Genomic DNA, 60,948 nt, shown 5'->3' with positions numbered 1-60,948 from the left:
TGATGATGAGAGAAGAAAAGAAAGAAAAAAGGCTTGGAAAAGCAGCAGAATATTTGAACTCATGGGCGTCGCCTGGGGTAGGCATCCGGGGCTTTAGCCCCGGATGTTTTTTCTTTAGCCCCGGACAAATTCTCCCTCAATAATATAATACATTAACCGTACTTTACCTAGAGGATGGCAGAATTGTAATTTCCCGTGTTCAGTGAATGCAACAGAGGCAACCACCAGACCAATCCGAGAGTTGCATGGAAATAAACGTGTTTTATTGGCTGACCTCTCCTCTGTGACAGTGTTTAAACTTTAAACTTTCAGCCGCGGACGCGGAGTTTCTGAAGATGGACATTAGACATTTTTTAAATAAAAAATACGGCAATTCTCAAGTGGTGGCTCACACAACAACCCCAGAGCCACCACCTGAGGTATGTGTAAGGTATGTAAATGTCAGTAAACTTACAAGTTATGTCAACATGTAAGCAAAGCATAAATTATAGCTACGTTGACGTTACTTTGAATCGCGGGGGTAAGCTAAACCGTTAGCAAGTAGCTATAGCTAGCCAGATATATTAAATAAACACTTTGTCATAAAATCTAAATGTTGTGTTTTTTAGCGTTACCTGGTGATTTCAAAGAAAGCTCTCTGGGAAATGTTGACTTACTGTCAGTGTTCGACATGAAGCTAGAAGCTACCTTACATTACACAGTTGTTCCGGAGTCCTGTCAGTTAAAGTGTTTCATAGTTAGCTTAGCTAAGCATCAACCTAGCACTGAAATATATGGATGTTATGTGACGGTATTTCTGAGGAAAAGTCAGCTGAAATGGTGGCATAGTTGCCACTGCTTTACGTGTCAACAGCATGTTTGAACGTATTTGCAGCAGTAAATGTGTTTGTTTGGCCACTGACGTTGCCATAACAACACCTGAATTTAAATGTGCAACCTCTTTTTGTGACAGATTTTTGCATGAAATTATAATTCTTCTGATTGATATTCCTATTGACAGCTAGTTTCTATGTGTACATTATGAGATGGACAGCCAGCTAACAAGCTTTCAGATCAAAGCTAATCCAGTGGGGCTCCTGAAAGGGGGCAAGGGACACTATGCTCCCAAATATTAAGCCTTAACCCCCATCTTAAAATTGATATGATCACAAAATGATCTGCATTGTCGGAGGCCTTTTTTCCTCATTATCATGTCAAATTGTACAGCTTTCCTTAGTTTTGAATGCAGAAAGAGGACTATATTAGAGTATCAAGTGAAAATGACTATATTAAAGTATGAAGTGAATATATTAAGTGAATTACTCAAACTGCATTTGTATAGGAATGATTCTGTCCTATTGGCAGATAACTACTCTAACAGTGATATCTACAAGAGATGTACATTTAACTATTTTCAATTGGTTAGTATTACATTTTGTGACAGTGTGGTGACACTCATTTTAATGAAGACAAATGTGTGTATCTTGAAATTCATTTATTTGACAGAGCTGGAAACTGATTGACTTACATACTTGTTTGTGTTTACCTACACAGTCATCACAGATGAGCCAAACAGAGTAGAGGATGAAGAAAGGAGAACAGGAGAAAGGGACACACAAGAAGGAGAAACAACAGACAAGAACGACAATGGAGACAACAATGAACAGGAACACCAGAACAGACAAGAGTCAATGAGTAACATGACTGATTTAGGGACTGCAGATACAGGGCCAAGGCAAGTGAGACATCACTGCTTTCCATCCAGCATGTTTGGCCAGCAAAATAGATCATTTCAACCGCAAACAGCAAGTGATGAGGGATTATTATTTCCTCCTTCCATCCCTTTTTTCTGTTTAATCTGATTACTAACAACTTCTAATAATTTGACATAGTTTATGATTTAATTGGAAAATAAAGTGTTTTTAAATAATAAACCCGTTTCTGATTCTGATTCTTTGATTTTTGTTGACATATGGGTGTTGAGAGATGTATCCACATCTCTTAATGTTGCTCTCAAAGTGCACAAGATTGATGCTTTTAACTTCAACATTTAAAAAAATTCTTCCCCCTGGACCCCAGAGGAGGTGAGTTCCCTCAAAATAGCACTTTATCTCTGCTTATGTAACTCCGGTGTAGTGTCCCCTCGGCAACAGATCACTCAGAGCTGGTGATTACTTTCCTGCATTTCAATGGACAGCATAAAAGGACACGTGAGCTGAGTTCTGGTGCTCAGATTAGCTATTGATGATCACGTTGATAAATCATATAAAACCAATCACACAAAAACATGTTGCTGTGACTGTGAGCATTAAACAATTAACATTAAACTAAACAAACACAACAGTACGTTATTGTCCTTATAAAATAAAAACATACATTTTGTCTACCGAGATAATACAGGCACCTTACCCTCAAGAAATCCTCACGTGCTATGAGAATCTCCCACAATCCATTGCCGTAACAAAGCTAATGCAGACACACGTTTGTGACACCAGATGGCGCAATTGTGTATGTGCGTGTGGGGAGTATTGCAGTAGAACATTTGACTAGCGCCGCCACTGTGGGCTAAGCCCTGAATGTTTCCAGGTCCAGGCAACGCCCCTGTTTGAACTGCAAACTTTTGAACTAACTTGATGGCGAATGATCTGTCGCCATGGCAACGGCATTTGATGACACCCCATAATACGCTTAGATGCGTTGATGGCTGCATCCAGTGGTGTAGTGGGCGTTGGACGCGGGGGTACGCCGTACCCCCACTTATTTTGAGCATGATCTTTTTTTTTAAGTCTAATAAATATAAAATCATTGCCAGTGTTATCAGTTGCAAGTGTGTATTTGTTGTAATAATGACGAAAACATAATACATTTCACAGTAATTATAATAAAAAATAAAAACGATTTCCTTAAAAAAGTATGATTCATCATCACGCTCATGACCCCGCGGTCACTGACACACCCACTGCGAGCCAGCTCGCCGCGCCCGCCGATTTTGCGGCAGCTAACACTAACGAAAAAGTTCTATAATGGCAGGCTAACATGTTTTACTTGACTTATTTTCTAAAAAGAATATAATTCACAAGAAGAAAGAGGCTAGCAGCACCGAAGCTACAAGTGGAGCTGCTAGTAATACATCATCAGAAGAGCCACCTCAAGACGTGGATAATGCTAGCTAACGTGCACGTTAGCTGCGCTAGCAACGTTCCCCTAGCTAGCTCAAGCTCACCTTTCCCAGAGGTATGGACGGAGGAGATGTGGCGGAGGAAACAAGAGGCATACCCGTGGATACACTGCAAAGCTGGGAAACTGGGCTGCAAAGTTTGTTCATCCATTTCGGATTTATCAGTCTTCAAAACCCAAGGTGTGTGTGTGTGTGTGTGTGTGTGTGTGTGTGTGTGTGTGTGTGTGTGTGTGTGTGTGTGTGTGTGTGTGTGTGTGTGTGTGTGTGTGTGTGTGTGTGTGTGTGTGTGTGTGTGTGTGTGTGTGTGTGTGTGTGTGTGTGTGTGTGTGTGTGTGTGTGTGTGTGTGTGTGTGTGTGAGAAAAGCAGCGCTGTCTGCTTATTTGCAATGTAGGCTAGGCCTAATCAGAATAATGTCAAGTCCAGATTCAATGTTGTTTGCATAAGTATGGCTATATTTTTCGTTTTGTTTATTTAATAAGATAATTTCAGGACAACTTTGGACATTTTGTTTGTTTGTTATGAGTTTTAAATAGATTTTGAAAGTGGAGAGAGAGAGATAGAGAGAAGCAGCACTGTCTGCTTAGTTGCAATACTGTAGCTTATGCAATTTAGGCCTATAAATTGTTTATGTAACTTATGTGCCAGTGTGTCCATGGTTTTGAGTCTGTGTGTGTGTTGAGCGCAGCGCCGTCTGCTTTTTGCAGTACAGTAACTAAAGTAGGACTAAGCATACCGGTAGTTTCTGTGGACCTGTCTGCCCGTTTTGTGAGTGCACTGCACGCATGTGCACTTGTGTGGCATTGTTTGGGATGACCTAATTAAAATAGCGTCCCCCCAGTAAAAAAAATCCCCACTACACCACTGGCTGCATCGTATGGAAGCCCATTTCCGCCACTTGAAAAAAATAAAATCCCCATGAAAAGTCATAATTATGAGATAAAAAAGTCGAAATTATGAGATAAAAAGTCATAATAATGAGATAAAAAAGTCGAAATTATGAGATAAAAAGTCATAATAATGAGATAAAAAGTCATAATTATGAGATAAAAAAGTCGAAATTATGAGATAAAAAGTCATAATAATGAGATAAAAAGTCTTAATTATGAGATAAAAAAGTCGAAATTATGAGATAAAAAGTCATAATGAGATAAAAAGTCTTAATTATGAGATAAGAAAGTCGAAATAATGAGATAAAAAGTCATAATTATGAGATAAAAAGAGACACTTTGTCACAACAGACAAACTAGCAGCTCTTTGGCTCGAATTCTCCTATTTATCTTGATACGGAAATGGATTGTGAGTACATTGAGGACTACTTTAAACGTGGATTTACAACAGATGAAATACTTAATTTGCTTGCTGATTCACATGGAGTTGTACTAAGCAAACGCACCCTTGAAAGGATTTTAAGCAAGAAGCAGCTCTGGCGTCGAAAGAATAAAACCGATGTGGCTGAGGTGGCAACCTTCATTGAACAGCAACTGGAAACATCTGGTCAGTGTCATGGTTACAGATGGATGCACCAAAAATGTTGGTTACATGGAATTGTGACTGACAGAGAAACAGTGCGAATACTGCTACAGTTATTGGATGGTGAAGGTGTTGATCTGAGGTCAAGAAACAGACTGCGAAGGCGCATCTACCACAGCTGTGGTCCAAACTATGTATGGCACATTGATGGTTACGACAAGCTTAAGCCATTTGGAATTGCAATCAGTGGATGCATTGACGGGTTTTCCAGAAAGATGATATGGCTTGAAGCTTACAAAACAAACAAAGACCCGAAGATCATCGCTGGCTACTTTATTGATGCTGTTATCAATGCTGGTGGGTGCCCTGCCAGACTCAGACTTGATTTAGGAACAGAAAATGGCCATATGGCTGAAATGCAGCAGTTTTTGCATTTTTCTGAGAACCAAGCTGAAACAGACAATGTAACCTTTGGTCCAAGCACTGGAAACCAACGTATTGAACGATGGTGGCTGACCTTGCGAAGTGAGTGTGTCCAGTTTTGGATGGACCTTTTTGACAAACTGAGTGTAGATGGCTACTTCTCAGACAACTTCTTGGACAAGTCCTTGATCCAGTTCTGCTTTCTACAAATAATACAGGTACTTGTCACATTATGAAATAAATAAATGTTGAATGTGGTGAATATTTTTAAAGAGCCACAAATGACCATGTGTAAAATAGAAATTGCCTGTTTTCCGTGGAGAGAGTGAATAATAAGTTATTTTTTCTGGCTAACAAAAATATGTGGGTATTCAGAGTAGCTGTGTCAAATAAGTAGGGTTTATTTTCGGGTTTATCCACCACATTTTTATAGCTCTTAAGATATAACATTAGTTGCACTGCTGCAATTTACATTTTACAGTTATTAATATGATTGTGCCAATCTACCATAGTACAACTAGAAGACACATCTCACAAATATAACAAACCATGGGTCAGGAGTATACTTGACTAAGGCAGTAATCACCACTGCCCAGTATTTTTATACATTCTATTTGACTGAATATTATTTGCCTCCTAGGAAGAACTTAATGAGGTTGTTTTGACTTGGAACAATCACAGAGTCCGTCAAGTCCATAACTCACGATCACCCCATGGACGTCCCTCCATATTGCATGCAGTCCCTCATCTGTATGGAGGCAGAGATTGTTTGCACCACGTGGACCTGGAGAAAGTTCAAGTCTGCCTTGATGAGTGTGTGTTCAAGGACTTCCCATGTGATGAAGATGTGTTCCATATCTGTGTGGATCTAATGTCAGAGTATAATCTGAAATTAACAAATGATGTGTTTGAAACTGTTAACCTGTATATCACACTCAGACAACTGATGAACAATGAACTGGATCATTAACTTTCCTGGGGCAGTGTCACAATTTATATTTCAGAAATGTGTATTTGTTTCCTGTTTCATTCCAGAACAAATTGAAATATATATACTGATTGCAATTGTCAGAATTATGATATACTTTAACCTGTGATGAATGAAAATATAATTGTAGCTGTTTGAGACACGTCAAATATGTACCAAATATTCTCAGTACATATATTTGTATGTACACACAAACAAAGTCATGTGTTGCCCTTAGATTGACTATGTGTAAAAACAGGATACAAATGCAAAATACACACATGTATTAATATAATTATTTATTCAATTATTTAAACAGATAGCATACAAAATTGCTGTTTTCATTCAGGCTCCATTTATCTGAATCCAACCAATCAGCTGGCAGACTTCAATAAACCTCTGAAATCAAAATGGCTGTTTTCATTTTGACTGCATTTTAATCTAACTTGCTACAGTATCAGCAGTACGAGAGGTGAATTATGTCCAATAACGTGTCACCACACTATAAACTATACTCCAAATTCTCCAACTAAGGAGGAAGGGGAGCATTATTTCATTTTATTAGATTTTATTGATCTTGTAATACTTAAAATAGGACTCTTGGTTGGTGTGTGGTGTGTGGGTGTGTGTGTGTGTGTGTGTAGTGTGTGTGTGTGTGTGTGTGTGTGTGTGTGTGTGTGTGTGTGTGTGTGTGTGTGTGTGTGTGTGTGTGTGTGTGTGTGTGGTGTGTGTGTGTGTGTGTGTGTGTGTGTGTGTGTGTGTGTGTGTGTGTGTGTGTGTGTGTGTGTGTGTGTGTGTGTGTGTGTGTGTGTGTGTGTGTGTGTGTGTGTGTATGGTGCGAGAGTGAGCGAGCGTTTTTATGTTTCTGGAAGTAAAACGAAGCAGCAGAAAATATAGGTCTGTGAAGTATTTTGTGTAACAAGAAGAACTAAACAAATGCAACGGCCTCTCTCCAGTCATTTCGATATTATTGAACCTGAAGCTTGTTGCTTCGGCCCTGGGAGACCACAGAGTAATCCCCTGTTTCCTCGACTACGGTCTGGGAGCCGACAGGAAAGTTCAACACATGCATAATGAATGCTATCCATGCTATCTGACTGTACCACTTCGGTTTGGTGATGTTACTGAATAATCGCTATGGCATTAGCATTTCCCCCAGAATAGCAAACTGAAAAGCGATAAAGAACGACAGTGCAATGTACAATTAACGCATGACTTTTTAACCACTGCGTTACATGTACTGTAGGCTACTATAATTAGTGGTGTATGTACCGTAGCTGAGATAACATTTACGGGTTAGTTAGGCTAGCAGCAGCAGTATGCCTACACTATTGTCATTAGTGGCGTGAACGTTACCACAAAACTATAGGCATAGGCCTATATATTATAGTTCATAACAGGTAATGTCAAAGCTATGAACTGCATTGTTGTAGTTTAGCTGCAATATAGGCTATATAACATCTAACATTTACAAAAGTCACCTTATTTAGGACTAGATGCCGTTTGCATGGTGGAGAGCAGCAAGGTGATGAAGGGACCTTTGAAGACAGCGCCACTGCAGCGCATGCGCACTTCTTATCTCATAATTATGACTTTTTATCTCATTATTTCGACTTTCTTATCTCATAATTATGACTTTTTATCTCATTATTATGACTTTTTATCTCATAATTTCGACTTTTTTTATCTCATTATTATGACTTTTTATCTCATAATTTCGACTTTTTTATCTCATAATTATGACTTTTCATGGGGATTTTATTTTTTTCAAGTGGCGGAAATGGGCTTCCATAGCATCGTTACCAAACCTGTGAAGTTTTGGGGCGTTTGGAGCTGTTTCACTGAAGCTATGAGAAAACCGTGTTTCATGGCGAGCGTTGTGTTGCCATGGCAACGGCATTTGAAGAAATCTCAAAAGTGTCCCGTAGATGTCTTCACAGCTGGACTGTTAGCACACTGCTATCTGAAGTCTGCTGCTCTGAGCATGTCAGTTGGAGTGATGACATCATCGTGTTCCATGACACAGGTGTTTCTATTTGAGCTAACGAGCTCTGTAGAGATCACAGGTTTGCATTGTTCTGAATGAGAGATGAACCTCTTACATGTGAACGTTTTGTGGAAGAACCGTAACAGCTGTGAAATTTCAAAACGTGAAGCATGTCAAGGAAGTTGAGTATCTGAAGTGTAATTTTTGTGTACTTTCGGGTTAATGATGTGGTCTTTTTGGCAGTTTAACTAAAGGTGTGCGGCTGCTGCTGTGAGGAAATATCTGCCTGAAATTACAATGGGCTTTGATGGAGGCATGTTGAACGTTTTTGTCACTTCATGCCCTCAAGATGCATTTTGTTTAATTATTTTTGCATCATTATTTGTCATTTTTCAAGCTCCGAGATGTTTTCCTACGTTTGTCATGATAAATGATGTCTCAGGAATGTAGGGTTTGGGAATTATGGCAGTTTAAAAAAAATATATGAAGGCAAATTTCAAGATTTTCTACCCTCTAGCTGTGACATCACACACTCTAGGTAATGTTAAAATCTGAAGAAAACCTCTTTAACAAGGTCTGGACAATATTTAATATCTCTAAAAGTAAGAATCAGATTTAAAAGTTGTTTTACAAGAATAATGTCAGAAAGATGTGTAACATTTGAAAGTTGGAATGAGGTTTCTGAGTGAAAGTATGAATGAACAGTTAGCAGTTGAAGTCGCATGAAGATTTGTTGAAGTCTGAAGATTTTCTCCATTGACTTCAATGGTTAAACATGTGATGTATTATGGGATGTATCTCTGGAATTATGAAAGTTATGAATGAGAAAAGTAATAGCCATCGATTCCCGACCGAGCTGAACGTTTTGATGTTCGCCAAAATAAGTCGGCGGAATAATAAACTTTTCGTGCGTAGAATAACAGATAGTGGGAATGCTGTTAACAGCATGCTGTTAACAGCATTCCCACTAAATGATATATTTACATGCTTAGACACATGCATCCAATCGGCTCTATACGCAGATGATGGGGCTATTTGGATGAGGGGAAGATTTTTTTTATTAGATCATAAGTCCATGAGTTAAGAGATGGAATGATATGATGATTCACACTCATGTACAGTAGGTGGCGGTATGCACCTTTAAAGTGGTTTGCAATCCGCCAAAAACCGAGAGAAGAAGAAGAAGAACATGTGACGAGGTTATGGCTAGAAAGGTTATGGCTAGAAAGGATCCGTCTTGTGTAAAACTCGCGAGAGTTTGCAAGTCACGTGGCTGAATGTTTGAGAGGGGTCTGCCTGCAGGCCTGCACTCTCAGGACAGTTCCGGTGTTATACATCCATGCTCAGGACACAGGGGTTACGTTCCAATAGTCCATTTAGCTTAGGAACCTTCCTAACCAAGTGAAATGACCCGGAAGTACGTCAGTGGCAGCCATGATAAGTGCCGTTCCAATTCTCTAGATGATAGGAAAGTAGGTTTCAAACTTCCTTTATAACCTCCTTTAGCTTTGGAACCACTGGACCTCCCTTGACGAAAGGAGAGGAGAAAATGCTGCCCCACAATGCCTTTTAGCCGCAGCATTTGCCGTCACTCAACAGTTGGCGGTTTATGCCGTTCACGGGTTGCGTTCCGATAATCCAAAAATCAGCTCCTAAATTCTAACCCTATCTCCTATTCCTTGACCTCTGAGTGAAACGTCACGGGGTTAAGGGATAGTGGATAGGAGAATTCAAAAGGACTTAGGAGAAGAGACTGCGGTACTTTAGAGAATCGACTGCACTTTCACTATCCGACGTGTTTATGATGCGCCAGCGGACGTCATGAATGTGCGTCTGCTGCTGTGGGGAAACTATGGAAACTACAGTTTTCTATAGCGGACTACAACATGGATGTTCAATAAGAACGAGGGACTACTGTAAACTCATCTAGAGACTCTGCACCGTGCTCTGATGCTGTTGCTGTATGCTTTATGAACGTGGACAACAGAGAAACATATTCTTCATGACCAAAGTTGGAATTCAAATAAAAAAAGAAAGTGAAACTAATGCTCGTCACCCTCTCCCTCCGGTCCACATTAATACAAATGATCCCAATAGAGAACCGCAGTGACGCCTCCAAAAACTCGAAAGTAAGTTAGCATTTTTACCACGTCCGGTTCCTTCGATAAAAAGCAATGCAATTTCTCCATAGGATTTTGGAAAATAGCTCCAAATAAGGTCTGTGTTTGACACAAATTGAAGAGACAGATCACGTTTTGTTCTACGACATTAAATACATCAGCAGTGACCCCGCTGGTGATTTTTGAAGAGTTTACGTTTCTGAAAAACGATGGTTGTTAACAAGTGGCTGAATAGGACTACAGAAGTTGTCCAGGCCGTTTTACGTCATTACACCGAACATGTAAAACACTCCCGCTAGTTTGTTTGCCCTGTTCTGCTTGAAAGCCAGTACCTGCCTCCTGCAAACTGTTCAAACAAACACTTCAACTTGTACCATTTACAATATGTATGTTTGAATTAGATATGGCTTTTTCAAAGCCGATACCGATACCGATTATTAGTAATCAAGGAGACCGATAACCGATATTTGGAACCGATATACATTTGCAGTAAAATCAGAAAATCTTGGTGTCAAAATGTAGAATAACAACTCCAACACAACTCAACACAACTTCTTTGAAATGCATGTAAGCATATATTATGTTTAATTAACTTTTAAACATCTTACAACTGGTTTCCTCTCTGTGCCCTTTTCTTTAGTGCAGTCATCTGCAATGAGTTAGAGAGAGACAGGAAGTGGGGCTGCAGGCTGACGTGCTTAACAATAATGCTTAATTTATTATATCTGTCTATCTAGCATGAAATCCCAATAAGCTGCTAGCAACTGCAAAACACTAGTGCTAGCTAATGTTTTGCAAACTATTAAAAGTGAGGCTATTGCAGTAGACCTAACGTTAGTCTAGTAGCCTCACTTCTAATATTTTGCTAAACATTTGCTAAATACATGTTGGCTAGCTAATGAGCTTCACATATTAACCTGAAAAACTGCGAGGCTCCACTCGCAGCCCCTCCCCTCCGCACCACAGTACGTACGCCTGTAGTCTACACTACAGGCGTCAAAAAAGCTTGAAGCTGGGCGTGTCTGAAGCTTGGCGATTTTTTGCGAGCAACGCGACCAACAACCAATCACATGAATCACCCGCCCCCGACATACAAAGCAATAGCAATGTTAAAACGAAGTAAACTGGATATAAACTCCCCAAACAGGCGAAAACCTACCAGTTTCACCCACTGTCTCTGCCACCTCCCTCCATGCCTGGTTCCTCCGGTTTGTATCCCGGTAAATAGTTCTGGTCGGAAAGAACCGGGTGATTTGCTACCGTAATTTCTCGTTTGGAACATGAGGAAATGAACTGCGGTCTGGCTCTCCCAGCTTGCACGCGGTTTGATTGGCTAGCGCTTGTACTGGCGGGATTTGCATAAACGGGATTTGATTGGCTGACGCCAGCTTCGAAAGCATCGAGCCTCAAAAGTTGAACATTGTTCAACTTTTGAGGCCGATAGACGCTCGCGATGCTTGCAACACCTTGCCATGCTACCCACAATGCAGTTCGGCGAAGTTTGAAAATATCCTACGTCACCCCATTCAAATGAATGGGCGAAGCGTTGAAAGCATTTTTTGACGCCTGTAGTGTAGACGGGCCGGGACCGCTGCGAGACGCTGCACGCACCCCCAACTCTGACTGACTTCCCGCGTCCCTGTGTAACTGGGAAACTGATAGAATTGGATCAATAGATCGTGGTGTTTTTGCAACTTCAGCTGAGGGGACTGGGATGTTTATTGAACTTCGGCTTTCAACTGATTTACCTTCGAAACACATGTATGGCTCTGCCGCTCAGCGCTGCTGCTTGCCTCTGTCTGTGTCTGCGTTCTTCGCACCTGCCTGTAATCTGAGAAGGTCCCGCCTCTCTGGCTGGCTCCCGCCCGGAAAATCTTCAGTGTTGATTGACACTTCAGTAATAGCCTATCAGATAGCGCTGTGGGCGGGACATTGCTCGTGTACAGAGAGTTTCGGCCGCATCAGAGCCAAAGTTTTATCGGCAATTTTATTAAAAAAAAGGCCGATACCGATAATCGGTCAAATGCAGAATATCGGCCCCGATAATCGGTCGACCCCTAGTTTGAATATGGATCTTAAATTGGCGTGACGTTGAAGCAGCGACCCTGCTGTAGTTCCTTTATAGCATAACGTTAGCATTTTGCTTCTTGCGACTAGATTTATGCTTAGAAAATTATAAAAGTAGGATAGACATGTGGATATTATCCGGCTGAACAAAACGTGATCCGTCTCTTAAATGTGTGTCAACCACAGACCTTATTTTGAGCTATTTTCCAAAATCTTATGGAGAAATTGCATTGCGTTTTTGACGAAGGAACCGGAAGGAGTTTACATCCGGGTTTTAAGACGTGTCACTGAGGTTCTCTATACGTATGATTGTATGAAAAGATCTTCAAATAAATACAAATGTATTTATTATAACCGTTAGTCCTTAACATCTATCACTGTGTATATCACCATTCAAACATCTTTTAAAAGTTGAACAAACTCCACACAGCTCAGTAAAGACTGTGAAATGCTGACTTTATTTGATAATTTCAGTAAAAACTAACGTTCATATTTCTCTTTTTGATTATAATACTGATGAACGTTCAAAACAAAGCACTTTGGCAACTTACCACATACGTTTTAAAATGCTTAATAAGCACCGTAACTTTCATGATATAATTTCTCCGTCATAATCGGTTGTTTCCGTGGTTGCGTTCCAATAGTCTATTTAGCTTAGGAACCTTCCTAACCGAGTGAAATGACCCGGAAGTCCCTCAGTGGCAGCCATGTTAAGTGCTGTTCCAATTCTCTAAATGAAAGGAAAGGAGGTTTCAAACTTCCATTATAACCTCCTTTAGCTTAGGAACCACTGGACCTCCCTCACCGAAAGGAGAGGAGAAAGTGCTGCCCCACAATGCATTGCAGCCGCAGAATTTTCCGTCACTCAACAGTTGGCCGTTCACGGAAACAACCGATTATGACCGAGAAATTATATCATTAACGTTACGGTGCTTATTAAGCATTTTAAAACGTATGTGGTAAGTTGTCAAAGTGCTTTGTTCTGAACGTTCATCAGTATTATAATCAAAAAGAGAAATATGAACGTTAGTTTTTACTGAAATGATCAAATAAAGTCAACATCTCACAGTCATTACTGAGCTGTGTGGGGTTTGTTCAACTTTTAAAAGATGTTTGAATGGTGATATACACAGTGATAGATGTTAAGGACTAACGTTTATAATAAATACATTTGTATTGATTTTAAGATCTTTTAATAGTTCATACAATCGTACGTATTGGGATCATTTGTATTAATGTGGACCGGAGGGAGAGGGTGACGAGCATAAGTTTCACTTTCCTTTTTTATTTCAATTCCAACTTTGGTCATGAAGAATATGTTTCTCTGTTGTCCACGTTCATAAAGCAAAGCAACAGCATCAGAGCACGGTGCAGAGTCTCTAGATGAGTTTACAGTAGTCCCTCGTTCTTATTAAACATCCATGTTGTAGTCCGCTGTATAGACAACTGTAGTTTCCATAGTTTCCCCACAGCAGCAGACGCACATTCATGACGTCCACTGGAGCATCATAAACACGTCGGATAGTGAAAGTGCATTCGGATTCTCTAAAGCAGAGGTTCTCAATTGTTTTTCAGCCAAGGACCCCTTACAAGATAGAGAATACACCAAGGACCCCCTCATTCTGATTTGTGATTTTGGGCTATATAAATAAAAATTGACTTGACTTGTATGTCCCTTGGAATAATCTGACGTAGCCTATTTTTTACACTTCTATAGTCTTAGTTATGTGAAAGAACAACACAAGAGAAATGTATTAGAAATATATTAGATATGTATTAAAAATATTTGCACCATCTCAACACAGAATACCCATAACACAATCAATCAATTAGCTGCAAGTAACACTGTACCTAAAGAAAATATCAAAGGGAAATCAAGAGAAAAGTGATCATTTGAAGTGCATTTCAGAATATACACACACACACATAAAGATAACACATCAAGTGTTTCACTCTTAGTTAAATGATTTATAAAAGTCAAATCACAAAATAAATGCAGGCTATAAACAATTGAACACATGCCTGCATTGCAACATATATCAAGTAAATTGCAAAACAACTGCAACTGCATTGCTACAATCCCAAACCACTACTTGTAATGGCAGCCAGCTCTGCACACTATTGGAGTGATGCAAGGCAGTCCATGAAGCTGATTGCTTCTCTCTGCAAGTGAAGACACGCAAGGTGTGGCCCTTAGTGTGGGTGGGACCTTGGACATGCTGCGTGATGTTAAAGCACTCCAATAGTGACAGAAACTCAGCGGCAAAGGTGCAGGTTCTGGAGTCCACGTGGATGTTAAAATCACCTAGCAGTAGTGTGGATGGGGACATGGAGCAGATTGAGGTGAGAAGCTCAGACAACTCAGACATGAATGACGTGGAAGGTTTGGGGGGGCGGTAAATGAGGACGACCTGCTGCTTTGAGGGGGCAGCCACTGAGAAGGCAATGCACTCAAGTGAGATTTTATTCGTCACAAGCAGCTGTTTGACAGGGATATCTGCTCTGTGGATGACTGCCAGCCCACCACCACGACCAATGGAGCGGGGCTGTTGGAGATAAGCATAACCTGGGGGGGTGGCTAGGTTGAGTGTGAGGAAGTCTTGTTGGTTTTGCCATGTCTCAGTGAGGCAGAGAAAATCCAATTTCCTATCAATGATGATTTCATTAATAAGTGATGCTTTGTTGTTAAGGGAGCGGGTATTTAACAACATGAATGTGTGGGAGTTGTTATATGTTGCAATGGCTGGTAAAACAGTGATGCCATCAACACAGGCCAAGGGCTTCAGGTTAAATCTGCACACGTGTGGTTTGTTGTGATGACGTAAGTGGGCGGTGACGGGGCGCCGGGACCACACAGTTGGGATAGTGTCAGCTGAGCCGGTGTAAACAAACCCACGTTTGGAACCTCTTTGGACATACCTGGGTCTGCCAACTCGTAACAGCCCGAGGTATTCAATGACTGACAGACATAGAGGGGTGTAGTGAAGTGGTTGATCCTAAAAAGTTGCGAGGCGGAGTAACGAAGCATCACGATGGTATGATGCTAACGTTAGCACAGCGTTAGCTGTGGTCGCGGATCGGCCGGGAGAATGCGCTATCAGCCAAGAGTACAGATGAACCAGGACAGCAGACAGCCTGTCCAGGAAGTGACTCAAGGACGGACAGCACTGAGGAGAGATGGTGGAAGTTGAAGACGTTTGCCGCAGAGGAGCACCGGTGGTGGCCAGAGCAGGCTAGCCTGAGCAGGTAGAACTAGGCTAGCTTCTGATCGCCGTCAGACTGGCTGGTGGAGAGGACCGTTGTTGTATCTTTTGTGGCAGAACAAAATCAAACAGCAGCTAAGCAGGTGATACAGTGAAGCAGGATCGGGACTCAAAACGGGAAAATGAGACGGAGAATCGGGCTTGTCGTCAGATGGAGCCACTAACGTTAGCGATAGCGTTAGCCCTGAAGCAGGAGCAACATTAGCAGGTGTAGCAGGGTGGACAGGTCGGAAGCGGAGCATCCGTAAAAAGTTGCGATCGGGTGTTACAAAAGTGTCCAGAACAGCGTGTGCAAGCCACTGAACGTATGGAAACTGAGGTAGAAACGTTGGTCCAAAATTCGGCAGATACATTTTCGGACAGAGAAGCGGCGAACAGACAACGCCAGCGTCCTCTCTCTCCAAAAGTGTTGCGTCACAAAAAAAAAACAAAAAAAAACAACTAATGAATCTGAAAACTTTTCACGGACCCCCTGGCAGAGTGCCACGGACCCCCGGGGGGTCGCGGACCCCACTTTGAGAACCACTGCTCTAAAGTACCGCTGTCTCTTCTCCTAAGTCCTTTTGAATTCTCCTATCCACTATCCCTTAACCCCGTGACGTTTCACTCAGAGGTCAAGGAATAGGAGATAGGGTTATAATTTAGGAGCTGATTTTTGGATTATCGGAACGCAACCCTGCACGGTTATGACTAGAAAGGATCCGTCTTGTGTAAAACTGTCGCGAGAGTTTGCAAGTCACGTGGCTGAATGTTTACGTTTGGCAGGCAGCCTTTCAGTTACGATCGTTAACATCAGTGGGCCACAGCCAATGATGGTGAGAAGCTAAACTATCTATTAATTATGTCAATTACAGGGAGTGTGATTGTTGAAATAGGGTGTTAGCGGTCTTGCTGTTCAAAGAAGAATGACAACACTGTAGATCACCAACACTATGGTTTATTTTTTATTCACAGGCAAGTCAACGTTGTCACACTAAAAGTCATATTTACACAAGACGGATCCTTTCTAGCCATAACCGGCTAGAAAGGATCCGTCTTGTGCAAATATGACGTCACGTTCTCGTTGTAACTCTCGTTGTAATCGGAGCGGCTCGGAAACACACCTACAGAGCAGTAACATGCAACATACACATGAATGCAGCAGCAATATTAATAGAGAAACATCAGACATAATAGTAAAACACTGAAAGGGAACATTTTATTGCACCAGGAGCTATCTTGGGACTTTTACTGCGACAACGTAAACATTCAGCCACGTGACTTACAAACTCTCGCGAGAGTTGTACACAAGACGGATCCTTTGATCCTTTCCTTTCTAGCCATAACCATGTGACAAGGACCAGAGCCATATAATAGAAGAGTTACGACATCTCCGTTCACTCCAACAGACCAGTTTTTTACAGCAATGGCGGATCGTGGAGCCTCTCAATCATAGATATATATAAACACTAGATGGCTCATGGGAGATTTTCCAGCGTAGCTGACCGGCCGCCATCTTGCTACAGTCAACAGTTACTCTGATTCGCGTCATGGTAGCTGTTGTAAGGTGAGTGATCTGCACAAAAATACTCTTAACTCGCTGAAATCTTGACTGATTTACAAACGGTTTGGTTTATTCTAAACATTATTAGCATGGCTATGATACAGGATGCTTGGACATGTTGAAATTGCAGCTTTTCTTTGTGTATGTGGTTGTATTTATTAGCTGGCTAATAACAAGAGGCTGTGAGTGAGACCTAGTATTACAAAGTTGACCCAGCAACTTTACACCAGTGGGAGAGGCAGAACTGCTCTTTCTTTTCAACATAACTTAAGTTACACATGATTTCCTCCAAGTGGTTGGGCTTGTTAAAAACATCTTGCATTATGATACAGGAATTTGCTGGCTTTGTGTTTACAGAAGTACCTGACTATGCCGGACTTTTGTGCAGCCTACGGCTGCTCTAATCACCGCAGTCTGCAAACAAGAACCCGTGGGATCACCTTTCACGTGTAAGATATGACAATATTATGACTATAATTAGGATAATCGTTAATTACTTAGTGGATGTATGTACATTACAAGTCCTGCTACACAGGATCAGTGGGGCTATGTGAGATAATAGTATTGCAAGATTGTTGTTGACCCAGCCTCTTTAGAATATGTTGTTACCATTTCTTTACACAATTATTTAATGTTTCTTTTGGACACCTTTTTTATTACTCTTAGTGTGGTTGTCTTATTCTTAAAGTAGGCTATACATACATGCATACATACCAAAAATATGATAATTTCGGTGTGTATTTTTGTCCTTACCCTTAATGTTAAAGGAAAGAAGGGAGGAAAATGTTGACAATAATTTATATATCTGGCTACCTTTCTCATGTTTTTAAGGTTTCCCAAAACCGAAGAGAGGAGGAGGCAGTGGGAACTCGCCCTAAGAAGGGACGGTTTTGTTTCCTGTGACAGGACAGTAACAGTTTGACCCGTTGTTGGGCCAAGCTGTTTTGTGCATATCATTTTACTTACTTGCAGTTACAAATAAACCGCTGGTAACACATACCAATTCTACTCTGGTCGTGTCGTTTCCCTTTGTACCCCTCGCCAAGAGGGAACGCAACAACATGTGTTACGTGCCGTAGTGGGTGCTTGTGTGTCTCCCTCTCTTTCCCCCTGATGTTTCTTCTTCTTCTTTGTTTAATGGCGAATCGCTACCACTAGGAGCATATATCGCCACCTACTATGTATTTATTAAATCTTCATGTTCCATGAGACGCAGCACTATGTTCCCCACATATGTTTATGTTTGCTCAGTCTAATAAACCCATAACATGGTTGTGAAAGAATATCAAAGCTGAGGCTGGACGATGATTGATTGTTGGTGTGCCATGTGTCACCGTGTGTTATTGGTTTTGTGTTATACTGTATTTTATTGTGTGCAGCTGGTCCTTATCTCCAAGACACATTTAAAACAAATAACCTTGAAGCCCCATCTCTCCCCACCTGCTCCTGCTTCCTACATCCCCTCCACACCACACCAAGTTGTTCTTCTTAATAATAATGCATTTATTTTGGGAGGCCAAAACAATTTAAACAGTGGATTTTGTGATATATCAGCCGGGGTGAGACAAGACAAACCACAAATGGACTACAGAAGGACACAAAAGGACACATGGTACAGTTTATATTATTCTTGGTCTTTTTTCAATAACATATTTCAAAGGTTCTGGATTTGTTTACAAATCTAGAAACTAAATACAAAACTAGTATAGTAATATGAAGATCTCATGTCAAAAATAATTGTGATAAATTAGACAGAACTGGCCTGTCTGTGAGCACATTTTATGTTGGTTTGGTTCTTCTGATAAAGGTGTGAATATCTAAATAATATACCAACATATGCTATTGTCATTAGTTATGTCCCTGTTCTTAAAGCTAAGGCATTGCTAAATTAACAACTCTTGGCTTACAGAGTGGTAACATGAGACCGATTTTTATATATCAAATATAAATGTATTTCAATTTTATAATTTATTTTAAATATTAACAATATAATAAAATAAATGGAAATATATACACCGGCAAATATAATACCTTGTGTGTGTGTTTGTGTATAGCTATTGCTTTATCTGATATTATTTTCATATAGAAGTCCATGATTATAAGTATGTAGTATCATAACTACATCTTTGATGTTTATAAAAAACCAAACCGTTTGAAAATTGGTTGAAAATTGAGCAAGCTATGGTTATTTAAATAGTCAACCATAATGTTATGAATGAGAGAACTCCCTGTAGCAAGATGGCGGCCAAGTGGCAACGTCGGTCTCCATTGGCCAGCAGCGCGGGTGAGTCATCTAGTGTTTATATATTTATCTATGCTCTCAATCGCTCAGCTAACTTCCGGGGAACGATTGAGAGGATCTGCGGCTAGCAGTCTATGGTTGCAGCATAATAGACCGTTCGTGATGGACTTTTGAAGGTAAGAAGACGTTTAAAGATTTATATTGCGGATATTATCAGAACATCTTAATCAAATTAACTACACATGTGTATTAAAGGATGTTAGTGGATTATCCCTTCAATCAGTATATTTAACGTTTACAGATAACAGATAATAGGCTAGCATGCCGGATAAAGTTAGCAACACACGTTAACCACGAACAGCCTATTAATCCGTTCTCCTAATGTTATTTCCTCCAACGTTGTGGAATTAGAGAAAAGGGGCTTCTTAACGTGCTTTTATCCGGGGTGGAGGGAGTTACATATTTGTTAAATATAACATTGGGGCGTGTGATTGTAGTGGGTGGAGGTGGTGACCTGACAGTGTGCGAAAAAGTACACGTCCCACCGTCCGGGACGTGTTATTTACAATATCGGACAAGTAGATCTTTCAATTGACTTGTCCGGCGGACAAGTGACGTTTTTCGGCCTGATTTATTGACAAATTATTGATACATTCAGTTTACAAAAGGCAGAACTCAATCGCAAATTGTACGTGTCCGCCATTGTTCGTTTAGATTCTGCTTGTCGATTCCTAAGGAAATGCATCTCGCCGCTTTCTGTACAGTTAGACGGGGCGGGGCGGGTGGGAAGTGTAGCACAGTGGCAGGGTTGGGAAGCAAAACTCGGTTCCGATTAGGAACAAATATCAATTGTCCGGTACCGGGATTAATAAGAGTTGTGAGGACAGGAGGCGAGGCCGAGCCCCGCGGACTGCAGCTCTATCTATGCTCCGTATCAGCTCAGCTGCAGCTCAGCGTCTCTCTCTCTTTCTACACACAGCGGATCCGCTGCCCGATTAACAGCCTCATCTTTGTCAAACTTTCTTATGTTCTTTCTCTAACGCATAATGAAGGTTATTAAGCGTTTTAACTCCTATGTTGTTAATATTGACCACCATTTCCTTTTATGAAGTAAAGCAACCTCCCTGTCTGTGTCCTCGCGCTGTCCTCACATCCCCGGACCCCCAGACTCAGAGGAGCACAGGGATGTCAGCAGAGACGTGCACACATAGACTCTAATCTAGGTAGTGCTTGAGCACCTGCCCGTTTTGCCCTCTGGACAGCAATGGGCCCTTTTGAAAGTTCGTTTTTTACAGTTTAAAAACAAAATTACAGTGTACTGTATGTGGCTCATGGTAACATCGATCAATTCTGGATTAAAAGCTTCTAATATATACATCATCCCCCCCTAGCTTCAGATTGGACCCCCCTAAGTCATTTAGAATAATAAAAATAAATGTTAAAATAATAAAAATGTTGATAATAAATCAGTAAAATCAGGCAAAAATAAGAATTAAATAACATAACCCTAACCCCGAAATAAAGTAACCAAAAACCAAAAAGAAACGTAACAAAATCCGCAAATTTTTGCGCACAATTTCGGCGCGACCGCCACAACGACTCAGAAGGTGCCCCTTTTTTTTCTCTTGAGCACCTGCCCCTATAAATGTCTGTGCACGCCACTGGATGTCAGTATTGTTTATGAAGCAGGGTATAGAAGGTACATTATTGAAATGAAAATACTATTTATTTACTTTTACAAACAGTGAGCAGCTGGGCAGCTGCAGCATGTGTATTGCAGAACATGTGTAAGCGTATTTGAGTTGTAGAAAAGCGCTAGGCCTATAGGCTATACATCTAATGTGTCATTATTATTATTATTATTAGGTTATGTCCTATGTGTTGGACATGTGTGGTTGGACTCTATCTCACAGGCAGGTTGCAGTGTAACATCAGAGGAGACTGGGCCAATTGTACATTCTCAAACTGCACCAGAACTAGGGATGGGTATCGTTTGAAATGTATCGATTCCGATTTCGATTCCGGTTCTGCTTATCGATTCCGGTTCTTATCGATTCCCCGTTTCGATTCCAAAATTGTAAAATAAAGAGGTCAAACGTTTAGATAACAAAAATATATTTATTCTTAAAAGCTTTAACTGAAATTGTTACTAAAAAATATACATGCAATACAAATGTATTGCACAATAGCTGTGCTTTATTTTAACTGAGCTATGCCTGTGGCAAGCTAATAACAGGCATTACACTTTGCCTTTTCTTTTTCTTTTTTAGTGTAGTGGAGCCTCACTTCAGAGTGTTTACCGCGACCTATCTTTGGTGTTATGAAGTGACTGAGCTCGTGAAATGTCTACGGGAGGGCGGGGGAGCATCGCTGCGGGGCAACTGTGGACCTCTGTCGCCTGTCAGCGCAATTTATATGATGCCGTTTAAAAAAATGAAGGGCGGTGCCGGCCGTCAGCGTACCGAGCCGGCCGTCAACGGCCCGCTGACGACCGGCCGTTCTGTGATTCTCCAGGTCCGCCCTGTATTCCACCGGGTCACCGCAGCACCGCGGTGCAGACGGACCCGCTGGAATACAGGGTCTACCGCGTTTAGGAACCGTTAAGCAGAACCGAAATTGTGTATTTTGTATGGGTACCCGGTACCCGGCATTTTCTTATCGGTTCTCATCTGGAACCGAGTTTCGGTTCCCAACCCTAACCAGAACTAACTAAACAATGCAGAGATTATTTTTATATAATTGTATTCAATAACCGTAAGAAATTCAACAGTATGAAGTGATTTGTAAATAGGAATACAGATTTGACTTAATCTTTTCATAAATATATTTTTCTCCCAGTTTGACTTATTTTTACCCTCTCAAAGAACCGGAATTGAGAACCGAAAATAACCGGAATCGAAAAGCAGAACCAGAATCGTTCAAATCCAAACGATACCCAACCCTATGTGTGATGCAGTAAAATCTTACCGCTCACTTACGTTAGCGGTGTCGTAAAAACCGTGGGAAAATGTAAAATACGATGACGAAGAAGAAGATTCCAGTGGCCCCAATTTTTGTCCATTCTGGACAAGTGAAAAATGTATTCGGACAAGTAAATTGCCAAACTCACTTGTCCATGGACAAGTACTCTCTAAAAACTTTTTCTCACACTGCTGGTGAAATGAGGATATCCATCTTGGAGTTCAAGCTAGTATAATATAGTTAACGTTACACAATAATAAGGAAGAAAGCTATTTTTGTGATACATCGCTATTTATTTGGATTTAGAGTGCATATTTGAGACTTCTAAACAGTAAACTAAAACGTAACTGATTGGTGAGTGTTTTCAGCAGAGCCATATTATGTCCTTGTGATTCTTTTGATTATTACCTGTCTGTATTATGTTGCAGCTCAGCTGATGTTGGATTGATGGCAAAGGGAGAGGGACTTAAGTGAGAGTGAAAAAGGTACAAGGTACGTTTAAAATAGGTCAGCAATTTCCCATCCTATAGGTTGCTAGATGTATCTAACCCTTTCTCCTGTCTCCTTCTCTCAGCACAAGAACCCCAGGGGGATTCAATGGAGCCTGAAGACCTGCACTGAGACCCTGACCCTGAGTCTCAGCTCTCAGAGCTTTGCAAGCCTCTCCCTGTTCTTTATTTTTGATTAAACAGACGTTAAGCTTCCCGATGGTGTGGTCTTCGTTTTGTGAAAAATATGATTACCTCACATATGTTGTTGCTGTTGTTGTCTTTTGTGATGGTTAAATTGCTCCTGCTGACTTGAGCCAGGCATTCTTTCCTCCTCTCTGTGTCAGTGAGGAAACCTTACATGTGTACTCCTTTCTCTGAGCGCGTGGAGCATCCCCCGGCAGCACAGCAAACCATGGAGGAGACTATATGCCAGGACAACACAGAGGAAAAGGCACAGACAAATGGCATGATATGCTATTCAATGTTTATTGAATTCCATTTATTTACAATGGATGTTCCTAAAACAACACATTTAACATCATCATCATGCTGCTGCTAGCCCTTTGACTCTGTCAGTTGACAATCATTGATAGGCACCTGTGGGTCTCCTGTCCTTTCTGAAAGTCATAAAGATTACATTACTTATTTAGATTACTTGTGTCCTCAATTACCAGGGGATTACTGAAACCACCATGAATTAAAGAAATTGTAGAAATGAATCTAATCTGAATTTTGAAACCTTCCTTCCCTCCCTCTAAATATATCAAACATTAGAAAGTGATGCTCCTGACTACCATTCAAGTTTAAGAAGATAATATTTGTTTTAAACAATTCAAAGCAATAAACAACAGCAACAGGCTCTTTAACCATGTATATGTTAACAGGTAAGATAGCTGTTCACACTATGTATATTTTCTGCTATTTTATTTCTATTTGAGATGTTTACATTTTCGATTGTTTCATTCTAGTCTTTTAACTGTCTAATGTACAATGCCTTGTCTTTTGCTGCTGCAAAGCAAACATTTCCCAAATTGGTATCAATAAAGTACTTCTTATTTGATCTTAATCCTCAAATATTAGCACATTTAAGTTTTTCAAATACTGATGTAACTACATACACATATCGATTTGTTGTATAAATATTGCAAATCAAAACCTTTATTCACTACATATTACCAAAAATCGTAGTTCTATCTCCTGTTATCAATGCATTCACATTGCCCGCCATGAACTTCCGGGGAACGATCCTCGTCTACATGAACCACGTGACGATAACCGTTTTTGGACTTCCGTGTCGTAACTCTTCTATTATACGGCTCTGACAAGGACTATAGCCTACGCCATCTTTTACATTTGTATTTTTTGTTGGTAAAACGTAATGTCTATGAGATAGATAGTCATGCGTTACGATGCTCGCAGTGTTTGTTGTCCTCGGTGAGTATCTTACAGGGTTCATGACGTACCTTGGCAAAGCTAACTGTGTTAGTTTAATACTGACATATTCGAGCTAGACGGATCAAATACCCATACATAAAACGTTAAAAATACTAACAACGTCACTTTCCAAACAGAGCAATGTAGACAGTGTTTTATCAAAACATCTGATCAGGGATGCAAATTTGTCACTTTTCCGCGAAATTCGCCATTTTGAATCCAAAATAGGTCGTTTGTGTGATTCATGTAGATCTACAATAAAAATATGTTTGGGGTATGGGGGGGTCTGGGACCCGGAGTAATCTGCGGCCGCAAGCTGCTATGTGCCATCGTGACACGCATGGTGTTCTTTTTATATATATATATTACAATGAAGCTCGAGCTGTGTGCTCGAGTCTTCCTGCCTGTCGGCTCTGCTCATGGATGTAAGGCTCTGCTGCTCCGCGATGAGGGTCTATCTTCAGCAGCTACATTACTTACGGTGCGTTCGTTAATATTAACTGTGTGGTCCGGAGTCACTGTGGCACAGACTGGACCGCTGGTGAACAGCTGTTAGAACGGGCCGCTCAGGTGTTCAGAGCAGAGCTCCCTGTCGGAGCGTCAGAGCGTGATGTGCACTGAAACGTTTTTCTGTCGCAATATTATTGTTGAGCTAGCTAGCTAGCATACATTGTCACTATCTGCTAACGTTAGCTTTAGCCTTCGTTTTCTAATAGTTTTTTTCATAGGCTATAAACGGAGGTGGTATAAGTATAGATCTTGTACTTGAGTAAAAGTAGAAGTACCCAGGTCTTGTACTTGAGTTAAAGTAGAAGTACCAGAATGTAGGAACAATCCTGCAATCAAAATGTTCCTCAAATAAAAGTACAAAAGTATTATCATCAAAATATAGTTAAAGTAGCGACAGTAAAAGTAGAAGTACTCAGGTCTTGTAAGCTACTAGAAGCACCAGAGTGTAGGAATACTCTGTTACAGTAAAAGTACTGCATTCAAAATGTTCCTCAAGTAAAAGTATTAAAGTAGCGACAGTAAAAGTAGTCGTTGTGCAGATTGGTCCATTTCAGAATACTATATATGATATGTTTTATAAAGATTGATCATGAAAGTGTTCTCAAAGCTGGTAAAGGTGCAGCTAGTTTGAATGGCTTTGTATACTGCAGGGTAGCTGGTGGATTTACTCCAGGTGGAACTAAAGTCTGATTCAACACTTGATTATATTTCACATCATTCATCCACATCTGTGAAGTAACTAAAGGTATTAAATACATGTAGTGGAGGAAAAGTACACCATTTACCTCTGAACTGTATTGGAGTAGAAAGTAGCAAAAGAAACATTGAAATACTTAAATAAAGTACAAGTATCTCAAAATTGTACCCAAGTATAGTACTTGTTGAGTTTATGAACTTAGTTACCCCAGTGGCTATACAGATAGAAAGACTAAGCCTTGCACAGAGGCATGAAAATACATTTTCAAAATGCTCAACAGTGCTGCCAAAATGATAAACTGACTGCTACACAATTAAAATAAATGCTTTTATATATGGTGTCAATATACTTTTTACCAGGAACATTAGGATCCTTAAAATAATTGATTTTAAACAAATAAGTGTTGTAGCTTGACCTACGTGAGACAATGTGATTTTGATAGAGTTGACACAATAAAAAATTACCCAAAATATTTCTTCACTTTGAAGTCTTGTAGTATAACAAACAGATTGGCATTATTACGTGAAGTGGTTTTGGAAACACCATATTGCATACTTGGACAGATATTCAATATTTTTCACAAGGGAAATTCACCAGGATTATTCAAGGCATCTTTCTACAAAACATTGATGTAGTTCAGCCTGCAGGGAACCCTTGATGTATGAAAGGATTGTGGTTGCTGTAAAATGTAGAATATAGTTTTCAAGAAAGATTCCAAAAAAGTATTCAATGGCGTACTATAAAACTATTTGGTGTATTATAAAAATGAAAAGCGTGAAAAGTATCAAAACTTGAACGATTAAATGCATTAACATGTATCAACCAGAGACTGTAAATATGAAGGTATACATTCAAAGTAAAGGATACATTGCGAAGTCTTATCTGGCACATCACTATTATGTGAATGTACAGCGCTGACTACTACTTAACACTGAACTGCTGTTTCTCAACAGGGTGTGTGTCCTTCTTGGCACAAGGGCTCTGCTGTCGTCCTAAAGAATATTCTACAAGAGCTGAGCAATGTTGTCCTATGTGCAGCGAAGGTACATCTCTGTCTATGAAAGTATTCCAATTTCCGGTCAGTGAGAGCTTTTTAAGTGATGAATTTAACTGGGATTTCCGAAGCTGAAGTTGGCTCTGCTCCCTGAAGTGCTCCATCAAAGACCTGAAACGGGATGCACATATTGTTACTGACTCTAATCTTCATTTTGTAATTTGTCTTGATGTTGAGATGCTGACAGAGTGTTTGGTTGTTGAACAGGAACCATTGTTCAGAGAGACTGCACGTCACACTCAGGCACACGCTGCAGCCGCTGTAAAAACGGGACTTTTATGAACCATCCCAACGGACTGGATAAATGTTTCACATGCACCTCCTGTGACTCAGGTATGTCTCTAATGTCTGAATGAAGAATGAATGAAACTATCACACAACAGAACTGATGCCAACTGTGTTCCAAACCTAAATATATGTGCAAATAAACATTTATGTAAGCATATGCTTATCTCTATGCGGAGCAAATGAGGGAAATGCATAACATCAATGCAGGTCAGATCTGCTTCAGGTCTCTTCACATGTGGAGAGGGGAGAAAGGAGGGGGGGAGGTGTGGTGTGGGTAAGTTAGATGTAGTCAACAAGCAGCTGCTACATTGGTTATGCAAGGGTGAAGAGAGTTCTACAGTGTTACATTAAAAGTTATATTTAATATATACCCATAATAATGAATTAAGACTTCATTTAAATAATATTTTATTAGTCCATTAAATGCGTCATTACACTGTATTTTCATAAACTGTCTCAGTGATAAATGACTGAACTGAAAACTGACAGGCTTTTATATGTAACCAAGACATCTATCATATTCCACCAACAATTCTCTGAGTATTTAAGATGTATTGGTTGTATGTATTTATATTAGCACATAATCCTATTTTCTTTTTCATTATTTAAGTTTGCATGCATTTACCGTTTCTTTCTGTTTGTTTCTTTAGGCCACGGTCTCTTTGTCCTGCATGTCTGTTCAGAAACAACTGACGCAGTCTGTGAAGTTATAGATGGGTATTTCTGCAAACATTTAGATGTTACAGGATGCAGTGTGGCACAAAAGCATACACAATGTGTACCTGGTCAGAGGATAAAAGAACCTGGTAAGTAAAATACAGGTCACACTCTCCTGACAGTGACAGTTTACATGCACACTGAAGTCCTGGTCTGAGGCTTGTCCTGGTTTTCCCTCATAGTCTGTAGGGACTTGGCAAAGGGTTGCCGGTTCAAGTCCTGCATGGACCAAAAATACGGAGTGTATTTGGAGAGTAGCTGGAGAGGGGCCAACAACCTCTTGGGCACTGCAGAGGTGTCCTCGAGCCACTGAGACCCCATTTACTCGGCAGCGCAAACGGACCGAATTCGTTATCAAAAAAGTCTTCCGTTCGCATTCGGTTCATTTAACGTGTCCGTTCACACGAGACCACTGGAAACGCTGTAGTACATATGCCGGGCCTGTAAGTGGCGCTGTACTTTCGCCACAAAATACACCAAAAGCAGCGAAGAAGACCCCCGAGCATGGTTGCCATGGTTGCCCTTCTGTGTATGCCCCGCGGTGGATTTAGCAACATGTAGTTCATGTAATTCTCCATGTCCACTTGTTGCTGATGGTTGTGGTAGAGGAGCTGTAGATGTTGCACTAACATCTGTAGCATGGTCAGTAGCAGTAGCTACTGACCATGCTACAGAGGTGGGGGTATGGCTTCATCGTTATCAGGAAATGATCGTATAGGGCGTACACACGGAGCCGTTTGGCCCCCCAGAGCGTTCCGTCCGCAGATCTATCCTCCTTGGGACCCGTTATCGTTTGCGGGGTCCGTTTCTGTGGTTCCGTTACGGCCTCGTGTGAACGAACGGGCTATACGCGAGAGAAAAGTAGCGGATACAACCCGTTTCGTTCTCTTGTAAACATCGCCTGAATCCCCATTTCCCCCCCGCCTCTTCATTAGTGCCTATAGGTCTGTGTGTTTTTCTAAAGTAAACTAACACCAGTGCAAAACTACATTTCCCCTCGGGGGTTAATAAAAGTCGATCTTAAAGGTCTCCTATTATGCTATTTTTAGGCATATATTATGGGTCTGGGGTATATAAAAATATATAATGGGTTCTGCTCAAAATACGAACAGATCATGCATTTTAGACATCCCTCATACCCCTCTATTCCAGCCCTGTGAGAGAATGGCTGATCTGGGTCCTTAGCTTGAAAAAGAGGGGGATCTTATGCCTGCTCAGAATTCTACCGGCAGATACAGCTAAATGCTGCCGTGATTAAATGCTAGGGATGGGTATCGTTAAGGTTTTAACGGTACTACTACTTTTATGGATACCGCTTATCGGTCCGGTCTTTTAACGGTACTCTTATCGGTTCTTTTGGAGAAAAAAACAAGGTAAACTAACTAAACAAATTGTGGACAAAACTAACATTGCTTTTTATTTAAATTAAATAAATAATATTTCACATCAAAAGAAACAACAATGTTTTAACAAATGGTATTAAATAATGTGATGACAGAACTGTGAACAGAATAGCTGAAACTTTAACAAAATAAATAACTCAGTTTCCTCTAATCATTAACCCATGTTTGTATCATGGAGTTAACTCCGTGTGTTGCTGCTAGCATACATAACACCTGACGTGGAAACGTTGCTCGTGGACGGAGCTACAGAGCTACTAGAAAGACAGTGGAACCCGGTGCATTCCTCCGTCTGAATGTGGAGCACTTTTGATACATGTTTAGACAAATTGCTCGTGTTACCGGCCTTACATGCTGAACTCTTATTGCACTTTTGGCAACGAGCATTGTCCACATCGAGACGGTGTGTGTGTGTGTGTGTGTGTGTGTGTGTGTGTGTGTGTGTGTGTGTGTGTGTGTGTGTGTGTGTGTGTGTGTGTGTGTGTGTGTGTGTGTGTGTGTGTGTGTGTGTGTGTGTGTGTGTGTGTGTTGTGTGTGTGTGTGTGTGTGTGTGTGTGTGTGTGTGTGTGTGTGTGTGTGTGTGTGTGTGTGTGTGTGTGTGTGTGTGTGTGTGTGTGTGTGTGTGTGTGTGTGTGTGTGTGTGTGTGTGTGTGTGTGTGTGTGTTGCATGTAGCAGCTGCGTGTGTGTAAACTGCCCCTCCCCCTTGCAAGCAGGCGGGGAGAGAGATCGAAAATACTAAAAATAATCATAGAAGCATTTTTTGTCTTTTTGCGTATTACAAACGGAGTTGGCGAAACTAAAACTGCAATATAATGTTTGTAGCAATAATACATATGACAAATATTGTTTGCATGTCTCCAGTACCGATAAAAAGACCGCTAACGTCGGAGCTTAACGGTACCACGGTCTTTAATAATTCAGCCCCGGGGCCCTTTAATACCGGGGCTCGGTACCCATCCCTATTAAATGCTATATCCTGTTCCAAACCACATCAAGCATTATTTCTGAAACAGTATGGAGCTCAAATGCTTTTTCTCTGTGTTCTCTGATGCTTGCTAATGTAAACAAAGACCATATTACGTCCAAAACAGTCGGGCATTGTTTCTGATGGCAACGTTTCTGATTGGGCCGTGGGTCCACATTTCAGATATTACGTCATATCAGCAGCAAATCTGGATCAGCTCCGTTGTACCCCCGTTTTTATAGATGTGGGTACGGAGGGAAAGAGAGAGGGGTTTGTATTCTGACACTTTGTGAGTTCCCTGACACACCGGGGACACATATGTATGCATAAAGGACATTAAAAGTACATTTTGCATGATAGGTCCCCTTTAACTTTTGATCAGACTTTTTACTGGACTATAACCCGAGGTGCAGAAGCTCACATGACAGGCAGTAAACAGGAACCCCTCCTAGTTTCTTTATGAGTCCTGCAGCACATGAGGGTTTCTGTAACAGATATGATGACCTCGTACGTTTCAGTAACCATCCTGATAACCTTTAAATTACTCATCTTAAAATTGTGACTGGAAATGTACTGTATTCATTTCCTGAATGAACTTTTAGACCGTGAGGACTGATCTCCTGCAGTGTGAACGTAAACATACTAAATGAAGATGATGGATCATTACTGGATGTTCATGCTGTGTGACTAATCTCTCCTGTCTCTAAGGAACCAGCAGAGAGGATGCACAGTGTGAACCCTGTCCGTCTGGCTTCTTTTCAGAGCATGGTGTGAATTGCACGGACTGGACAGCGTAAGGCTTTGTTTGTTATGGCATTACTGAAACTAGGCTCTTCCTGCCCTGCACCACGAAATGACCATCACAAAGTTGTGATGTGTGGCTTTATCTGTATGTGTGACGGACCAATCTTTCCCATCCACAGGAGATTCAAACATCCTCCAGTTTTATTTGATTTGGTCACAAAACATAACTCTCAATAGACCTTTTCCAAATGTTTGCATTTTAATATTGATTTGTTTTTAATCAGTGTCCTTCTCTGTACTTTTAACATCATTACTGTGTCAAAGTTTTAGGCAGGTGTGAACAAATTCTAAATCAAATGAATATTTGGTGTGACCACCCTTTCACAACTGCCTAAAACAACATTAATTTGTCTAGGTATATTTGCAAACAGCTTTTGAAGGAACTCCGCTGGTAGGTTGTTCCGAACATCTTTGAGAACTAACCGTAGATCTTTTGTGGATAGGCTTCCTCAAATCCCTCTGTCTGATCATGTCATCCCAGACAGACTCGATGATGTTGAGATCAGGGCTCTGTGGAGGCCATACCACCACTTCCAGGACTTTTTGTTCTTCTTCATGCTGAAGATAGTTCTTAAGGACATTGGCTGTATGTTTTGGGTCGTTGTCCTGCTGCAGAATACATTTTCGCCAGCCCTTTTGTGTAGACAAGCTGCCGTTGATCTGCATCACAGTTCCTATGTTTTCCAGCATAGTTGAGTGGCTTGGCCTTGTTTCCATGTCGGAGGGATGTCTTTTTGGCTGTCTTCCACAAACTCACCTTGGTAGCAGAGTTTGGCTGTTCCTCACCCAGTTTTAAGCCTCACACAAAGCTCTTTCTGTTTCAGTGAGTGACTGGGTTTCAACCTACATGTAAAACTGATGACCATTAGCCCCTGTTTGGTATAATTGGTTGATCATACCCCTGACTGTAATCCTACAAAATCCCTGACTTTGTAAGAGTACCTGTAGGACTTGATGCTGGTTTGAAAGCAACGGGTAGTAAAACCAAATATTGATCTGATTTAGATTTATTTTGTTCGCTCACTTTGCATTTTGTAAATTGATAACCAATAAACATTTATAATTCATATTTTTGAAAGCATTCTTAATTTACAGCATTTTTTCACACCTGCCTAAAACTTTTGCACAGTATTGTATATCTTTTTCAAGTTTCATTTCAAACACAAAGTAGTACTGAATCTGTTTTCATTTCTCTTTTCCCAGGTGCTCAGGAACCCAGGCAACGCTGAGAGAAGGAAGCAGTATCACCGATGTTGTCTGTGGAGATTCTTCAAGAAAGCATTACATGTTGATACTATCAGGATCATTATTATTTGTATCATTAGTTGCTCTTGGGATCAAAGTTATAAAAAAAATGTAAGTTGAGCTCTGCAAATGAGCAAACACCATAAAATACACAGCCTGCTTTTTGTTCATTTTAAATGTTGCTAACATCTGACCAAATATTCCATATGTTGATAAAAACATATTTTCTTAATGTGTTTTATGTAGTATTATTCACAAACAATCTTTGTATATTTTTACAACAGTGTTTTGTCTTTTGATTGCCCTCATAATGTTTCTTAAATAAATTTGTACTGCTGATCCCAGGCTACCTTAAACTAATATATAGCAGCAGATAAAGTTTCAGTACAGGAAAGACATAGAATCTCAACTTAATGATAGGTCCGTGGCACTGACTGCACCTAAATGCCCATGTTTTACTTGTTTCTACCGGCTTCTGTGATTCTGGTTTCCCTGACGTCTGTCCCTTAATGGAACACTTCATCATTTAGTTTATCAGACATAAAACTACCCAATTAGACATCAAAGCTGTCAGAAATGTAGTGTAGTCAAGGTTCAAGGTTTTTATTTGTCATACGAACATAGCTACAGTGTAGTTGTGACGATGAAAAACGTTCCCCTTTATGATGTAGTTAAGTAGAAATATATAAATGAAAAAACTCAGGTCGCATCTTAAATGTGCACTTGAGTACAGTACTGACTGAGTATTACACTAAGTGACATTGTTTCTATAAAAGCAAGCCTGAGGAGCATGACGAGGACATGTTGAAATGACTCTTTGCACTAATATTGACTGGTAGAAAGGGCATGTACTCCATTGCATTCTGAAGACGATATTGTACTTTTTAATGCAGTACCTTCATTTGACAACTTTAGTTACTAGTTACTTCAGATGATCAGATAATTAGGGCCGGGACTCGATTAAAAAAATTAATCTAATTAATTAGAGGCTTTGTAATTAATTAATCGAAATTAATCGCATTTTTAATCACATATAAATATTTGACCTGAGAACAGTGAGAAGCAATTTTTTTCCCATGGATTTTAGTATACCATTAGGCGCATTCACACCGCAGTACTTTTCCCACAAAGGTTCATGAGAACTTAGTTCATGAGAACTCTTTGAACCTGGGGGTGGATTAGGCAAATGAAGCCACTGACGTCACTTCTTCTTCTTCTGCTTTGGGTTTACTGGCAGGCCGCAAACCACTTCACGGCGTATACTGCCGCCCAAAGTCCCCGGAGTTGGGGACTGGCTTCAGTAGAAGCTGCTGGGAGTCCCAGCAGCCTTCCGAGTAAATCGCCAGAACGCCGACACCTCCTCATCTCCACCGCTCCCATGTTTTATTTTGTGTTGCCATAAATTAGTCTCTCTGCGTTTCTGCGCTGGGCTAATGCTAATAATGCTAATGCGAGGATAATAAAATTCACAAAACGTTTTGGGAGTTTTACGGGGCGTGGTTTGCAATCCGCCCAGCCAATCAGAAATATAGCTCTTTTCTCACAAGAGAAAAAAGTCCCTGCTCTCTAGCAGCTCTCTGCTCTCTAGCAGGGACTTTCGTGGGGGTAAAAAGGTTCTCATGAACTAATTTTAGTACCGGCTCTTTTTGGTGTGAACGCGATAAAAGAGGCTAACGTCCACGCTACCTTCCACGCTAGCTGCTATATGTTTTTGCATTGAGGTGATACTTGAGGCTTGATGTGCTGCGGTGATATGCGAATTCCTTTTTGCATAATTTGCACACAACCCTGCTCTTATCGACGCTTCCATCCGTCCGTTTTTTAAAACAACATTTCCCACTGTTGTTCACTGTGGTTTGTTGTTGTCCGAAGTCATGAACGTTAGTTGGTGCTCCAGTATAATCGGTACGCCTGAAACTCATCCAGTGAGAAACGTTCCGCGGTGCAAAAATAAGTGCGATTAAAATGCGTTAATTTTTTTAACGCGTTAATTTTTGTGTCATTAATTAATCTTAATTAACGCGTTAAAGTTCCGGCCCTACAGATAATACAAAGTAAAACTAAACAAACACATACATATAATATAGTTTAAGAGCAGTAGTATACAAAGTAATTAAAATGAACTCAACCTTTAACAGCTATGATAGGCCTGTTTATATAATCATAATCCATAATACTTTATATATAATAATTTAAAATGGGCCATTACTCATAACAAGTACTTTTACTTGTGATGCCCTTATCATTTTATTTAGATGTCAATGTTTTTGTACTTGAATAACATTTTAAATGGAGGACTTTTACTTTAACAGTGTTTACGCAATTTCGTATTGCTTCTTTTATACTTAAGTATACATTCTGAGTACTGGATCAAGATCCCATCTAATATTTCTCAATATTCAGTGCTGTGTTTGACATGTGAGCAGTGGCGTTTTCTCCCGGAGGCCAAGGGAAGCCAGGCTTCCCCTGTTTTTTCGGATTGTAGTTATAATTTAAATAAATAAATACAAACACTTTGTTTTGTTTCGATAATTCTCCTTTGCTGTGTGTTGCTGCCGGCCCGGCTCTCCCCCATTCTCATTGAGTATTTTACAAAGAGTGAAACAAACAGCGCCCCTCTAGATGTTATGGTGAAACAGTAGATTGCACTCACTGTTGCGAGAGGAGGCCAGCCGAATCTAGCTTCCCTTGGTGAAAAAAAATGGAGGGATTGACCAATCAGATGAGGCCCACGTGATGCCCCTGCCAACCTGTGATTGGTCAGGGCCATGCCAAGGGAAGCCAGCCGCCTCTTGCTTCCCTTCAGAGGCGGCTGGCGGCTGGCGATTTGATTGGACACTGCCATCCAATCAAATCACATCAACATCAGTTTTAATACTGTAACTGTCATCACCGCCGTTAGAAATTATCAAGCAAATGAAGCATTATGGAGGGTGGAGATTTGGCGTACTTAATCAAACATAACTTTACTAAACTTCCGCTACAGCAGCAACTACAAATTAAATCAGATGACAGGCCAATGCCCGCACTCGAGCTGTGTGTACGCAGAGGAAAAAGGGAGAGAATCGGACGTTCAATGAGGACAATTATGTCCGCACGGAGTGGCTAACTGGAAGCGCTAAACTTCAGCGTCTAATTTGCTGGCCATGTCTTCTTTTTGACAAGGATTCGTGCTCCCTGAACAATCCTTGGGCAACTTCAGGATTCATCGACCTTGCCAACCTGTCACGGGCAATTGAGAGGCACGGTAAATCCAAAAATCACATAGATTGTGTTATTGTCTGCATACATTAATAAGTAAAATGCTTAAATTAATAAGGAGAGAGTTTCAGCTGGAGAGTGCGTGCGGACCTGTCGGTTAGATAACAGGCGTGTGCAAGTCCTGCATCTGTGTGATACAAATGTGTGTCAAATGATACCGGGCGCTGTAATCACTCATCTGGTTACGTTATTGACCACCCCCCGACCCAAAAAATGGGCTTCCCCTACATTTTTCCCCACGCCACGCTACTGCATGTGAGGACTTGTTTCTAAACGTGTCACGTTACATAATAAAACCATTCCTCATTCCATTGCATAACTGCCATTGAGCAACAATATGAGCATGATCAGATCAGACTATGGCCCCATCTCACTTTGGTTAAATTGATTCCTTGCGTCCCTCACTTGCGTCGTTTCCCTGCGACTAGTCCCTCCCACCAGGGAAGCATGGAGAGACGCAAGGAAACCACGAGAAGCAGGGAAATGAGTTTTAAGAGCAATGGGACGTCCTTTCCTCCGGAGCGTCACGTGAAGTGACGTCCGTTTGTGATGACGCTGCACAGCTGATCGTCTGACAGCAGCTCTGTCCCCATTATTTCCACAAACACCCCCGCCTCTGTTGTACTAACAGATGATACAAATGTTTGTGTCAGTAAATGTGTACTACATTTACTGACACAAACATTTGTATCATCTGTTGTAGACCCCAATAAATAAAATAAGAACTCATTCTCAAAAAAGATAAACGCCATTCTTAAAATGTATAAACGAACAATAGTTAGATTAATATTGATTAGAGTGCACAATAGAAATACAATAATTGAGAGAAGAAAAAGAGATATATTATCTATCAAAACCCAGTTAGATTAACATTCATTGGATTGCACACTTTGTGTGTTTGTGTGGATATGTAGCACATTAACATTTTAATAGCACTTAATGACTGACTGAATGGAAATGACAATAAATGAAAATGTAAAACGAAAAAAGCGATCATGAAAATGTTTCCAACAAATGAATAAAATTATTTTTGACCACTTTGTTGTTCAGATATATCACATATTTGTAACTAAATGATACATGAATTCCCTCCATTATCGCTCCTCGATCCTCGGTCCTCCGGCAGAAATAAGAGCCATGGGACGCTACTCAAGATGGCGCAGACAAATCAACTTCCGGTGAGACCGAGGAGCGAGGAAATGAAAAATAATCGACCTGAGACGGGGCCACGGGCTGCATCTCACTTCGGTTAAATGAAATTCTTGCGTCGTTTCCCTGCGTTTAGAAGCATGGGGCCCTTCTCACTTCGGTTAAATGGATTCCTTGCGTCCCTCACTTGCGTCGTTTCCCTGCGACTAGTCCCTCCCACCAGGGAAGCATGGAGAGATGCAAGGAAACCACGAGAAGCAGGGAAATGAGTTTTAAGAGCAACGGGACTTCCTTTCCTCCGGAGCGTCACGTGAAGATGTCCGTTTGTGATGACGCTGCACAGCTGATCGTCTGACAGCAGCTCTGTCCCCGTTATTTTCACAAACACCCCCGCCTCTGTTAGCACACATTTACTGACACAAACATGTGTATCATCTGTTGTAGACCCAAATAAATAAAATAAAATAAGAACTCATCCTCAAAAAAGATAAACGCCATTCTTAAAATGTATTGAAAAAGCGATCATGAAAATGTTTCCAATAAATGAAGAAAATGATTTTAGACCACTTTGTTGTTCAGATATATCACATATTTGTAACTAAATGAAACAAAACACGGTAGGCTATAAACTGAGGAGTGACTCCCGTGAGGTTCATGTATTTTCTTCACTCCGCTGGGAAACTGCTCTCAAGTCAAGAAGCATCAGATCAGTGCATGCACTGCCTCGTCCAATCAGTGAGTGATACACAGTAAGGGGGCGGGTCGAGTGTCTGAGGATTTCATCGAAGGATGGTCTGGTGGTTCCTCGGTTATAGCTCCTCGCTCCTCCGGCAAAAATAAGGCCATTGGGACGCTACTCAAGATGGCGCAGACAAATCAACTTCCGGTGAGACCGAGACCGAGGAGCGAGGAAATGAAAAATAAGATAAATGAGAAGGGCCCATGGAGACTGAGAGCATACTTGCCAACCTTGAGACCTCAGAAATCGGGACCTTAGATCGCCGGAGCTGTAGATTAACATTAACATGCTTATTGTAGTTGTAAGTGCAATGGCTTGCGGCCTGTAGCACCTTCCTTGATGGAGCATATGTGTGGGCTGGACCTGTATTTTTCAGGAAAGGAGTGAGCAGAGGGTCGAGTTGTCGATTCTTGTTCCAATTCCAGTTTTCTGTGACTATCTGCCTCACCCTCTCAGAGGGTCCTTCTCACTTCGGTTAAATGGATTCCTTGCGTCCCTCACTTGCGTCGTTTCCCTGCGACTAGTCCCTCCCACCAGGGAAGCATGGAGAGATGCAAGAAAACCACGAGAAGCAGGGAAATGAGTTTTAAGAGCAATGGGACGTCCTTTCCTCCGGAGCGTCACGTGAAGCGACGTCCGTTTGTGATGACGCCGCACAGCTGATCGTCTGACAGCAGCTCTGTCCCCGTTGTGTTCACACCCCCGCCTCTGTTAGTACACATTTACTGACACAAACATTTGTATCATCTGTTGTAGACCCAAATACATTAAATCAAATAAGAACTCATTCTCAAAAAAGATAAACTCCATTCTTCAAATGTATAAATGAACAATAGTTTGATTAATATTGATTAGAGTGCACAATAGAAATAAAATAACTGAGAGAAGAAAAAGAGATATTATCTATCAAAACCCAGTTGGATTAACATTCATTGGATTGCACACTTTGTTTGTTTGTTTGGATATGTAGCACATTACCATTTTAATAGCACTTAATGACTGACTGAATGGAAATGACAATAAATGAAAAAAGCGATCATCTGTTCTCGGTCCCCTCCTCTTCTCCCTGTACACAAACTCGCTCGGATCAGTCATTAGCCCGCATGGTTTTTCATACCACTGCTATGCTGACGACACCCAATTAATTCTGTCCTTTCCCCGCTCAGAGACCCAGGTCGTCGCACGCATCTCTGCTTGTCTAGCTGACATCTCTCAGTGGATGTCTGCTCCACCTCAAGCTCAACCTTGACAAGACTGAACTGCTTTTCCTTCCGGGAAAAGATTGTCCCACTCTTGACCTAACAATCAACATCGGCACCTCTATTGTTTCCCCGACTCAGACTGCAAGGAATCTGGGTGTGACCCTAGATAACAACCTGTCCTTCACTGCAAACATCGCTGCTATAACCCGCTGCTGCAGATACACGCTTTACAACATCAGGAGGATACGTCCCCAGCTGACCCAGAAAGCGACGCAGGTTCTGGTCCAGGCTCTCGTCATCTCACGCCTAGACTACTGCAACTCCCTCCTGGCTGGTCTACCTGCATGTGCCATCCGACCTCTGCAGCTCATCCAGAATGCAGCGGCTCGTCTGGTCTTCAACCTTCCTATATTCTCCCACACCACGCCGCTCCTCCGCTCCCTTCACTGGCTTCCGGTAACTGCTAGAATCCACTTCAAGACACTGGTACTTGCATACCATGCTGCGAATGGATCTGGCCCTTCCTACATCCAGGACATGGTTAAACCGTACACCCCAGCACGTGCACTACGCTCTGCATCAGCCAAACGACTCGCTGCACCCTCGCTGCGAGGGGGACCCATGTTCCCATCAGCAAAAACACGTGGGTTTGCTATCCTGGCTCCAAAATGGTGAATGAGCTCCCCATTGACATCAGGACAGCAGAAAGCTTATACATCTTCCAGACTGAAAACTCATCTCTTTCGACTCCACCTCGAGCGATATAATTGCTAACAAAGAACTGCCAACAGAGCACTTATATACTAATAAAGGACTGGCTTATCTAAAGCCAGTTGAGTAGCACTTGAAATGTTTGGCTCTATGAAACCTGATGTACTTATATGAATCTGTTTTCTTCAAGGTTGTGTCTTCCTGGTCGAATGTACTTATTGTAAGTCGCTTTGGATAAAAGCGTCAGCTAAATGCAATGTAATGTAAGGCAAGGCAAGGCAAGGCAAGGCAAGGCAAGGCAAGGCAAGGCAAGGCAAGGCAAGGCAAGGCAAGGCAAGGCAAGGCAAGGCAAGGCAAGTTTATTTATATAGCACTTTTCAACACAAGGCAATTCAAAGTGCTTTACAAAAAATGAAAGACATTAAGAAAATGGCATTTAAAATCAGTCATTAAAAAGAAAAGCTAATAAAAGAAACATTAAAAGAAAAAATACATGGATAAAAGTTACAGTGATAAAAGTTACAGTGCAGTCTAAGATATGAATAGTTCAATTAAAAGCAGCGACAAAAAGAAAAGTCTTCAGCCTGGATTTAAAAGTAGTCAGAGTTGTAGCGGACCGGCAGGTTTCTGGGAGTTTGTTCCAGATATTTGGAGCATAATAACTGAACGCTGCTTTACCATGTTTAGTTCTGACTCTGGGGACAGAAAGCTGACTAGTCCCTGAAGACCTGAGAGATCTGGATGGTTCATAATTTAGCAGGAGGTCAGAAATGTATTTTGGGCCTAAACCATTCAGTGCTTTATAAACCAGCAGCAGTATTTTGAAATCTATTCTTTGACACACAGGAAGCCAGTGTAAAGACTTCAGAACAGGAGTGATGTGATCCACTTTCTTAGTGTTAGTGAGGACTCGAGCAGCGGCGTTCTGAATCAGCTGCAGCTTCCTAATAGATTTTTTAGTGAGACCTGTGAAGACACCATTGCAGTAGTGGAGTCTACTGAAGATAAAAGCAAGGACAAGTTTTTCCAAATCCTGCTGTGACATTAGTCTTTTAATCCTAGATATATTCTTTAGGTGATAGTAGGCTGATTTAGTAACAGTTTTAATGTGACTGTTGAAACTCAGGTCAGAGTCCATGACTACACCTAGATTTCTGGCTTTATCTGTTGTTTTGAACATTGCACACTGAAGCTCAGCGCTAACTTTTATACGTTCTGCCCTCGCTCCAAAAACCGTAACTATGTAGGCTAACATTAGCTGGGCTATGTTTTGTGGACTAAAGTTTAAACATGTAGATAATGCTAATTTCTGTCTGAAATTGTTCATGGAGAGAGAATCATAAGACACCAACATGCCAAAAGGAATTAGAAAAAGTGGATCAGAGAGGCTGAGAGAATACAGACAAAGAGTGAGGGATGACCCACTGAAATGTACAGGGAATGTCTTTCATGTAAGAACAAGTCTCTCTTAAACACAACAAGTACTGGTACATCAGAAGTCACATGGTGGTACCAGTGGCTCACGAAAAAAGAAGATTATGAAAAAGAAAAGGACAAAGAAAGACAAAAGATCACTGTGACAAAAACGGTTAAACAGAGATGTGAGGGCAGCCCAGAGCACCTTTTGGAAGATTCTGAGAGAGAAATGAAAGCCAAAGTGTGCAAGCACCTCTTCAACATCCATCACCAGTACACACAGCTCCAATTCCTGCACAAATCTCTGAAAGAAGACGAAGCTATTATTCACATTGACTATGCAGAAAACTGGCAGTGCAAATATGCAAAGGAGGTGCAGCAAGTCCATTTTGGAGCATCCCACAGGCAGACTACACTGCACAATGCTGTTGTGTACACCACAGATGGTACACTGACATTCTGTGCCTTGTCCCCATCCATGAAACATGATCCTCCCGCCATTTGGGCTCAACTTGAACCAGTTCTTCAGTTCCTGAAAGAGAACCATGCAGGGATCGAAAAGCTCTTCTTCATCAGCGATGGGCCGACCATGCAATATAGAGGAAAGAAGAACTTCTTTCTCTTGAGCACCATTCCTTTCCGGGTGGGATTTACCGCAGTAAACTGGAGTTTCCTGGAAGCTGGTCACGGGAAAGGGCCTGCCGATGGCGTTGGAGCCACCATGAAGAGAACTGCGGATTCACAGGTAGCCAGGGGTACTGACATACCCACAGCAAAAGCCCTCTATGACACACTCTTTCCTCTCACAAAAGTCAAGCTCTTCTACGTGGAGGAAGACGAGATAAACAGAGTGAGCACACTCCTTCCAAAAGAGCTGACCACCATCAAAGGTACACTGAGCATTCATCAGGTTATCTGCACTACGCCTGGCACGATCCACTATAGAGTGCTGAGCTGCTTCTGCAACAGAGAGGCCATCTGTCCCTGTTTCCACCCATCGTCCACCAACATTACGCCTCAAGTACAACCTGGAAGAAATGTGATAACATCTGAACCAACAGCCCCAGAAAATGGAAGCCATTCCACCCCAAGCTCTGAGTATGAAGGGACTCTCTGTCCAGTTGATGACATCACTAAAGACCTTCTTGGAAAGTGGTGTGTCATCACATATGACGATAACCCATATCCGGGAATCATTGCAGACATAGCAGAAGGTGATTTGACATTTCAACATTTAGCTACATTGCATGATATTTCTCTCTTTCAATTTATTCTCACTTGGCCATCTTCTATTCTCATATTCCCATTCCCTTTTAATCAAACTTAACTTCATAGTATTACAAGATTGCAATACAAGCAAAACTTATCATGTCTCGCTCAATGTCCTTTTTTGTCCGTTATCTGTCTGCAGGTGGCCTTGAGGTCAAAGTCATGCACTACATTGGGCGAAACCGTTTTTTTTTGGCCGCGACTAGAGGACAAGATCTGGTACACAGTGGACAAGGTTGTCACCTTAATCCCTCCACCAGAAAATGTAACACAGAGGCATGTCCAGATCAGCCCAAGAGTGTTCGCCGCAGTATGTAAAAAACTCAATTTGTAAATTGATTTGTGATGGTGTCTGACAAACCCCCTTAAACATACAGTACTGTGTGTGTGTTATTGGGTGGCTGTCATGTGGGAATCCTCTCAGAATTATACTACTATTATACTGTGTGTTCACTGCACTTGTACTAAAACCAACTGATCTGTTACAATTGTGCGCGTGCAAGTGGTGAAATGTGTGTTCATGATCAGTTCAGATTCTAGTGCATATCACTTTCTTGTGTATTTTTCTTTTAGATGTTGAATCTATTCATTACAAACCGTTCAGGGATACATTGGTTAGCGTTCAGAAGCCTGACAGCAACAGCATCATATCAATTGTGTCAATGTTTTCTTCTGAACCCACCTGGGTAATTATTTTATGTGTACTTTAAGTGGTTATGGATGAACAATTGTTATGTCTTCAAAAATAAAATGATTCTATTGACCCCAAAACATTTGTGTTTGTAATATTTCCAACAAAAGGCAGTAATGACTTAAGATTAAGCAATAAGGTTGAGGGAATATGATACAACCTTGAGAACAAAATACTGTGGTCACTACCGAAACACTGGATGTTTTGTAAAAAATAAAGTATATTGAGTTATCAACTAAAATGATATGATACTGATTGGTTTAATGTATGTTCAATTTCAACAATCATCAACTCTGGAATCAATATGATCAGTATTATGAATTTTACAAAGAAAGATTGCATTAAGATTTTTATGAATTGTATAAATTGAACTTTGAAATTTGATTAAAAATTCACTTTTATTGATTTAATTGTGAAAACCTTCAAGAAATATTTGTTAAAATACTATTTAGAGAAGGGAAGGTAAAACAATCTTAACAGGATCATATAATACCTTTTTACTACAGTGTATGTACTATGTTTCGGTAGTGACCATTTTTGGGAGAGGAAGAACATTCCAATACAGTCTGAAAATACGATATAAACATGTACGGTTATTTTACTAGATATGTGTAATTTAGATATGGGACAAAATATATATGGAACATTTTTTGGGAAAAAAAACATACAAAATGTCAAAAATATTTCCAACCTTACTTTGGTCCAATTCGGTAGAATTGTGTGTGTGTGTGTGTGTGTGTGTGTGTGTGTGTGTGTGTGTGTGTGTGTGTGTGTGTGTGTGTGTGTGTGTGTGTGTGTGTGTTATAATTATTGTCCCACAATTTTTATTTGTTTTACAGAGAGGTTTCACAGCTGCCTGGGCCTAGCAGCCCACAGATGACATTTACCGTGGATCAAGGGCCTTCACCACTGCCATCCCCACCAAGCACTAGCGGACCAGCATCACGACAGCTGCCTGCGACGAGGTCAAGATACACCTCAGCTCCACCACAGCCATCAACCCGGACAGCAAAGAGGTCTCGTAGAGCACACGTACCTCCCACACAGCCACCAGCTGCCCATGCACCATCACCCCCACCTGCACAGCAGCCAGCTCCACTGTCTTGGAAGACAGGCGAAGACCATGACACTGCTCCCCCTGTCTCCAGGTTTCAACCTGCTTGCACACCTGGGCCACAGCTCAGCTCAACAGTATCAAACAAACCCCTTGACCTGTTCAAGCTGTTCTTCAGTGCACTAACAGTACAGACACTCTGTACCAACACAAACAAGCGGGCTGCACAGGAGATGGGAAAGGGTAAAACCTACAAATGGACTGACTTGACTGTAGAGGATTTCTATAAATACATGGGGCTGCTGAAACTGGACAATGTATTGGACTACTGGAGGAAGGATCATTTTGTCAGTGTATAATGAATAGTTGGTTGAAGGAAAAAAAGTTCTGATGTTCAATATTGTAAATAGTGAGATTTTGCAGTTATATTTATATACATTGTTGGTATTATAATAAATTGTTGGTTGAAAAAAAAAGTTCTAATGCTCAATTCTTTTTTTTTTTACACATCACATGAACCTTGTTATGTAATATGAAGTCATTATTCAGTCCTGATATATCTCAGTCCCTGCTGTGGTGAAAGTAGAGTGATTGACAGCTGTTTTACTCAGAATGCAAATTTATAAAATGTAATTTTAGACATGAATAACACATTTATATACAGTGTAATTCAAATATTTCACTACTTTTGTAATCCTAAGACTTTGGTAACCAAATCTAAAACACCAAAACAATTCGATCACATGAGTAAATTTGTGTTTTCACAAGACTTTTGAAGATTTTCCGAAAATCGGATGTCAAATTTTAAGCTTTTGAGCTACTTATCTCATCAAACAGTGCTCTAAGGTGAGTAATTTGCATATATAGCAATACTAGAGATTGTCCTGAACATGTTGATATGTAACACATGGGTGCCATGTTAGAAGAAATACATTTAAAAGGTGATTTAAGAAAACATCTAAAAATTGAGAAAATACCCTTAGACTCCAGAGGGTTAAGAGCGGTTTAATGACTGCAGTTTTCAGGGCCTGTGGAAAAATACCTGAGTGAAGAGATTTGTTTACTATATGAAGTAGATCTGAGGCCATGCAAGGCAAAACATCTTTGAAAAATCCTGTTGGAATAATATCAAGGCCGCAGGAGGAGGATTTCAGAAGTTGTATAATGTCCTCTAGGTTTTTATCATTAATCTGATGGAATTGTGTCATGATGTCTGAATTGATGTTAAGTGGACACAGAGACAACACATTTGCTGTTCCTGATGCAGAGGCACTGACTGCTTGTCTGATTTTCTGAATTTTGTCAGTGAAAAAGGAGGAAAAATCATTGCACGCCCTGGTGGATAGAAATTCAGAGGCTACTGACACTGGGGGGTTAGTTAGTCTGTCGACGGTAGCAAACAAGGCACGTGCGTTGTTTTTGTTTTTGGTAATGATGTCAGAGAAGAACGATTGTCGTGCGTTTTTCAATTCCAAATTATAAAGGCCAAGTCTCTCTTTATAGATTTCAAAGTGAACCTGGAGATTTGTTTTTCGCCACCTGCGTTCAGCTTTTCGACACTCTTTTTTCTCTGTTCTCACGGTCATGGCCTTTCTCCATGGAGATATTTTCTTGCCAGACACTTCCTTTACCTTAGTTGGAGCAATGGCATCTATAACATTTTAATTTTTGAATTAAAATGATCTACTAGCTCATTTACTGAGATGTTAGCAGGGGCAAGTGTGGAAGAAAAATTCTGAGTAAACATTTCCCTAGTATTTTCAGTTAAATATCGCTTTGTGGTTACCTCTTTTTGAACATTCTTGTGAACGGAAATAGAGCTCTCAAAGAAAACACAGGAATGGTCAGAGAGTGCAACATCAGTCACCACAACCTTAGAGATATTCAGACCCTTTGAGATAATTAATTAATGTAATGAAAATGTTTCCAATAAATGAATAAAATGATTTTTGACCACTTTGTTGTTCAGATACATCACATATTTGTAACTAAATGATACATGAATTGAAACAAACACGGTATAAACTGAGGAGTGACTCCCGTGAGGTTCATGTATTTTCTTCACTCCGCTGGGAAACTGCTCTCATGTCAAGAAGCATCAGATCAGTGCATGCACTGCATCGTCCAATCAGTGAGCGATACACAGTAAGGGGGCGGGGCGAGTGTCTGAGGATTTCACCGGAGGATGGTCTGGTAGTTCCTCGATTATCGCTCCTCCTTTATCACTGTCACTACCCGATCCGTCCCCCTGCCCGATCTGTACTGTGCATGTGCGAGATGGTCCGCCATATTGGACAACTCCGGACGGCAATCCAAGATGGACACTTGACACAGTGGCTTTTAGCAAAGCTCAAAAATAAAACGAGAGAGAGATGAGTTATTGTTATTACAACGTGACTTCACTATTATTTAACAACTATTTTTATGGGGTTCTTTTATTTGGTGTAAGCACATTGTCAGAATAAGTGAGAAATGAATTTAACTTCTGTTAGAAAGCTATCATACTGAATACATATTTACTGTGAATGTGTGCAAAAATGTATGGCATATAGCTGTCTAACAGAAGTTAAATCCATTTCTCACTTATTCTGACAATGTACTTAACCCCAAATAAAAGAATCCAATAAAAAGAGTTGTTAAATAATAGTGAAGTCACGTTGTAATAACAATAACTCATCTCTCTCTCGTTTTATTTTTGAGCTTTGCCAAAAGCCACTGTGTCAATGTTGTCCTACTTGGGTTGCCGTCCGGAGTTGTCCAATATGGCGGACCATCTCGCACATGCGCACTGCAGATCGGGCAGAGCTGCAGATCGGGTAGTGACAGTCAGTACCAACACACAGCAAAGGAGACTTATCGAAACAAAACAAAGTGTTTTTATTTATTTATTTAAATTATAACTACAATCCGAAAAAACAGGGGAAGCCTGGCTTCCCTTGGCCTCCGGGAGAAAACGCCACTGAATGGGACATTACTCAAGATGAGTAGCATGAAGCTGCAGCGTCGGAGGCTGCAGTCTCAGGACCGCACTCCCAGGACCGCGCTCACTAGTTTTTCGTGACACTGCCACCTAGCGAGCAGGAGACATGAATATTAACGACAACGCAGAGAGTGTGAGTAATGTGAAGTGCTTTTAAAGTTGTATTTGTTTAACATTAATAACCATTCCGGTGTCTGGAAATGAAGTGTGATTAGCTAACGTTAACTATGATAGTCTTAAGGCAATACAAATAATCACCTGTTAGCTTCTTACCGTATTAAAAGGCACTAAAAAACAATTATTCGTTAGCTATAGCTTTCGGCAAAATAAACTGTTAGCATATTTGATTATTTGTTTAATGAAACTGTAGCGTGATTTTGGCAAGCCCAACTAGGTGTCCGTGTCCTACATTAATTGTTGATTTAATCGCTAATTAAAGTAATAGTGTGAGTAATGTGAATAGTGTTGTTTGTTTAAAGTTAACAACTATTCTGGTGTATTGAATTGGACAGCAATACAAGCAACACATGCTAAATGTGAGTCTTACAGGGAAACAGTTATCTGTTAGCCTATGATGACTCGCTGCTAAACCAACTGTTAGCCTTTTTGTTTAATGAAACCGTATGTTATGGTTATGTTATTTAGCAGAGGCTTTTATCCAAAGTGACTCACAAAAAACATAAAATAATCATAAATAACATTAGATTATCAATACAAATAGTTACATAGTCAGTTACATTACTTATTACATTTTTGACAGGGTAATTAGTCATCTGTAACCTACTACATTTAAAAGTAAGCTTCCCAACCCTGATCATTAATTATAGTCAGCTAATTAATTAAACTTCAAAGGATGACAAAAGCATGTCAATATGATCTGTCTGTCCGCTACATTAAATCAGCAGTAGCCTAAGTTCTGTCTTCAGTGTAAATGCTTCTTTAATAGTCATTGTATTACTATTTGAATTCATTGTAAATAATCGTAACTGTGCTAACTGCCTGTTTACTGTTTTTCAGACAGTCTCATCATTTTGACATGTTTTGTAATATTGCATGAGGTGTTTTAGTCAGTTATTATGTCGGCCTATTCTGTGCTATTATGTTTGTCGTTCTTGAGGATGGTGATCCTGCAATCTGCACGCTAGCCCTTACCTGCGAGAGCTTTAAATACATCGTGAGCCAGGGGTCATTCCAAAAGGAAGCCCACTTCAACTGGCTTGACAGTAAGTTTATAAAGTGTCTTTACTTCTGCCTTCTCCTATCCTAGCATTATGAAGTTGATTAACTAAGAGTAAGGTCAGCTAAATTAAGGAAGGTTTTGTTCTTTTTCTGTCTGAATTGTAATTTTCTGTCTGAATTGTAATTTATTTGTAATTTGTAATTGTAATTGTTATTCTACGGGCGAAAAGTTTATTATTATTATTCCGCCGGTATTTTGCCGCGCTTCTCCTCCCGCATTGAACATCGCAGAAACTCCGTTCAAACATCAAAACGTTCAGCTCGGTCGGGAATCGATGGCTATTACTTTTCTCATTCATAACTTTCATAATTCCAGAGATACATCCCATAATTCATCCCATTTTTAACATTGAAGTCAATGGAGGAATCTTCAGACTTCAACAAATCTTCATGCGACTTCAACTGCTAACTGTTCATTCATACTTTCACTCAGAAACCTCATTCCAACTTTAAAATGTTACACATCTTTCTGACATTATTCTTGTAAAACAACTTTTAAATCTGATTCTTACTTTTAGAGATATTAAACATTGTTCAGACCTTGGTAAAGAGGTTTTCTTCACATTTTAACATTACCTAGAGTGTGTGATGTCACAGCTAGAGGGTAGAAAATCTTGAAATTTGCCTTCATATTTTTTTTTTAAACTGCCATAATTCCCAAACCCTACATTCCTGAGACATCATTTTTCATGACAAACGTAGGAAAACATCTCGTAGCTTGAAAAATGACAAATAATTAAGCAAAAAACAATTAAACAAAATGTCTCTTGAGGGCATGAAGTGACAAAAACGTTCAACATGCCTCAATTAAAGCCCATTGTAATTTCAGGCTGATATTTCCTCACGGCAGCAGCCGCACACCTTTAGTGAAACTGCCAAAAGGACCACATCATTAACCCGAAACTACACCAAAATTACACTTCAGATACTCAACTTCCTTGACATGCTTCACATTTTGAAATTTCACAGATATCTGTTACGGTTCTTCCACAAAACGTTCACATGTAAGAGGTTTATCTCTCATTCAGAACAATGGAAACCTGTGATCTCTGCACACCTCGTTAGCTCAAATAGAAACACCTGTGTCATGGAACACGATGATGTCATCGCTCCAACTGATATGCTCAGAGCAGCAGACTTCAGATAATGGATAATGGTCCTGCCCTCAACAGCTCTACGTCAATTATGGGGTGTCATCATCATATGACAAAGAGAGAGAGAAGAGAGAGAGAGAAGAGAGAGGGGGCGATCAAGAGAAGAGAGAGAGTAATGTAATAAAACACGGTTTTCTCATAACTTCAGTGAAAATACTCCAAACAGCCCAAAACTTCACAGGTTTGGTAACGATGCAGCCATCAACGCATCTACGCGTATTATGGGGTGTCATCAAATGCCGTTGCCATGGCGACAGACAACTCGCCATGAAACATGATGTGGCTATAAGTCCAATCGACACGGTCCAATCGTCCCCCAATCTTCGCTTGTATATCACCGGTCCATGCCTCAACAGCTCTACGCCAAATCTGAGATCTCACAATATGCCGTTTCCATGGATAAATAAATAAATATAAATGTATCCCTCGCCATAAAACATGATGTCGCTATAACTCCTATGAAAATGTTCAAAAAGTGCTCAAACTTCACATGTGTGCTAACAGTCCAGCCGTGAAGACATCTACGGGACAGTTTTGAGATTTCTTCAAATGCCGTTGCCATGGCAACACAATGCTCGCCTTGAAACACGGTTTTTTCATAACTTCAGTGAAAATACTCCAAACAGCCCAGAACTTCATAGGTTTGGTAACAATGCAGCCATCAACGCATCTAAGCGTATTATGGGATGTCATCAAATGCCGTTGGCATGGCGACAGATCATTCGCCATCAAGTTAGTTCAGAAGTTTGCAGTTCGAATATTCTGCTGCTTTTCCAAGCCTTTTTACTTTCTTTTCTTCTCTCATCACACATTCAAGCCCCCAGTGTTCATGTATCATTTCAATCTAAATTCTTCACTTTCTTCTTACACATTACATTTCAGCATAGCACTTTAGCATCAGCTTTTCAGCATAAAGCATTCCCACTAGCAATTTCTTCAGGAATTGCATTCTCTAGTTGTCTTATGACATTCTACTTCAGGTGTCGTCAACTGGAATGTCTTTACAGAGGGACACAAACAGGAATTCAGGAAGGCCTACCAAATTTCCAGGTGCTTTCAATGCGACAACCTTTATAAGGACGTTGGCACAGGCTACCGGGGAAGTGGACGGCGAGGAATGTTACAGGGTTTTTACTCAGAAGAGGGCTTCCCGGGGTACTGCAGCTGGAGCTGTTTTCTGGTGGCTGAGGGAACAGCAGACCCCGCCTCACCCCAGTGAAGAATCCTCAGTGTGGAAACTGTGCCCAATAAATAAAAAGGTATTCTGCACTGAAATTCCTCTCGGTCAAAATGCATGTTTTTCTTTTGCAGCCTGGTGCATAAACACATTAACAGTTGTTTTTGAGTAATCTAGCACCTCTTCAAAGACACATTTGATTTGATTTATTTCGAACGTGTAATACAATAAAATTAAAAAATATAATAATGATGAAATGAAACAAGAGAATTATGATACTGTAGAAACATAAGGAGTATCAAATTGATAAACTAAATATTATTGACTTACAAATTATATACAAATGATCTACCTAATTACACATCCGAAAAGGCGTGGGAAGGAGTTTACACATATTTAATCCCACCCCTTCTCCCAAAAACTAAATTAACTGTTTTGTTTTGTTTTAACAAAATATACATCTAAATGTATGTCTATATACAATATACATTTACAATTATAAATAGATGATATCATTATTACTACAATATATATATATTTACGTAGTATGTCAAATTTGATAAGACAAATATAAGACTATCTTTTTACATCTGACATACAAAATAGATTTGTTATTAAAAAACAAAAACATATTAACAACAAATTGTTGTTAATAATAATATTTTCATGCATTTTTAGATGTTATAACAAGCATTACAATGTCTAAAGAGACTCGCTGTGTATGAGACTCAATGCTCGCCTGTTGTACTTTTGCGGTCATCCAATTCGCTAGGTGGCGATGTTGCAAAACAACTGGGCCTAGGGTCCTGGGAGTGCGGTCCTGAGACTGCAGCCTCCGACGCTGCCTGCAGCTTCATACTATAGAGAGGCGAAGTCACGCCCATCTACTTCCGGTCCATGGGACCCCGGAAGCGAAAAATTATACATTGAATTCAATGGAGAGAGAAAACGTATCTTTTGATCCCGTTTGAATTGTGCCACGAACTACACATATGATGTTTGTCAATCTTAAACAATCATTTCCATGTCAAAAAAGTCACATTTTGTCGTAAAACTGTTGAAATATAAGACTATGAAAAATACGCGACTACAAATCCCAAATCCCATTCTGGGTCGCGTAAGTGATGTCACCGGCGATAATGCTCCAAGTGGTTGGTTCACTTTTACAAGATGCCTGTGTGCTTTGTACCAGGTTGTAATCACAAAAGTGATCATACCACTTGCTCGTTCTATCGCTTCCCGTCTGATGAAAGGACCAGGAGTCGCTGGATCAGACATATCAGGTAATATCATAGGTAATATACATGTTGTGCATGGAACATAGTCAAGTTAGCTACCTAGCTAGTAGCGACGAGTAGCGAGCACGTTAGTTAGCATTACATTACTTAGCCTTGTCATTTTTAGTAGCCTTACCATGAAGTTATTATTTTATTACATGAAGTAAACCAAAATGTTAAACAGTAACCAAACATGATGGTAAGTATTTCGTGAAACTTTTGAAGAGTAGCCTACTGCGCCCTCCACCGGCTGCAGATTTACAAATCTCAACCTGTCGTACAATGGACAGTGACACGAAGGACTCACAAAGACTCAGATGCTCGATTCCGTTTGCTTGGTAATGTTCTTTATTGTAAAGAAACCAAGCTATCCAATAATGACTACTAGGCTCTACTAGGATTCTACATCGAATCACTAGGTTCTACTAGGTTTTGTAACATGGTTCTCTGGTAAACAGGCATGGAGATAACGACAAGACAAGACGAACTGACAAAAGACAACAGGAGAACAGGGCTACATATACACAACAGTTAATGAGGCACAGGTGCAAACAATCCAGAACAGGAGATCACAATCAAGCTCACAGACTCTAACGCTGAAACCTTACAGACAGCTAGATTTGGTATGTCTTAAATGTCCGGTTAGGATCTATTAGAACAAAATCTAAAATGAAAATTGTAAATAAGCAATCTGTATGTAGAAAACCACCTGTATGTAAATTGTAAATAAGCCATCTGTATGTCAAATATGTCTTATATGTCTTAAATGATATGATGAATTGGAAATGGGGGACCCTGATGTAAACAAGACGAAAGTCTTTCTCTGGTCTGCATCCCCTTAACAATTGTATGTTTTGAGCTTTACTGTACTGTACCCAATATACAAGCTGTTAATAAACTTTTCAATCAATCAATCAATGCTAAGGAAGCAGTTCAGGGAGAGTCGAAGGCAGGCATGGAGCTTTGCATGACATTCTTCTGGACGTGTTTCATTGTGATGACAGTGAGGGTGAGTCAATCTGTTTGTTGGAAAGACAGTCTTTGTGTGCTTATTGAGAGAAAATTGTTAGAAGAGATAATATATATAATATATTCAAAGTGTTGTTACTTTAAAGTGTTGTTACTGACCTTTTTCTCTTTTATTTTCTTTACCTCACCTGTAACTGCTGAGACGTTGAGGAACATGCACACTGACCTGCTCTGGCAACCTGATTTCCACTGTACGTAATAGTATTTGGTTATGGTATATTATTTATATACATCAAAGGCACAATGCACCCCCCAGAGACACACATGTATTGAGTGTGATATTTTGCATAGGTCATGTGAAATCATCTTTACATACTAGAAAACTGTAGGAGCGGCAACTTGTTTTGAAATAGAATTTTTAATATCCGATAATAAAGTTGATCCATCCATCACCATTCTCTGTTCCTGCAGGTCCTGCTTGCTAATCAATGCTCATATTTTTTTACACAATTACAAATAAAGTCATTGTATTGTATGACATGAAGTTGTGCTTCATTCTGAGTCAATAATAAATTAATTCTGCCTTCAACTGCACAATGATTGTGGACTGCACCGACATCCATGTAGTTGCCCCCCAGTAAGATGAACCAAGCAAAGAGGGTCACCATCATGCCCAAGGACATCCAGCTGGCCCGCCGCATCCGCGGAGAGGGCTTAGACTGACCTGAGACCAGCACACCCAAACACAACGGCTCTTTTAAGAGCGACCTACAGTTTCAAAGAGTTGCAATCCTACGTTATTATAATGATTAAACTGGTTCATGTATCACTTAGTTTACTGAACCGTGATGAATGAAAGAAATTAGTGAGGTAGTGGTTTACTGAAGTTACAAAGACATTAATATATGAGTAACAGGTCAGTGTAAACACAAGCTTCTGTCAATTATGGATCATTCAAACTATTTATATAAAAATATGTAATAAAGTTCTAAAACGAGTATTCGGTATATTCCTTGATAGCTTTTGGAGAAGGTTGTTTTTAAGTTTACTAAAATCTATCGTTTCAACTGTTTCACTTTATAAAAAGGGAACAGGTGAACATCATTGAGTTGAGTTGAGTTTCTTATTCTGTCAGTAAATTATCCAAATTAAATGTTTTTCATTCTTTTAGTCAACCCTAAACAAATTGATTGTACCTTTTAATAATGACCTTACATGGTCGGCAAAGTTAAATTAACTTCAGAAAATCAAATCTGTTCTGAGAAAAATCTAATAAATGTTTAAAGATAGGAACTTGCCATTCCACTGAAAAACAGTCCGTAGAGATTTAAAGGTGTAGTTGTAGTTCAGTCCAACGTTTCATTTGGATTCATTTGACAACAGTCAACTATTTTCATAAAGAATATATATATTTTTCAAAGTCAACTTTATTGTCAAACTTACTCAGTTTGTGTTTATAGACAGAGAGATCAAAAAGACGTTTAAATAAAATTATACAATTTACAGATATGTATACAAATATATATATCCTATATACACCATCATGTATAATGATGGTGTATGATGTAGAAGGAAGTGTGATAGATAACAAGTAAGGCCCAATCCCAAACCACTCCCTCGACCCTACCCCTCCGTGACGGGGTGAACTCCGTCTGTAGCCACACTCGCAGCTCAACGAGGCTCCCTCCTGTCAGATGGAGGGAGTAAATACAGCAGCAAGCTTTGGGACGGCCTCCCCTCTCTCCGGCAGAAACAGGAAATGCCGTAACTGTATGTAACAACGGTTTCAAATCAGCATCTCTTAGACAAAAAATGTAAATTAATAACTCAAATAAAACTCCAAACATCTTTCATTGTGTTACTTTTTTGTAAAGCTCTTTTAGTTTTAAACCTGATGTTTATAAGCTTCTTAGTTTTTGCAACAGTCTGTAAATGTACACAACTTTATAATAAAATGCACACATTTACCTTTTTCTAGACTAAACACAGGTATGATCCTAAGTTAAAACATATGAGGTTATCATGAGGTTGTTAACATCGCAGTTTATCAGTGGATGTTTGCTGGAACTACTTGTAAACAGTGTGTTTCCTGACGGACACACACAGCGTTGAGACCGGTCAGGTAGAGACCGGTCTCAAGTCAGCACCGCTGCAGACTCGTTGTTTGAGGGCTTGATAGCCCACACCGCTCCACACTCGTTGGTTTGGAACAGCCCTCAATATGGCGGACCCTCCGCGTGAACGCGCAAACGGAGGGGTAGGGTGTAGGGGGCGGTTTGGGAATGGGCCTAAATATAGAGTTACATACAGATCCATGTTACAGCAAAAGATGGAATAACTAAGAAGCACGCAGTATAATAATAATTACATGCAACAATTAAATAACTGCTCAGCATCTCCACCACAATCCCAATCTGCTGTGTCCTGTTTTCCTCCCCTCTGCATAACACCCCATCACACATACGAAACACAACGCAGAGTCCGAGGGTGTTAAGAGTATGTTTATTTAAATGTCCTCCTCTCTACTGGCCAACACAGGGAGCATATGCTGGGTGTATAATTTTTCCAGGAGGAGGAGATTTCCATGCCATGCAGGGTCTTTGGGGATGGGGATGATGATCGCCTCCTTCGTGGTCCACACAACAAAGTAGCAGAGACTCCGGTCTGTGATGTGCAGCTGCCCTTGGACCTGGTGCCAGTATGGGTGATTCTCCTTGAGAATATATGACCCACCCTCCTCACGAAGACAGAAGGATGGTAACTGGACTGCCTCCGCGATGGTCATGTTCCTCTGGCTGTGTGGACACTTCACCTCCAGCAGGGCAGATGGCTGCACAAGTCCATCGGGTGATGCTCCCAAAACACCCGACTCACTCACAAAGAGACCAGACTCGATTCGAACACTGTCACTTGATAGGCCTCCACAAAAGCCTTCACCCCTTCGGCCTCGTTTACAACACCCCAGTTGACAGTTGGCGATGTCTCTGGCCAGTGGGTTGTATGTCTCCTCTCACTGTTGGTAAAGTTGAGACACCGGCTGGACTACTTTTTAAGTGCCAGGCTTCCTCCACTGGCACTCAACCTCTGTGGAGCTGATCTGCCACATGGCAAATATTGCCAATGCTGCAGCGTGGCTGCATTTGTACATCCCCCGTGCACAATCACAGACAGCGCTCTGCATCGCGCCATCGTCTCCCATGCAGATCTGTACAAATAAAGTAAGTACCATTTGTTAGCATGCTATAATAGATTGAATGAGCAATAATACAAGGATGGTCCGGATCTGGGGGTGGGAGGGTTTATTTTTCCATAGTTTTGTCCTCTTGTCTGATTGTTGTTATTGTTTGTTATTTCTGTATTTTTTGTAATTTGTGCTGTATTGGTTGTGATTGTACATTGTATTTTTCTAAATGTGTATGAATACATTTTTGAAAAACATTTGATCAACAATAAAAAAGGATTTGGTCAGGATCTAGACTCAGTGTGTAGTTTATTAATTAATCAATGCTCTCTACATTAGGAAAACACATACCAGTGTACCAGAGGGAGTCACACACAGCTGTGCCTAGATAACCAAAATCCTTGAATCTACACACAGCAAATAAACTCAAATGACACAACGAGAAAAAGGAGATCACACATACAGTATAGTCGATATAAAACTGGCCGCTTCAATCTGAAGAGCAACTAAAACAAAACACGGGAGTGTACCTTGTTCTTGTGAACACTAATGTTATCCACAGCATACACAGAGACCACGAAGTTCTTAAGGAGAAAACTAGTTACTAAAACAAAACACGTTAGTGTACCTTGTTAGCTAATGTTAGCTAGCTGACATTAACGTTACACATTGCACTCATATTACTCACCGAAACCTTGTAAAGCCGGTCCCGCTGCTCTTACAGAACCGACTAACTCCCCTTTCGTGTATGTACAACTCTCAACATGCCCAGACTTGTAGTGATGTTCACCTCGTTTTATACTTTTCGCCTCATTCTGAAAGAAACAGGTGAAAGTTGCTAACGTGACGGCCGTCTTTGTGATGGTGACGCGTTTTGTGCGAGACCAGAGACCTGTAGTTCACTGAGCGGTTTCACACAAAAAAATGTGTAACTTCACAGTTTTACGACACATTTTTATTTTTTTGACTTGTAAAATGTTCTTTTAAATTGACAAACATCATATGTGTCATTCGTGGCACAATTCAAACGGGATCAAAAGATAACCTTTCTCTCTCCATTGACTTCAATGTATAATTTTCCGCCTCCGGGGTCCCATGGAGGCTCCCGGAAGGGGAGGGACTTCGCCTCTCTATTGAGTGGCGAAGTCCCTCCCCTTCCGGTGGACCTCCAGGGGACCTTATTTCGAAAAAATTATCTATTGAAGTCAATGGAGAGAGAAAGATTATCTTTCGTTCCCGTTTCAATTGTGCCACGAATTACACATATGATGTTTGTCAATTTAAAATAAAATGTTGCAAGTCAAAAAATAATAATTTGTCGTAAAACTGTGAAGTAACACATGTGTTTGTGTGAAACGCTCAATGAACTACATCTCTGGCAGTGTTGCCAACTTGGCGATTTTCTCGTTAAATTTGGCGGCTTTCCAAACCCTCCGGCTACTTATTTGTGTCAAAAGCGACTAACGACTAATCTAACGATTTATAATGGTGTTATTAGGGACTTTTCTGGTGTTTGGAGACTCACGTATTGTTCTGCAGTTAACGAGCCGCGGGTGCTGCCGTGAGCCCCGGCCGCAGCTGCAGTCAGAGCAGAGAGGAGACAACCACACTCCCCCGCGTCGAGACTGCAAATGAATTGCGCATTCGCCAACTGCCAAGCCGTCCTGGTTTTGAGCGGGATTTAAATGTTGAATGTAAATGTTTCTTCACTCTCTTTCACACTATAATAAATAACTGCCTTTGCTTTGCTTTGACTCACACAGCCTCAGTCACTCAATCACCTCGTCCACTGTGTGTGTGCCTCTCTGTGACAAGCTAAACATGATGGCACAGTCTAAATTGTATTCTCAAAAATACAGAAAGGAGTGGGAATCAAACCCTGAGTATAAAGGATGGTTGAAGCCATTTATTGGAGATGACACACGGGCATACTGCCTTTATTGTAAGGGGGATTTCTATGCCAAACTGTCATGTTAAAACCCCAAAACATACTCAAAAGGCAAAGACATTTCTGATCTACTGTCGTCTGGATTTAACTCCGGTGGTTTCAAGTTTTGATCCTTGAAGGGTTGGGAACGTTTTTTGTACTCCCCTCTACCATGCTCTGTCCTACAGCCGCCATTACATGATATGCAAATTAGGCGATGACGTCATTTAGCGACTTCTGGCGACTTTCAGGACAGCTAATAGCTACTTTCCTTACTATGGAGTTGGCAACACTGATCTCTGGTCTCCCACAACAACACACGTCACCAAGATGGCCGTCACTACTGTGACGATTGACTAACCTCACTATCATCACAATGAAACACGTCCAGAAGAATGTCATGCAAAGCTGCCTGCCTGCCTTCCTTTGATTCTCTCTGAACTGCCTGGTCTTTTTAATGTTTAATGTCAACCATTTGTGCAGATAGCATGAAGTACAAAAGATCGGTGATCGCCGATGCTAGCGTTAGCATTTCTCCCCCGGGCTTAAATTGTGTATTATAGAATGATCACACCGGTGACAGTACTCTTCAAAGGGTTCACGAAATATGACTACTACTCTTACTGTTTAACATTTTGGGTTACTTAATTACTTATTAAGGCTAATAAAAATGACAAGGCTGTAATACTAACTAACGTGCTAGCTACTAGCTAGGTAGCTAACTTGATCCAGCCACTCCTGGTCCTTTCATCAGACGGGAAGCGAAAGAACGAGCAAGACCGATTACTGGTATGATAACAACCTGGTACTAAGCACACAGGCATCTTGTTAAAGTTATCTTATCTTAGCCAGCGCCATATAGATAGATTATATCTATATGGCGCTGATCTTAGCTATCTCTTAGTGGAGGAAAACAATTGTGACATCACTTACGCGACTCTGGGATTTGTAGTCTTTCTAGTTGCATATTTTTCATAGTCTTATCTTTCAACAGTTTTACGACAAACTGTGACTTTTTTGACATGGAAATTATTTTTTAAGATTGACAAACATCATATGTGTAATTCGTGGCACAATTCAAACAGGATCGAAAGATAATCTTTCTCCATTGGACCTTATTTCGGAAAAATTATGTAATTATGTATCTTTCGATCCCGTTTGAATTGTGCCATGAATTACACATGATGTTTGTCAATCTTAAAAAATAATTTCCATGTCAAAAAAGTCACAGTTTTACGACACATTTTTATTTTTTTGACTTGCAAAATTATCTTTTAAATTGACAAACATCATATGTGTAATTCGTGGCACAATTCAAACGGGATCAAAAGATAATCTTTCTCTCTCCATTGACTTCAATAATTTTTCCGAAATAAGTTCCCATGGAGCTCCCCCGGAAGGGGAGGGACTTCGTCACTCAGTGGTTCTCAAATGGGGGTACGCGGACCCCTAGGGGTACGTTGGAGTACTGCAGGGGGTACGTGAGATTTATTTTATGTTAATGAAAAAAAAACCTTTTTTTTAATTTATTCTACTAAAATCATACAAAAACAAAAACGTATAATTCATACACACATGCATTTACACAAACTACTAATAGTAGTTTAACTACTTAATTCAAAGGTTTACAGTAATTCTGGATAATAAAATGGGAAAAATAAACGGGGTGCTCTCTTTTCCTCTCCCTCTCCTGACAGCCCGTCAGTCTCGTGCAGCTCGCTGAACCTCTAATAAGTGACCGACAGTAAAAAATAAATATATTTATAACTAGTTTAGCTAGTACCAGAGTAGATAAACTAGCTAAGTGTGTTAGGTCTAACTCTTAGTGTATTTTTGCTCGGCTCAACGGTCCGTCACAGCGGCGGAGCTGTGATCATGCAGAGCTGCGTGTTCTCAGTCAGCAGCAGCTGATCGGATCTCTGATCTCTCTCTCGCATCCTTAGACTTCACTCGCGTGCGTCTATGTCCAAATCTATCAGATCTAGCTAGTTCTAGTTAATTATATGACTGCCTGCTTATCAAATGACACCTAAACAATAAGCGTTGCTTGGCAACGGCGTGTGGCCGCAAAGTATAGCGCAGCATTATGCATATCTTATATGAGGGGTCAAAATCCCATGCTCATAAAATGCTACTATATTTTTTCTCTTCATTCCCCACGCCCCAAAATAAATAAATAAATATACCAATTTTAGGAAAAGTAACAAAGTTTTAGCAGTGTGGGTTTTATATTAACAGAGTTACACATATTTCAAAACGCGAAGTGTAATAACTGCAGTTTGCCTCCCTGTCAGAATGACAAAGATCCTCAGTGAAGCTCAAGCCCATGGGCTTGAGCTTCACTGAGGATCTTTGTAGTGAGAAACATGCATGTTTCTCACTACATTGTACAACTTATTAAAAAGATCAGTTCAGTGCAACTAATGTCGTCTTAGTGTTATTGCATGATGTTAAAATTGGTTTGCCATGAATTTAGTGATGGATTGTAAACATTTGAAGTGTAGCATTTAAGTGCTTCTCAGTTACAAGGTTGTTGTTTTAATAAATCAGACAATGATGGTGCAGCGCTGCACTGTACCTCTTTATATAGGCTTTTTTTCCTTAACAAATAGTTTTTGCGCTGATCAGGGGGTACTTGGCTGAATTTTTTTTTCAAAGGGGGTACATGAGTGAAAAAAGTTTGAGAACCACTGCTCTATAGAGTACACATATGATGTTTGTCAATTTAAAAGATCATTTTGCAAGTCAAAAAATAAAAATGTGTCGTAAAACTGTGAAGTAACACATTTTTTGTGTGAAACGCTTAATGAACTACATTTCTGGTCTCGCAGACTCTCAAAACAACACACGTCACCAAGATGGCCGTCACTACTGTCTTGTCAAAAAAGTGATTGACTACCCTCACTATCAACACAATGAAACACGTCCAGAAGAATGTCATGCAAAGCTGCCTGCCTGCCTGCCTTCCTTTGATTCTCTCTGAACGGCCTGGTCTTTTTAATGTGTAATGTCAACCATTTGTGCAGATAGCATGAAGTACAAAAGATCGGTGATCGCCGATGCTAGCGTTAGTATTTCTCCCCCGGGCTTAAATTGTGTATTATAGAATGATCACACCGGTGTGACAGTACTCTTCAAAGGGTTCACGAAATATGACTACTACTCTTACTGTTTAACATTTTGGGTTACTTGATGTTACTTCATGTTAAGGCTAATAAAAATGACAAGGCTAAGACTGTAATGCTAACTAACGTGCTTGCTACTAGCTAGGTAGCTAACTTGATCCAGCCACTCCTGGTCCTTTCATCAGACGGGAAGCAAAAGAACGAGCAAGACCCATTGCTGGTATGGTAACAACCTGGTACTAAGCACACAGGCATCTTGTTAAAGTTATCTTATTTTAGCTATCTCTTATTTGGTGGGGGAAAACAATTGGGACATCAGTTATGACATCACTTACGCGACTCTGGGATTTATAGTCTTTCTAGTTGCGTATTTTTCATAGTCTTATATTTCAACAGTTTTACGACAAACTGTGACTTTTTTGACATGGAAATTATTTTTAAATTGACAAACATCATATGTGTAATTCGTGGCACAATTCAAACGGGATTGAAAGATACGTTTTCTCTCTCCATTGACTTCAATACATAATTTTTCCGAAATAAGGTCCCAGTGACTTCGCCACTCTATTGCTCAAGATGGCGCACAGACAAATCAACTTCCGGTGATACCGAGCCCGAGGA

The 60,948-nt window shown here is 40.5% G+C and overlaps 1 protein-coding gene and 2 long non-coding RNA genes across 6 annotated transcripts; all 3 read left to right on the top strand.

Annotated features, from left to right (window-relative positions):
* Window positions 1-17,368: 17,368 nt before the first annotated feature.
* On the top strand, window positions 17,369-18,283 carry LOC117541499. The gene is made up of 2 exons (XR_004568318.1): window positions 17,369-17,447; window positions 17,830-18,283. It is a non-coding gene; the product is annotated as an uncharacterized LOC117541499 (long non-coding RNA).
* A 4,012-nt stretch (window positions 18,284-22,295) lies between these two features.
* Window positions 22,296-22,905, top strand: LOC117541506. The gene is made up of 2 exons (XR_004568319.1): window positions 22,296-22,686; window positions 22,776-22,905. It is a non-coding gene; the product is annotated as an uncharacterized LOC117541506 (long non-coding RNA).
* Window positions 22,906-23,925: 1,020 nt separating this feature from the next.
* On the top strand, window positions 23,926-32,143 carry LOC117541504 (tumor necrosis factor receptor superfamily member 14-like). Of its 4 annotated transcripts, XM_034208686.1 has the most exons (6): window positions 23,926-24,126; window positions 26,287-26,376; window positions 26,595-26,720; window positions 27,326-27,481; window positions 30,466-30,550; window positions 31,765-32,143. In XM_034208686.1, exons 1-6 carry the CDS (start codon window positions 24,102-24,104, stop codon window positions 31,919-31,921), a joined length of 639 nt encoding a protein of 212 aa, XP_034064577.1. In that variant the 5' UTR covers window positions 23,926-24,101; the 3' UTR covers window positions 31,922-32,143. The 4 variants fall into 4 exon arrangements, with proteins under 4 accessions (XP_034064577.1, XP_034064578.1, XP_034064580.1 ...); XM_034208687.1 differs by lacking the exon at window positions 27,326-27,481; XM_034208689.1 differs by lacking the exon at window positions 30,466-30,550.
* The last annotated feature ends 28,805 nt before the right edge of the window (window positions 32,144-60,948 follow it).

Source organism: Gymnodraco acuticeps, unplaced genomic scaffold (assembly GCF_902827175.1).
Source record: "Gymnodraco acuticeps unplaced genomic scaffold, fGymAcu1.1, whole genome shotgun sequence".
In the NCBI taxonomy this organism is placed as follows: domain Eukaryota; kingdom Metazoa; phylum Chordata; class Actinopteri; order Perciformes; family Bathydraconidae; genus Gymnodraco; species Gymnodraco acuticeps.
Note: the sequence above shows the minus strand (reverse complement) of the source record. Positions and strands in the feature narration are given on the sequence as shown.

Coding starts and splice junctions, on each gene's coding strand:
- LOC117541504 (XM_034208686.1), top strand. CDS start 24,102: ATGCTCGCAGTGTTTGTTGTCCTCG. Junction 24,127..26,286: donor CGCAGTGTTTGTTGTCCTCG/GTGAGTATCTTA, acceptor GTTTCTCAACAG/GGTGTGTGTCCTTCTTGGCA. Junction 30,551..31,764: donor AATTGCACGGACTGGACAGC/GTAAGGCTTTGT, acceptor CTCTTTTCCCAG/GTGCTCAGGAACCCAGGCAA.